At 38.5% G+C, this 72,089-nt stretch overlaps 1 protein-coding gene across 1 annotated transcript; it reads right to left on the reverse strand.

Annotated features, from left to right (window-relative positions):
* Positions 1–18,581: 18,581 nt before the first annotated feature.
* Positions 18,582–52,312, reverse strand: LOC147911668 (gamma-taxilin-like). The gene is given in 9 exon segments (XM_087427919.1): positions 18,582–18,647; positions 18,649–18,915; positions 19,905–20,000; positions 22,113–22,205; positions 24,218–24,292; positions 25,846–25,965; positions 28,575–28,769; positions 30,815–30,985; positions 52,241–52,312. Coding segments are annotated over 9 exon segments (1,155 nt in total).
* Between the last annotated feature and the right edge of the window lie 19,777 nt (positions 52,313–72,089).

The raw sequence follows: 72,089 nt of genomic DNA on the forward strand, positions 1-72,089 counted from the left end.
TGGCACAAACAGTTAAGTGCGCACGTTCCACTGCGGATCCCGGGTGCGCACCAACACACTGCTTGGCAAAGCCATGCTGTGGCGGCATCCCATATAAAGTAGAGGAAGATGGGCACAGATGTTATCCCAGGGCCAGTCTTCCTCAGCAAAAAGAGGAGGATTGGCAGATGTTACCTCAGGGCTGATCTTCCTCAGACACATACAAAAAAAGACTATAAATATTACAAAAAAGAATTTTTAAAAAGTCATTAAGCTAACAAACAATATAACAACCAAGCACAACTAGCAAGAACAAACTCTGGGGTGACAGAAGAATTTGATTTTCAGATTTGCCACATTATTAAAAATGTCCAGGTTTCAATAACAATTAGGAAGCATGCATATAAACAAGTAATTATGGTCCACTCACAGAAAACAAATTAATATAAACTGTGTCAAAGGAAGCAAAGTCATGGACTTTCTCATAAAGAATTTAAATCAACAGTTACATATGGTCAAAGAGGTAATGAAAATAAAATGAAATAAGGAAATAAATTACAGGAAATCAGAAGAACAATGTGTCAAGAAACAGTATCAATAAAGATATGGAAATTACATAAACAAATCAATATAAATTCTGAAGCTGAAAAGAATAATAAGGTGAACAATGCGTTAGAGGTGTTAACTAGATTTGAGCAGGCAGGGAAAGAATGAGTGACGTTTAAGATAGGTCAATTGATATTATCCAGTCTGAAAACCAACAGAAAAAAAATGAAGGTGAATGAACAGAGCTAAGAGACCTGTGGGATGCCAACAAACATAACCAACATAAGCACACTGGGAATACAATAGAGAAAGAGATGTAAAAAGGTAGAAATAATATTTGAGGAAATAATGGTTTAAAACTTTCTAATTCACACAAAAGATATAAAATTGCAGATGCATATCTGCCAGAATGATAAACTCAGATCCACACTGAGACAAACTATGATGAAATCAATGAGAGACAAAGACAAAAGTAATATCTTCAAAGCAGGAAAAGAGAGGAGACTTCTCACGTACAAAGGAGCCTCAAAAAGACCAATAGCAATTCTTCATCAGAAACCACGGAAGGCAGAAGACAGTGAGATGACATATTTAAAGTGATGAAAACGAGAAAAAAAGCTATCAACCAAGAATTTTACATCAGGCAAGACTATACTTCAAAGAACTAAAACATTCTCAGACAAACACAGGATAAGACAGTTTACTGCTACTAGACTTTCCCTACAAGAAATGATACAAAGTCCTTCAGGCTGAAATGAATGAACATTAGACAGTAAACCAAAGATATATGAAGAAATTTTAAAAAATGGTAAAGATAGACAAAGCCAATATTTTTGCATTTTTTGTTTGTAACATCTTTTTTTTTCAATATGATTTAAAACACACATGCATATTTTACCACAACGAAAAGACAAATGCTTAAAAGAATAATTGTAAATATATGTTAATGGGCAAATTATATTAAGATATAATTTGTGATAATAGTAACATAAAGGGACAAAATTGTACAGAATTTTATACACTAATAAACTAATTTCTTTCTATTTCATCTAGATTGTTATAAGTTTAGGATGTTAGTTATAGACATTAGTAAGATGGCAAAATATGAGGGCCACAGTCCTCGTTGCCCCACAGAGACTGATTTGACAACTATCCATGGATGAAAATGCCTTCATGAGAAGTCCAGAATCCAAGGGGGAGATTACAGCACACAGTATAGCACAAGAAAATGAGAAAAGCCACATTGAAGAGAATAAGAAGAAGAGTTGAACAATGCCTACATCATGTCTCCCCCAAGCCAACATGCCACAGCACCAAGAGAGATCCTTTTGACACGTGATTTCTCTAGTGGTATAAGTGGAGAGTAAGATGAATCTCCAGCACTTCAAAGCACTACCCAAGAGGCTCACATCTGTCTCACGCCATCAAGAGCACTGGGGCCATTGGCACAGCTGCGTCATCTGAGGGCAGGTAGGAAAAAAAGAAAAAGTATGAGGGCTCTCAGTAAACAGCAGAAAGACTTCAGCAACAGGCCTTGCCCACCTGCAGATCTCAGCAGAAGGTGCCCCCCACCCATGGAGCCAACTAGCCAACCTTCCCAGAATCTCTCATAGAGCTGACTGGTGAAGATCTTAACCCACAAAAGCCAGTGTGTAAAGACTGAAAAAAGCAACTGCATCTTCCAAAACACCAACACCAATGCAAATTTCAAGAATCAGGGAAATATGACACCACAAAAGGAACCTAACAATGTTAGAGTAACCAACTCTAAAGAACGGGAGATCTACAAACTGCCTGACAAAGAATGCAAAAATAATTGCCTTAAAGAAGCTCACTGAACAAGAAGAGAAGACAAATAAGCAACTAAAAAAATAGGAAAACAATACAGTAACAAAAAAGAAAAGTTAGTTTGGGGCCGGCCCTGTGGCGCAAGCGGTAAGGTGTGCGCGCTCTGCTCCGGCGGCCCAGGGTTCACCAGTTGGGATCCCAGATGCGCACTGACGCACTGCTTGTTAAGCCATGCTGTGGCCGCGTCCCATATAAAGTGCAGGATGATGGGCACTGATGTTAGCCCAGGGCCAGTCCTCCTCAGCAAAAGAAAAAAGAGGAGGATTGGTAGATATTAGCGCAGGGCTGGTCTCCTCACAAAAAAAAAAAAAAAAAAGTTAGGCAAGGAAATAGAAACCATGAAAACACACACACACACACACACACACACAGAGCAATCCTGGGGCTGAATAATACAATGAATTAACTGATAAAAAAGTCCAACGCAGATGTTCAATAACAGACTTGATCAAGCAAAAGAATCAGTGAACTCAAAGACAGGTCATTTGCAATTAGCCAGAGGAAGAAAAAAGAAAGAATGAAAAAGATGGAAGAAAGCGTAAAGGATTTATACGATATCAAGTAAAGCAATATATGCATTATGGAAGTTCCAGAAGAAGAGAAAGAAAGGAGCAGAAAAGATTGTTTAAAGAAATAATGTCTGAAATCTTCCTGATTCTGAGACCAGAAATAGCAACCCAGATTCATAAATCTCCAAAGTCCCCAAATACATTGAGCCCAGAGGTCTATACCAAGACATGTTATGATTAATATGTCAAAAGTTAAAGTGAAAGAGAGAATTTTGAAAGCAGAAAGATAACAATAACTCATCACATATGAGAAAACCCTCATGAGGCTATCAGATGATTTCTCAATAGAAACATTGCAGGCCAGGAGAGAATGCAATGATATCCGTAAAAGTAGTGAAACAAAGAAAGATGCCAACCAGAAATACTGTACTCAGTAAAACTGTCTGTTTAAATATGAAAGAGAGATAAAGACCCCCCACAAAAAAACAAAACACTGAGGGAGTTCATCACCACAAGCCCTGCCTTACAAGAAGTGCTACTCAAAGTTCTACAAGTTGAAATAAAAAGATGCTAAGTAGCTACATGAAAGCATAGGAAAGTATAAATCTTACTGGAAAAGGTAAATACATAGACAAAAAAACAGAATACTGTAATTTGGTAATGGTGGTGCATAAGTCATTTTAAACCCTAATGTAAAATCTAAAAGACAAAAGTATTAAGAAAAACCATAACCACAAAAACTTGTTAGTGTATATATAACAAAAAAAGTAAAATCAGATATCAATAGCATAAAGTGAGGATGAGACTGTATAGTATGTATGTGATTAAAGTTAAGTTATAAGCTTAAAGTAGACAATTATACCTACAAGAGTTCAATGCAAGCCTCATGGTAACCACAAAGTAAAAAATTTATACAAGATACAGAAAAGATGAGAATAAAAAAAATCAAAGCATACTACCACAAAAAACAAAACAATCAGTGAACCACAAAGAAAGACAAGCAAGAGAGAACAACAGAACTACAAAAGAGCCAGAAAACAATTAACAAAAAGGCAATGCTAAGTCCGTACCTATAAATAATTACTGTAAACGTAAATAAACTAAACGTCTCATCAAAATATTTGAGTGCGTAAATGAATTTATTAAAAAAAAAAGAAGAACCAACTACATGGTCTCTAAAACAGACTCACCTTAGAATTAAGGACACGCAGGCTAAAAGTGTGTGCTCCTAAAGTAAAGTAATAACTTTACTTCTTCCTTTCCAATTTGCATGCCATTTACTTCTTTTTCTCACCTAATTGCACTGGCTAGAACTTCTAGGACTATGTTGAACAGAAGTGAAAGTGGACATCTTTGCCTTGTTTTCTAGTCTTAAAAGAAAGACTTTCAGTCTTTCACCATTGAGTATGATGTTCACAGTGTTTTTCACATTTAGCTTTTCTGATGTTGAAGTAATTTCCTTCTATTCCTAATTTTTAGAGTATTTTTTTATTATGAAAGTGTCTGAATTTTTTCCACTGCTTTTCCTGCAACAATTAAGATGATCATGTGATTTTTCTCTTTCATTCTGTTAATGGGATGCAGTACATTGGTCAATTTTTGTGTTAAACCCTCCTTGTCTCCTTAAATAAATCCCATTTGGTCATGGTGTATAGTCCTTTAAATATGCTGCTTAAGTTTGGTTGACAGTATTCTATTGAGGATTTTTGCATCAACGTTCAGAAGGGATATAGGCCTGTAGTTTTCTTGTAACATTTGTCTGGTTTGGGATCCAGAGTAATCCTGGCCTCACAGAATGAGTTAGCAAGTACTCCCTCCTCTCTATTTTTCAGAAAACTTGGAGAAATATTGTTAGTACTTCTTTACATGTTTATAAAATGCACCAAGGAAGGCCTCAGGGTCCAGGGCTTTGTTATGTCAGGAGATTTTCAATTAATGATTCAATCTCCTTACAAGTTATAAGTCTATTCAAATTTACTAATTTATGTATTTTGTGGTAGGTTTTATGTTTCTAGGCATTTGTCTATTTCATCTAGGCTATTGAGTCTGTGGTGTGCGATTGCTCATAGTACTCTGAAGTCCTTCTTATTTCTGTAGAATCAGTAGCAATGTCCCCACATTCACTTCTGATTTTGTTGCAACTAGAAATCAAAACCAGAAAGGAAACTAAAAACTAGAAGTCAAAAACAGAGGAAAAAAGTAAAATTAAGAAAATTAAAGATACTTCTGAACAACCAATAAATCAAAGAAGAAATCACAGGAAAATTAGAAGATACTTAGAAGTATTTCCCTTTTTTTCTTAGCCCATCTAGCTGAAGGTGTATCAGTTTTTTTGTTTATCTTGGCTACAATCTTTATTACTACCTTATTTCTGCTTGCTTTGGGTTCAGTTTGGTACTCATTTTTTAGTTCCTTAAATTGTAATGTAAGCTTCCTGATCTTACATCTTTCTTGTTTACTATAAATTTGTTTACTACAGCTCTAAATTTCTCGCATGGCACTGCTTTCACTGTGTCCCATAAGTTTTGGTAGATTTTGTGTTTCTTTTCACTCATCTCTAACTATATGCTAATTTCCCTTTGATTTTTTTCTTTGACTCAGTGGTTACTTAGAAGATGTTTAATTTCTACAACTTGTGAATTTTTCTGTTTTATCCTGACTTTAACTTCTAGTTTCTAGTTTTCTTTCTGCTTTTGACTTGTATTTGCACAACATTATGAAAGTACTTAATACTTCTGAACTGTATATTTAAAAATGGTTAAAATGGTAAATATTATGTTATGTGAATTTCACCACAATAAAAGAATGGGAAAAAATCAGTTGCATTTTATACACTAGCAACAAGCCATCGGAAAAGTGTATTAAGAAAATAATCCCATTTACAAAAGCATCAAAAAGAATAAAATACTTAGGAATAGATTTAACCACAGGGGTAAAAGACTTGTATATCGAAAATTATAATATATTGATGGAGGAAGTTAAAGAAGGCACAAATAGGGTCCGGCCTAGTGGTGTAGTGGTTAGTTTCGCACTCCACTTTGGTGGCCTAGGGTTCACAGGTTTGAATCTTGGTTGCGGGCTGATGTACCACTCATCACGCCATGCTGTGGCGGCATCCCACAAGCAAAATAGAGGAAAATAGCTAACAGAGATGTTAGCTCAGGGCTAATCTTCCTCAGCAAAAAGAGAAAGATTGGCAACAGATGTTAGCTCAGGTCCAAGCTTCCTGACCGAAAAAAAAAAAAAAAACGAAAGACACAAATAAATGAAAAGACATCCTGTGGTCATGGGTTGGAATAATTAATATTGTTAAAATGTCCTTGCTACCCAAAGTAACCTACAGATTCACTGCAATCCTTATCAAAATCCCACTGGCATTTTTTTATGGAAATAGAAAAAACAATCCTAAAATTTATATGGAACCACAAAAGACTCTCATTAGCCAAACCAATTTTGAGACATAAGAACAAATCTGGAGGTATCACATTCCACGATTTAAAAATATATTACAAGCTACAGTAATCAAAACAGTAGGGTCCTGGGGCCAGCCCTGTGGCATAGTGGTTAAGTGCGTGCGCTTGGCTGCTCGTGGCCCGGGTTCAGATCCTGGGCGCACACCGAGGCACCGCTTGTCAAGCCATGCTGTGGCGGCGTCCCATGTAAAGTGGAGGAAGATGGGCACAGATGTTAGCCCAGGGCCAGTCTTCCTCAGCAAAAAGAGGAGGATTGGCATGGGCGTTAGTTCAGGGCTGATCTTCCTCACAAAAAAAAAATCCAGTATGGTCCTGGCATAAAAACAGACACACAGAACAATGGAATAGAATAGAGAGCCAGAAATAAACTCACATTTTAGTTAAATTTTGACAAAGGTATCAAGAATATACAATGGGGAAAAGACAGTCTCTTCCATAAAGAGTGTTGAGAAAACTAGATATCCATGCAAAAGTGTTAAATTGGACCCTTATCTTACATCATACATATAGATAAATTCAAAATGGATTTAAGACTTAAGACCTGAAACCATAAAACTCCTTACAGAAAACATAGAGAAAAACTTTGTCCTGGGATTTGGAAATGATTTCTTGATATAACACCAAAAGCACAGGTAACAAAAGCAAAAATAGACAAGTGGGGATTACTTCAAACTGAAAACCTCCAGCACAGCAAAAGAACAATCAAAACGAAAAGGCAACCTACAGAATGAGAGGAAATATTTGCAAACCATACATCTGATACAAGGTTAATATCCAAAATATTTAAGGGGCTCAAACAACTTAATAGCAAAAAAATATAATAATAAACTTAATTTTAAACCATCAGAAGACCTGAACAAACATTTCTCTGATGAAGACATACAAATGGCCAACAGGCATATGAAAAGTGGCCCAACACTGCTAATCATCAGGCAAAAGTAAATCAAAACCATGATGAGGTACAGGTTTCCCCACTATCTGAAAGTGTATTTTATGCCACTCTGCTTTTATAGAAGACCTACAATAGTACCTGATTTCGCTAACTGAAATAAATTCAAAGAGAATTTCTGCTTTTTATGAAAAAAGACGAAAAGTGAATATAGCATTCAGCGTTTGTTTTACAGTGAGCCATTATAGAGGCTGAGCAGTCAAGTATACTGCTGTATTTCAAGCCTTCCACACTAGCCACGAAAGACGATGGACCTCAACCTTCGACACTGAGGAAGGCAGAAATAGAAACGTGTAGACATCTGTCACCTGCCTGCCCTGATGGATTTGGATGACAATGAGATGTTAATGGATGACTCTCTTCTCTCTCTTACACCACAGCCCCCTGTACCTCCCACCATGCCAATCTCTGACCACTCAGCCTGGCATACCGTCATCACCCCCACCACCTCTCACCCTTCCAATGTGCTTGCTGACTTCCTGATTTTGGTAAGTGAAACTACACTCTACATACATTATTTCTATTTTTTATAGGCTGTGTATTTATTATATCAAATCAATAAATGATTTATCATTATCATTCTTGCTTTTATGTTAGTGTTATTTTGTGTTTTATGTGTTATTTGGTATGACTTAGTAGGTTATATTTGGGGTCTGGAAATGCTCAAAAATTTTTCCCACATAAATTAATAGTAATTGCTTCTTCACTTTACATCATTATGGCATATGAAAGGTTTCCCAGGAACATTCTACTTTCAGATAGCAGTGGAAACCTGAATCACCTCACATTTGTTAGGATGGCTATTACATTATTAAAATCAAAAGATAACAAACATTGATGAGGATGTGGAGACACTGGAACCCTTGTACACTATTAGCAGGAATGTAAATTGGCACTGCCATTGTGGTAAACAATACAATGTAAACAATACAGAGATTCCTCAAAAATTAAAAATAAAACTACCACATGATCCAGCAATTCCACACCTGAGTATATACCCAAAGGACTTGAAATCAGGATGTCAAAGCGATTTCTTCACTCCTGTGTTCATTACATCATTATCCTCAATAGCCCACACATGGAAACAACCTAAGTGTCCATCGATGGATAAATGGATAAAGAAATGTGGTGTATCCATACAAAGGAACATTGCTCAGCCTTAAAAAAAAAAAAATAGAAGGAAATCCTGTCATTTCTGACAACACTGATGGACCTGGGGGAAAATATGCTAAGTGAAATAAGCCAGGCACAGAGGACAAATACTGCATGTTTCCACTTCTATGAGGAATTCAAAATAGTCAAACTCATAGAAGCAGAGTAGACTGGTGATTACCAGAGGCTGGGGGAAGGGGAAAATTAGGAGATGATGGGCAAAGTTTGCAAAGCTTTACTGCAAGATGATTAAATTATGGAGATTTACAGTACAACCTAGTGCCTATAATTAACAATATTGTATTATATACTAAAAATTTGCTAAGAAGGTTGATCTTATGTTACATTCCCTTATCACACACACACACAATAAAGTAGGTCAGGGGAAACTTTCAGAGGTGATAGACATGTTTATGGCCTTGATTGTGGTGAGGGTTTCATGGGTGCATGTGTATTTCCAAATTTATTAAGTTTTTTACATTTATTATGTACAGATTATTTACGTCAATCATAGTTCAATGTGTGAGGATTTTTTCTTAAAATAAAAAGAACAAAAATAAAGCTTTCACTGTAATCCCCAGGTTAACCACTAAGGAAATAACTAAAAATAATAACAGAAAAGAAAACAAAAGAGAGAAACAATAAAACCAAAACTTTGTTCTCTGAAAATGTCAAACTTTGGAAAGATTTAGCCAGACCTAAAAACATAAAAACAAAGATGATTCAAATTACTGAAAAATAAAAGCAGGACATTATTTCAGACTTCATAGAAACGTAACAGATTATAAGACTCTGTACCAACAAATAGGACAACTTTGATGAAATGGGCAAATTCCTAGAAATACATAAACCATCAACACTGACTCAGGAAGTAATGGAAAATGTGAACAGCCTTATGTAAAGAGATCATAACAAAGGAAATCCCAGGATCAGATGACTTCACTGTGAATTACACACACATACACACACATACAAACACACACATCAAACTCTTCTTCTCAAACTCTTCCAAAAAATGGAACAGGAAGAAACATTTCTTAACCCTTTCTATGTGGCCAGTTTTACCTCGATATCTAGGCCAGATAAATACTTCTCAAGTAAAGAAAACTACAGGCCAAAATCCTTAAAAAGTACTAGCAAACTGAGTCTAGTAGCACATTAAGAGATTTATACACCTTTATCAATGGGTTTATACAGTTGCAAGAGTGGTTCTACCCATGATCAATCAATTTATTCTACCACAATAACATATATATATAAATGGCTAGAAAAATACGACCATCTCAATTGAGGCAGAAAAAGCATTTGACAAAATACAACACATTTAGTGATAAAATGCACACAATATGCTAGGAAATAAGTGAACTTCCACAAGATAAAGAGCATTTATGAAAAACTCAGTGCTAACATTATATTCAACGTTCAGGTGAAAGACTGAAATCTTTTCTTGTAATATCAAGAACAAGACTAGGATGTCCACCTTTCTCATTTTTATTTAACACTGTACTGGAAATTTTAGCTAGAGAAATTAGGCAGGAAAAAGAAATAAAGGCACGTAATTTGGAAAGAAAAAAGTAAAATAATTTTTTGCAGATGCCCTGATGTTATACACAGAAAATAATTCACAAACTATTAAGAGCTAATAAATAAATTGAGCAAAGTTGGAAAAATTACTTGTTTTTCTATACACTAAAATGAAAAACCCCAAAATTCCAACTACAAGAGTATAAAAATATAGGAATAAATTTAACCAAGGAAGTGCAAGACTGACTTACACACTGAAGACTAAAAAATATTGCTGGGGGCTGGCCCCATGGCGTAGCAGTTAAGTGCGCGCTCTGCTGCTGGCGGCCCAGGTTCAGATCCCTGCTGCGCACAGATACATCGCTTGTCAGGCCATGCTGTGGCACCATCCCATATAAAGTGGAGGAAGATAGGCAGAGATGTTAGCTCAGGGCCAGTCTTCCTCAGCAAAAAGAGGAGGATTGGTGTGGATGTTAGCTCACAGCTGATCTTCCTAAACAGGAGGAAACACCTCCAGTGTTTATGGAATAGAAGACTTTACATTATAAAAATGGCAATATTTCCCAAATTGATCTTCAGATTCAATGCTATCCCTATCACACCCCAATGGACACAAACAGTGAACCCTAATGTAAACTGTGGACTTTGGGTCATAACGACGTGTCAACATGAGTTCATCAGTTATAACAAATATACCATTCTGGTGGGGGCATGATAACGGTAGGGTAGGTTGTGCGTGTATAGGGGAAGTGGGGGTAAGGGAACCATCTGTACCTCCTTCTCACTTTTGCTGTGAACCTAAAACTGCTCTAAAAAATAAAGTCTGTATTTTTAAAATTCCAATGGACATTTTTTTGCAGAATTGGAAAAGCTCATCCTAAAATTTATATAGAATGTAATAAACGCCAACTAGCCAAAGCAATCCTGAGAAAGAACAAGATGGAGAACTCATACCTCCTGAGATCAAAATTTATGACACAGTTACAATAATGAACACAATGTGGCACTGACATAAAGATAGACATATGACCAATGAAAGAGAACTGAGTCTAAAAACAAACCCACGTATTTATATGCAATTGATTTTCAACAAGAGTGCCAAGATCATTCAATTGGAAAAGGATAGTCTCTTTAACAGTGTTAGAAAACTGAATTTGCATATACAAAAAGAAAAAAACAAGTGAGACCCCTTCCTCCTATCATATGCAAAAAATTAACTCAAAATGGATCAAAAACATATACGCAAGCACTGTAACTATAAAACACTAAAAGAAAATGTAGTGGTAAGTCTTCTCGTTCATTTGGCAATGAATTCTTAGATACAACACCAATGATACAAGCAACAAAAGGACAAGTAGATATATTGGACGTCATCAAAACAAAAAACTTACCCATCAGACAACACTATCATGAAAGTGAAATGATAATGTACAGAATGGGATGAAATATTTGCAAATCATATATCAAGTAAGTCTAATATCTAGATTACAGAAAGAATACCTAAGCATCGATGATAGATAAAACCCATCCAAAACTGGCAAACACTTTCAGTCATTTCTCCAAAGATAAACAAATGGCTAACAAGAATATGAAAAGAAGCTCAACGTCCTCAATCATCAGGACTATGCAGACCAAAAGTACAACGCAATACCCCTTCACTCCACCAGGATGGCAATTTTAAAAACCCAGAAAATAAAAAGTGGTTGATGAGGATTTAGAGAATGTGGAATGCTTTTACACTGCAGTGGTAATGTACAATGGTGCATCCCTTGCAGAAAACAGCTCAGTAAGTTAAACCTATAATTAGCATATGACCCAGCCATTTTACTCCTACGTATATACCCAAAAGAACTGAAAACAGATACTCAAATAAAACCTTGCTGTGAGTGTTCACAGCAGCACTATGACATGTTTATTACGTTAAACGTTGGCACCTAATAGTTGTTTTAAATTTGAAGAGCTGCTTTGACATCTTTGAACCTCTCAGGCGCCCAAAGCCTAGCACGGGTTTCCCTGTTCTTGCCAGATAGGACTCCCACCCAGCATGCAAGGCTCCCCACCTGGGTATGAGCCAGGGTATCCCTTATCAGCCAGACTAGCTTCATCCTCAAATTTGCTCAGCGTAACAGATGTCATCTCATTGCCAGCCTGTGAAATTATTCAAACCAGCAAATCACATCCTGCTCGAGGAATTAAGCATCATTTGATGCTACAGAACCTGCATCCAAACCCATGCTGGTTCGGTCTGTTCCAGAGTGCAAAACCCATGTGGCTGTGTGTGATGTGTGGTGTCCTCCTCATCTGGCTGTTGACTAAGTGCAGCAGATTGCATGTGTCAGTGTCATGCATCATGTGTTTGGCCATCTGGCATATTTAGGGAGTACTGTTTCACCAGTGGGGCGAATACGAAGTGATCAGAATGACAGTATATTAATGATACTTAACGTTAATTGTATTAGGTGTAAAAATGGCCTTGTAGTTATGTGGGAGAACATCCTTATCCTTCGGAGATTTAGGCCCAAGTACTTAAGAGTTAAGTATCATATTTGCAACTTTCCAAAGGTTCAGCAACCTTGTGTGTGTGTTTATAGACATGCAAATTAGAGAAAGATATGTAGCAAAATATTAACATTTAGAGAACACAGGGGAAGGGTATATACGTGTTCACTTATGGTATTATCCCCCATCCTGAAATATGGAAATTTTGCAAATAAAAAGTGGTGTGGGATAAATGAGTCTGCACCTCTCTCTGTCCAAACTGTGAGATAGCACCGACCCTCACAAAGATGGATCCTCAAATCTAACTTCCAAAATCTTTAATAAATGTCAGGATTAACATGCCAAGATATGAAGCGAGTTACCTTTCTTTGTTGTTTTATTAGCAGTTTATTCATGGAGAATGCAATACCAAGATATCAGATTTTAATTGCAGCCCCAGAGACCCCTGAGTTATTTGCTCAGTGTTTGAGGATAACATCATGCACATATGGCAAATGGTGAGCTACAGATTTATTTTCCTGAATGATGGATGATGTTGAAAGGGAAAAATTTACTACTGTATATATGACATAGTAAAAAATATTTAGATGCAATTCGTACCAAATATTTATAGAAAGTTTAAAATAAAATATTTCATTTTAATACAATCTTTAGTTCAATATTATATTTTTATTCATTATTTTTATCACATCAGGTGGTGAGAAATCTCCAGACACATCTATGTAAAAACGCAAATGTAGATGTAGCTTCTGCTCCTATTTTCAATATTGTTACGGTGTTTTTCAACTAATGTCTATGCTGTGTCACAGGCATGAAGGATACTAGAGGGCAGGACATTCAAATGATGCTGAATTCTCTAATCAAGAGCACTAAGTACTTGACATTTCTAAGGGGTTTAGCTGATAACCACCCTCTCAGGGCTACAACTGCCTCTAACTGATGCTTGAAAATGCTTTGGGAAAACTTTTTATGAATAATGGAAAGAAAAGCAGTGCATATGTGACTGGGTGTATATATACATATATGGAAGTACACTTGCAAATAAATTTAGAAAATATTGGCCTGCCTTTCGCATTGAAATGTTAAAGTTTTGGGAGGAAAAACACAAAAATGACACTAGTGAATAAATTCCCCCTCAAAACCTTACAAGTCCACATTTATTTGCCAATGTTGAAACACATTAGTCAATGAATCAAAAAATCTCGTCATATATAATTAAGTGCTTTATTTGGTCTGGAAAAAACACTCTAGTGAAAATCTGAAGGAATGTCCCTCATGAATTATCTCTAGGCTAAAAATATATACAATAATGAAGACCTACACATCAGAGCATTGGAACAGGGAGTGGAGAATCTTAAACCCAAAGTACAAGAGCCAGTTTCTGTTTGGAATTGGTTTGTTCATTTAAATTTTCATTGGAGATTTGGGGACTATTTTTATACCTTCAAAATACCTTCCACTGAATGTAACATTACATGAAAGCTTCATTGATGACGTGCCAAAAAGCAAATAGGAAATACTATAGCAGGATACGTATCCTAATTTTAGCACTTTCAAATGAGCTATAGCATTTTAGCTATTAAGGAAGAAATTTCTTCAGAAAAACCATCATGTCTGTTGTAAAATTTAAGTAGCAGGGTACTGCCTATGAGTCAACTATTTCAAGTCCACATTTTCTTAAACTTCTTTCTCTCAGATATGCAAGAGTGACTTTTACACTTCTTTATTTTTGTGTGTCCCAAAACTTGAGCCAAAATTAGTACATTTTTACCATTTTGTTTCCAAATCCTAACTGCCTCATTTTACCAGTAAGGAAAAGGTATACAAGGGAGTATGCATTTTACAACAGACTAGACGTGTTGCTAGACATGTAAACTTACAATTGCTTCAAATTACATTTTGATCTCTATTTTTCTTTTTTGAGGTGAAATACATATAACACAAAATTAACATTTTAAAGTACACAACTCTGTGGGATTTAATACATTCACAATGCTGTACAAACACCAACTATATCTAGTTCCAAAACATTATCACCACCACAAAAGTAAAGCCTGTGCCTACAAAGCAGTCTCTCCCCATTCCGTCTCCTCACAGCCCCCGTCAAACAGCAGTCTGCTTTATGTCACTATGGATATATTTATTCTGGATATTTGTGTTTTAAAATGTAGGTTTTAATATTATTTAGGTATGGTGAGGCCAACAGGTTACAAAACAACTGCCATTGAAAAGGTGGTTTGTTATACTCACAGATCCCCAAAAAGGGCAAACCATGGGGGAAGCCACATGGTGAAGCACAAGGATCAGTCAGAAGGCAGGAGTCGAAAATGTAGGCAGGAGCACTTGTGTTTCTAGGTAAAGGTGCAGGTCAGAGTGTAAACAGATTGAAGTTTGCCTAATTTGAATAACTTCAGTGGGCTCTGGGTCGCAGGGATTGCTGCTAGTTCCCTCCCGTGTCAACAACCTCAGAAGTCAAAGCATCAACACCACAAAAATAAAGACACAATGATATATAAATGGAATCATAATCTTTTGCATCCAGCTTCTTTGACTTAGTGTAACCTTTTTAAGCTTCATCTATGTTATAGCAGGTATCAGTACTTTATTCTTCTCATGGCTGAATAATATAACATTGTATGAGTGTATCAGAATTTGCTTGTCCATTTATCCACCGAAATTAGAGTTGTTTCCTTTTGGCTATTGTGAATAGTGCTATGAACACGTGTGTGCATATGTCTGTACCTTTCTCAATGCTCTTGAGTACACAGTTGAATTGCTCTATCCTATAATTGTTTAACTTTTTGGTGAACAGCTAAACTCTTTTCCACAGCAGCTGCACCATTTTACATTCCGCTAAGCAAATTACAGGAGTTCCAATTTCTCTGCATCCTCGCCTTTTTATTTTGTCTAGTGTTTTTCAGTGTTATTTATTATGGCCAAGTGGGTATAAAGTGGTAGCTAATGATTTTGATTTGCATTTTCCTATTGGTTACTAACTTTGAGCTTCATTTCAAGTACTGTTACCTATCTTCTTTGGATAAATGTCTGTTGAAGTCCTTCTCCAAATTTTTAATTGTTGTCTTTTTCTTGCTGAGTTTTAAGAGTTCTTGGTATATTCACATAGTATATCCTTATTAGATATATCATTTAGACATATTTTCTTCCATTTTATAGACTACCTTCTCACTTTTCAGGTAACGTTCTTTGATTGAAACAGTTTTTAATTTTGGTTGTTTCAGTAGAGAGACTGATACTTGGTGTTTTCCAATTGCCATTTTCCATCATGTTTCTCTTCGCCTCTATCTTTTAATCTGTGCTGTAACTGGGCACTCAAGCAAATACTTTCTTCCTGTTATTCAACTAGAAAACAGAAACTTGCCTAGTTGTGTATATAGGATCAGATGAACTTAACTTTTGCTTATCAACAACTAATTCAATACAAATGAGACACTGAGATTCTATATACTACGCAAGCATCCCTTGCAAAGGTCACCTAGGACTAGAGAAATTCATCGTCCTTGCAGTTTTCCAAAGCCTTACCAGAAGTTTCACCACAGAAATCTTCTAGAATCAGGAAAAAAAGCACTAACAGGGGTTGGCCCAGTGGTGCAAGTGGTTAAGTGCGCACACTCTGTTGCAGCAGTCCAGGGTTCACTGGTTTGGATCCCAGGAGCATCGTGCCCCGCTTGGCAAGCCATGCTGTGGCAGCGTCCCATATACAGTGAAGGAAGATGGGCACGGATGTTAGCCCAGAGCCAGGCTTCCTCAGCAAAAAAACAAAAACAAAAAAAAAAAAACAAACAGGAGGATTGGCCGATGTTAGCTCAGGGCTGATCTTCCTCACAAAAAAAAAGCACTAACAGAGCTCTGGCTGAATAAAACGACTTAACCAATCAGAGGGTGGTCTCCCCCACTCCCTGATTAGGAAATACAATAACCAGGTGTTTTAAGACCTGAGAGATCATCTACTTACAATTATCTTTGAAGTTGATTGTTATCATAGAATTAAAATCACATAAGTATAAAGAATAATCAGAGACTGTTAAATTGATCATTATGTATTTACTCAACCTTAACAGAGCAGACAAAATAAGATTCACATTAGTGAAAAACCCCTATAAAATGCCTTTGGAAAGCAAAATAAGACTGCCTCATCAATTTTGTGTCTTCATGAAAGATATAAGCTGTAAAAATAAAGTAGCATAATTAGCACTGCATCCTTTTTTCAGCTGTTTTCATTTACAGTTTGAAAGAGGTAGATATCTGTGCAACACCTGAAAAATGAACCATGATAATCAGGTGTAACAAGGCAGTTTTTTGTGTAACTTAAGAAAATATTGCTCTCATAACCACAAAATGTGCTTCTACACATCTGAAGATGAAATGGTCTGTTACTCTAGAGCCATGTTTTTTCTGTGCCTTAGAATCCATTACCACTGTAGCTTTTACAACTACAAAGCTTCCACAAAGTGGTGCAACAAACACAATTTAACTGATCGCAACTTTGTTTTCCTGGGACAGACACGGTGTTTTCAAACAAGGGTTGACAAACAAAGGGTCAGATAGTAAATATTTAAGACTTGCTTAACTCAATAGTTGTAGTATGAAAGTAGCCCTAGCCAAGACAGAGATGGTTTGCCAGCTCCTGTTCTAGAATATAGTAGATATCGCACATGCTACAGAGCCATTTAGAAGGGAACCCTTCTCACAGGGTCCTTTTTATCCCATTTGGTAACAAGAGGAAAAATTCTGAAAGTAAACTAAATGCTTCCCAAACAGAATCCAAATCCTTTTAATATCTTATATTACTTCACAGAATGACATCTAATACACCTAGTACACCCAAAAAAATGCTATCAGCCACATTTCTTTGAGCCCAAGATTTACCTTCCACACAAAACAACTGCCACAGAGAAGTATGGTTGGCTAACTACCTGTAAAAAATGTTAAGAGCAGGGTTCTGGTGAAATCTGATCATTAGTATAGACTTTACAGTAAATTATATTTGTGACATATATCTTCATTTCCCCTCAATGACATGGGTCCAATATTTCACTTAGTAGCTCAAGAAGATTCTTACAAAAAGCTGCTGGAGGGGTTGGTTTTGTTTTGCCAGTTACCGCAGAGTAATTAAATTTTCAAATTTCATGTAGATTTCTTTTCCTTCACTGTGTGGCCCCTTGATTAGCATAGTCAGTGGTGGGAACTATCGCACACTGCGTGCATTTTTTCCTATTAGATAATTTTCCATTTTCAACCTGTTTTAGATCATACATGTGAAACATAAATAAAACTGTTTAGCTTTAGACATTAAAATAACAAAAGAAATACGGAACAACAAAGTTCAGAAATTTCTCCATTCTAAATGCAGAGATCTAGATATTGACTTTTTCTTTAAACATGTGTTCTAACCTGAAACTAAAGCAGTACAACTATGTTTAGTCACATAAGCAAGCAATGAAGGCTGCTTGTTCAATGACTTGCCTGCATATTCTACTTTCTTTACAAACGACATCTTCATATACATAGTTGGCCATGACTTTAAGACTTACAGTCATCTCAATTTGACATGTGATAAAAATATTATCAAAGAGCTAATCTGAATCATATATGCTGTGCTTGCTTCTTGTCCCACACTCAAGATTTATCTTCACTTGGCAATTAAATGAGCTACTAGATAAAGCTATTCATCTTTATATTTTCTCCTTTTTATATTCATGGACTAGAGTGTTTAAATTAGTACTAGTTTTGAATAGGGGAACCATGATCAGAACAAGTCTCAATTAAATTATGATTAATTATATGCAAGGGGCAGGGATAAGGCAATGAACACACAGATACATTGAAGGGACAAGGCAAGGAACACATGCAGTCCAATGAACAGGAAAATAAGGCAGATGTTCAATAGAGTTGTGGGAAATGTATACATTAAAACAAAGCAAAACTGCTAAGCAGACTCCTCTACCACACAGTCCAATAGTTCTAAGAAAATACAGATGTAGTAAAAAAAGGTAAGAAAATTTTCATCACAAAACCAGCAGTAACTACTACAGAAAAGTTATACACAAAATATCTCTCTAGATACAGTGCTCACACTTCAGGTTAGTCAACTGAATCAAAGCCCGGAAGAGATCATGTGGAAAGACTCCTTTGAGCTGAGGTTCGTTTCACTTGTTGCTTTGCGCTCAGCCTCCAGATAGCCTCCTGGAGCTCTTTTAGAGGAAGTGTTCAACACTTTCTGAGAATCAAAAGCAGTGCAGGGCTGTATCTCAGGTGTTGCTAAATATATTCCTGCTGCTTTTACAGAGACCTGCTCTTTCAGGACTTCAGCCTTCTCATTGAGCTCATTTCTTTCCATTTGAAGAGCTCTACACAGCTTCTCTAACCGTTCCAGTTTTATTTGAAAGGTCTTGTACTCTGTATCACGAACAGTTTTCTAAAAGAAAAAAAAAGACCACCACCACAGAATTTAACCTTTGTATGTAAATGTAAAAATGTAAACACAAATTAGCTCACTGTATATAAAATTAAGCAATTTGAGCCATATTGGAAACTACTTTTTATCATCTCTTGAACCTCACTATAAACCGATATTTAAAATATTTACAATTATTCTGGAGCAATGCAAAAAATTACATTCTCTTTGTCATATTTCTCTGTGTAACCAAAATCCACTTCTTGACTTGAAGTATTGACTTAATGAAGTTTTAAGGAAACTGAGGATCTTAATTTAAAATGTTCAAAATACGAATATATTAAAAGTTCTTATGTCTACCTCATTTTTTGTTCCCTTCCACCATTTTTGAGCCATAATATTCTCCCTTCTGAACAGTTATAAACTAGTCCTATCGAGTTTATGAAAGGTAGAAGTTTAGAATTGCAAATGGAATACATTTCAGCTTTATTTATAGCAAACCAGACAAAAATTGCTTTGTTGCCTTTTGGAAAAGAGTAAGTCGAAGTAGAAAAGCCATGGCAAGTTTGTGCTCTCTCCACAGGAAATCTGAATAAAGTCTTTTCTGAAGAGCAGGGACTCTTCAAGTTGTGGCCTTTCAACCAGCAACTTCTATATTATCTGAATACTTGTTAGAAATGCAAATTCTTGGCCACACTCCAGATCTAATGAATCAAAAACTATGGGGGGAGTAGCATATCGGTTTAACAAGCCTTAGTCTGCATAAACTGCAGTTTGCTACAGAAGCAAGCAAAACATAGTTAACTTTATAGCTGTCTACAACACAAACCTGGGCTAATTTAATTAGTTGGGGAAAGAAGATTAAATACCTCACTCAAGACAATCTAACCCACTGCAGCAAAGAGACCATACTCAAAACTGCAGTTACTTAGCAATCTCCAGAAGTTCTACTTTGCCTTAACACTGAAAGACATGAACATTCACTATTCGGCCATGTAAAACCTGCTCACCTCTTCAGCCATTTGCAGAAGTACTTTATTATTATTTTCCCATTTGGTACGCCATATTAGCATCTCTTTTTCCAGTTTTTTAATTTTCTTTGTCATCTGTGGATCAACACAATTGCAAATTTAAATTCTAAGTTGCATTCCCTGACCACCACAAAAACATTTTATAACATTCTTCTTCTCCCTCCTCACTGCACTTGCGTCAACCAGCGATGCCTGTCTTTATAAAAGTAGCTGCGCCTGTCTGTTCTTGGTAGAACTAACAGATGCCCTACGGTGGCAGCAGCAGGAACCAAAGCAAGGAGTTTCCTATTATGAGAAAAACAAATTTGATCTCCTCAATTTTAGGGGAAGCAGTGCATGGCAACTTTAGACACCACAACCTGAACTCTCTCAGTTAAGGCTGGAGTACAATTTATTCCAGCTGGAGGTGGCAAGAGATGATTTCCTACAACTCCTTCTCCAGTTGTATGGAAAAACGTCCACGTTCTTGAGTTTTCTGTAAAGACAGTACATTAAACTAATTCACCAGATTCCTGGAAAGACAGAGATTCTCAGCCCACAAAGAGATTAAGAATCTAAAACCACATTAGTATTAGAACTAGTGGCAGGATAATTTAGGTAAGTGACTAGGAAAACGATATTAGAATTATTAAATCCTTAGCATTAGTCATCCTCACAACTCACAATACTATTTTATTTCAGATTTTGTTGAAGATAAAATGGGTCCAAACATAAGGGGCACATTCTTAAACCAATGCTACAAGATTCCAATTTTCAGAAATTCAGGATGAGCTTCAGCTATGCCCGTCAATCACCCACAATTCCAACATTCCTTTATTGTTGGTCTGCACATCAGCTTTGTTTCAGGTAGAGATACTAAGCCTGGCACTGTTAAAGGAAACAAGGATAAGATAGAGCCAATGCCCCATGCCATGGGTAATTACCCTCAGAAGTACCACAAGGCAGAGTGTGACAAAGTCCATGGGGACAGGTCATAGAAGATCAGGGTTGAGTGCTGACCTACAGTGATCTCTACAACCACTAGCAGAGCAGAAGGTATTCTAGTCCAGAGGATTCTCCAGAAAGACAGCAAACTTTTCGGGTCCCTGTCTTAAACTGTTCCATGTCAAGAGCACCCACATGCTACAGCGCAGCTAACATTTTCACTGTGCATAACAGTCCCCCTCAAATGGAGACTCAGCTGAGAGGACTGGGAGGCAGAATTAATCTGTTGCTCACTGAATTCTCCACACTACTAGGTCTAAAAGCACCTGAAGGCAGTAACAGGAGCACTTAACATGGCCAAGCATTGTTTGAAATATAGCAGATACTTTTGTTAATCTCCGTTTTAATCATGAAGGCACAGAAAGGTTAAACAACTTGTCCATGGTCTACAATCCATCATGCAAGAGTTATTAATCCAAGAAATTTGACTCACGAGCATATCCTCTTAACCACCACATAAGATCTAATCATAATCATGACTAATATCTATTAAATGCTTACAAAATGCCAGGCCCTACTGTTACTTCCACTCTGTTGACCACCCCTAAGTCCCAATTTTAAAGGGAAAATGCTAAGCTAAATAGGTTGCCCCAAAGAACTCACACAATGCAAACAACAGATCTCAGTTCCAGAGTCCGTGCTCCCAACAAAGGTGCCCCCTGTTCATTTTGGGAAAGAGGCAGATAACTGTACTCTTTAAAACTGCCCATTAGCCCATATTCTGAACTGGAATGACCCAAAACATTTTCTACACGGAACTGTGACAACTAGTTAAATTTTATATGGATGCCCCTCTATACTGTATCAATAAAGATCAAATTTAAAAGAGTAAAAACATTTTAGGCATTAGCTAAATCCCCAGAAATAATCTATTCCAACCAAAATACATTGTTACTTTCCTTGGCCTAGATTTTTAAAAACCAATTTACCCAATGCTTTGAGGAAAAACTGGTGAGTGACCATCTAGCAACAGATTGTCTTTAATAGGAGAATCCTCTTTAATAATGACAGAATTTTGAGAGTATCAAGATCATTAGCAGCTTGGGGTAATTTCAGGGCAAAATGCCTGAATAAGCCAGTGGAGGATCAGGAAAACTAAGGTTAAGCTTGTACCAGAAATGTCAACTCATCCAAATACTAATTACACTTAACATAACTGCATATAAATTTAGTAGTAATATTCTATTAAACAAATGACAATACCTTTTCCATTTCCTGCCTGAAGGTTGTAAAGAGATCATTGCTTTTTGCCATGGTAGTCTGGAATTCTTCAAACTTATCCATATAAACAGAAAGCTATAAAACAAAATTATCAAATATTCTGAGTTCCAGATAAGTGATTTAAAATCCCAAAGACTTTCAAAAGAACACAGTATGGCTAAATATTAGTTATTTGTTATTAGTTATTTGTTATAAGTAATAAAAATGAGAACAAATCAATCTTTGAACAGAGATGGCTGAAATTCTTATAACCTACTGAAATGCACTGAAATTTAGCAAATTTTGTTGGTTTAGTTTCAGTGTAAATACTTAAAATGTAGAAACATTTACTAGCTCCATTCCATCAATTACATTAAAAACTAAAGCACAGTGGTATAGCTATAAATTTCATATAACCATAATGCTTTATGCACCACCCCCTCTCCTTACATTTAAAAAACTATTCTTGGAAAAAGATCATTCTTTTAGAGTACTACCTGCATAGTTCTTAACTTGACATCAAGGCTACCTCTTTCTTTAACATACGCAGGAAAATGAAAGAGAAGCCAAAGAAAGGTTTGGTTGGAGGAGAAAGAATTTACTGCGAGTACAGTTGAGGGGGAAAAAAAGCTAAAAGAGGTAGAAGCACCAAGTTTTCTTTTAACCACCCCTCCCCCAAGGACTTTTTATTCTAGCTGAGAAAATAATGCTGACTGAGAAGCCCAAATACTGGCCTACACTGCGTAGCTCATAAGTGGCAACCACCCTCACACCAGACTACAAAACTTAGGTCAAGACACACCAACAGACTATGAGATCATCAACAAATGCTGGAAACTATGTGGTAAAGGCACAGAATGAGACTGATTCTTAGGAAACACAGCCCCATTTAGGGAGCAGGAAAAGGAAGAGGTGACAGCAAAGGAAACTAATGATCAGACAAGAAAACTCAGAGCGACAAAGATCACAGACAACAGAAGTTGCACTGATAACAACAGTACAACAGAATCAGAGCTGGCCTGTGAACTTGGTAAAAAGACCCTCTGGTGACTTATACTGGAGAAATTGTCAATGACTCCCACCTTAAAGAACATCTTTCAAAGCCATATATGGACTTTCTATTCCTTCTCCACTTTGATTCTCTTCTCCATTTATATGGACAACAGAGTGTACACGGCCAATAAGGGGTTTAAGTTTTCCAGAAGATTGCTAGTGGGATCATAACTTATGGTGGAAAGTTCAAAAGACTTCTGGTATTTGACTCCTCTTCAATTTTCACTGTAAGTTAGGGCAGCTTAATGTAATATCACATTATAAAATGTTTCCAAAGATAAACGCCACTCAAAAGGGCTGCTCATGAAGAAGGATGCCAGTCTCAATGTGTTAGCGTATTTTAAGAAGAGAGTCCTCACCTTACACATTATATAATAAAGTTTTAAAGTAAGTACTACTTTTTTCAACAGAATGCAATCTAGGCTAACTAAAAGAGAATAAATTATACACATAAATACCTAATTGCTCCCATCTGTAGAAACTAGGTAGGTATTAGTAAACTTTCAGAGATGGGGAGAACAATCTTTCCTGTATTTTTTCTGTAAGTGAGGATGCAGCTTCTGCTTCCTTTATTCCACACAAAGAAAGCAAATAAGAGACTGCAATAGGACATGAAAGGACTGAACTCAAAAAATAGGGAAAACCCCAATTTTTTCAAAAAAAAATACACACAGACACACCTGGAAGTGGACCTGTGTGTGCCTATGCAATTTTTTAAACAACACATAGAACAAAATATGTATTTTCTGCCTGTTTTATTTTCCTCACAGAACAAAATTCATGAGACACTGGAGAAAATATCTAGGATAGTATAGAGGGGACACTGAAGATAGGCTGACCAGCCATCCTGATTCGCCTGAGACTGAGGGGTTTCTCAGGACACAGGACTCACAGTGCTAAAACAAAGAAAAGTCCTAGTTAAGTTCTGATTAGCTGGTCACCCTAAATAAAGAGGAAAATTCCAAGAGGACAAGAGATCTATTCTTTGGTTTTAACTGGCTCTTGCTGGGAACAAGGAGACTCACAAATTCTACTATCTTCTGTTGCCAAGTTACCTGCTGTTTTAATTCTACTTCTTGCTGTTTCATTTCTTCATATTTGTGTCTTGATTCTGTTGCTTCTTCTAATAACTAGAAAACAGAAACATTCTGGCAAAATACTAATAGTAATTACACGAGTGGCAAAAATGTCAAATGACCAGATACTCAGGCTTAGCCTTTCCTTTTCATTATTTTAGGAAGAATCACACATCAATGGGTGAAACATCCTATTATATCAATTACCAATTACATCTATCTTTGCAAAGTGTACCACCTGTCAACATTTAGGGAGAATCTTTCAACTGCTTAAGGAGAAAAAGTACCCTACAGGCACAACAAGGTTTATAAAACTCAAGGATAAATGGTTGTGTTTTAGGTGAAAATACTTAGATGTCTATACTCAGAAGCAGAAAACATGGCTAGGAATCTTGACATTACCTGGCTGGTTTAGAAAGACCCTCTACTCCATGAGAGGCAAGATGAAGCAGCTGGAAAGGGTATGCAGCAAAGCAATGAAAACAGAGATCAGGGTTCTGATTGCCTTTCAAAAAGTTGAGGAGAGGAGGGTCTAGTTAATATACCTGGGTTTTTAAGAAAATTGTACAAGTAAAGTTGCATAGCAGGCAGTTGTGAAATTCAGTCCTTGATTTTCTGAAGTAAAATGTCAGACATAGCCCAAACAAGCCTTAAAAGGTCATTAAATCAATAAGATAGTATACACACGTAATATGTGTGGGGTGTGGGTGCGTGTGTGTGTGTGTGTGTGTAGACTATGTACGTTTACACACACATACAAACTATCCTCCAAGTTGGAACTACCACCCGTTTCTTCAGTTGTGCATCAGGTATCATTGCTGTCTTACACTGAAGGCCCACGCTGTAAAAAATGCATCTCTCTAAAGGCTAGACTCCCACTTGGTATAAGTTGTTCACATCATGAGGAACACTGAGGAGTATTCCATACCATGCTTACCTCAGGGCATAGGCTACTTGAACAAAATGCTGGATGGAACAGTCCACCATTACTATAATCATTTCTCACTTTACAGATTTTTTTTTTATATTTAAGTATATATAGTTTAATCTGCATGTGTTCCATATGAGATTTCACTATTTTCACAGTTACCAAGACACAAATCATCTGAGCACATATGCAGGCAAGAATGCTGCATGATTAGGAAATAGAGAATTCTGTTAAAATTTATGAAAAATTACACCAGAGTAGTTTCAACACTTTCTCTATTTTCAAGTTAATTACTTAGAAAAAATGTAACAAAATGTAGGAGATCCATGTTTGGGAAACTTGGTGTGAAGTTTAATTGATCCTAGCTCTCGAAGCCTAACCTGCCAAACAAGTGACAATTCTTGAATCTGGTGACCATTACTTAAACATCAAGATAATATTCTAGATATGGAAAAATCAAATGTGTTCAGGTCTTTCCACTAATTTTTTTTCCAGTATATTTTTATATGAAAATTTCATCAGAAATAAAAATCTGACTATATTCCAATATTTCTCAATCTAGAGAGTGAAAAACCAAATTGCATGCCCCAGGTCTATGTAATTGATGAATGAGTTTAAATGTTTTAAATAGCTTTGATCACAATTTTGGCAGTAAGATTTTTGAAGAAATACAACTTACAAATTCTCTTTCTCTTTGATGTTTTTCATCAGCTTCCTTTATGAGCTGTGCTGTTTGCTGAAGCTTGGCATCCACAAGCTGCTGTTGCAGTTCCTTATGTTTGAACACTTTATCAATATGCTACAGGAAAAATAAGAATTCTTCCATCACTTACTGGAAAACGGTACACGACGGTAAGGAGAAATAATACAAGTTATAGCAACTTGCTTCCCTGTTTTTCCTAGCTAATAACACTGGGTCTTTCTGTCCATATCTTTGCAGAAGCATCTATTTACATGACCTTGCAAATCATCCTGCACCTGCAAGAATGATTCCCTCTGAGTGCTACCCCATGCCTGCCATTTTGGAGGTGGGCTATTCCTGTCAAATTTCCTGTTTCCGCTCTACATTGAAAATTAGGCTCCAACAATCAAGAACAAAATGGGCAAGGAGAGCAAACTACTAAACTCATTCACCATACACATAATTCCTGGACATTTTTCTCCTCACTAAATTACCCAAATTTCTTAGTGTAGATAGTAGTGTGATATAATGGTAGGAATCCTGGCTCAGTGGATGGCCTTGGACAAATTCTGTCCCTTCATGAATCTCAGTTCCCTTCTCTATAAAGATCTACCTTGCAGAGTTAAACTATTTAAGGTGCTTGGTGCCTGGCACGTATGAGACACTTGGTAAGAGAAGAGGTCGGTAATATTCCCAAACTAAATTGCTGAGTGGTGTTTATGTACAACAAAGTCATCAGAACATCCTTCTTAGAAGGAGAATAGTAGCTCTTTTAGTTATGCTATCCCATGTGACAGGAAGAAATGCTTCTTGATAATCAGTAACCTAATGAAGTTTTGAGAAGGGCACAGGTCTGTCCTCGATGGTGAATAGTTTGATTAGGTTACTGAATTAATTTATGACAAAAAAAGAGAGAAAATTCTATAATATGTAAAATAAACAAGACTTACAAGTAATATGACTTGAACATATACCTTCCAAATTTGCCACATTAATAGCAACATAGACTTTCTTTTTTTTTTTTTTTGTGAGGAGATCAGCCCTGTGTTAACATCTGCCAATCTTGCTCTTTTTTTGCTGAGGAAGACGGCCCTGGGCTAACATCTGTGCCCATCTTCCTCCACTTTATATGGGACGCCGCCACAGCATGGCTTGCCAAGCAGTGCGTCGGTGCACACCCGGGATCTGAACTGGCGAACCCCCAACCACGGCAGCGAAGCACACGCACTTAACCACTTGCGCTACCGGGCCAGCTCCTAGGCTTTCTTAAAAAACAACAAAAGTTAAAGACTCCTTTTAAGAAAATGAATACTTGATAAACTAAGTCTAATAAAAATAAAATTAACTCTGTAGGTCCAAAAAGAGTTTTTTCAGTAAAAACACTGCAAGGAGAAAAACGAGAGGGAAATCTATACAATAAAAAAGACTTGAGACATAACAACCAATGAAATGTATAAGCCTTGTTTGGCTCTGATTCAAACAATCTTAAAAAGGGGGACAGAGAAATGAGAATGACAGGGTGTTTGAGTAAGCTGTTACTGTTGCATTTCTAGGTTTGAAAACAGTATTGTGGTTCTGCTTCAGAAAGAATATTGTCATTTCAAGATACACATTCAAACTGTACTGAGTGAAACAACGTAACATCTTAGATTTGCTTAAAAACAGATACAACAAGGGTTGTTGGTCACACAAGAGGATAACCGCTAAGCTGAGTGATGTATTCTACTTTTAAGTTTGACACTTTCCATAATAAGAAGTCAGAACACTGTTAAAAGATGGAAGGGAACGGTAAAGAAAAATACTCAGAATCTTAAAAATGGTTTCAAAGGCTGTATGTAAAACTACAAATTAAAACAATCTAAAATATGAATTGAAAACTGGATAAATGCCAGAACCATTTTTTTGGTAGTAAAACACATATAAAATTTACCATTTTAACCAATTTCAACTGGACACGATCTATTTTAACTAGCAACTTTAATCTGTTTATGTAAGGGGTACCACACACATAAAAGAACAACACTTGACTAGCATGAAACATAATGAAGGCAGGGGATGCACCCTGTGGAAAACCCAAAACCTCTTACCCTGCACATTTGACCTCTGAAAGTAAGGAAACTTAAATGAGCAGGTTGTCACCAATTTGCTTTAATCTAGACATCACATAACTTCCATGCTAGCTTGTAAAATAATTGCAATGACCGGGTTCTGCAGCCATAGGTCATTCCTGTAAACTTTTTACTTCATTTGGAGTGTGGCCTCCACGAAGACTGGGCGATGGGTCAGAAAAAGGCTCTTCTTCCTCCCAAACAGTATAGGAGGTAGAATGCAAGGGCAGTATACTTCTTATCATAGAAGTCTGAGGCATTAGGTATTTTGGGGCCAATATTTATTTATTGTTAGGCTGGAGATGGGAAAAACGATCTGTATGCTAAAATCACAATCTTCCAGTATCACATGGAAAATGAGTAGTACTTAACGTGTCTCCTAGAAATTACCTCACATATCCAAATCTATTGACTCCTGGGCCATCAAGTGATGATCCCAGTTAGTCCTTCATGTCACGTGGTGCCTAATCTTCTCCTAATAAATGCCTGACTTCTACTACGCGTATATGAAAGTTCTGAAACATTGTTCCAACAGTTTGAAATCAGTAATGAATAGTGAAACGGCAATAGTAACACAGTAATAGTCAAATGCTCTCTACATAAACCAAATGTTTTTACCTCCTCCCTCAGTGCATATTGCTCAATGAGCTTCTTCAGCTTCTCTCCCAGTTCGATGTTTTCCTGGCGGAGTTTGGCATTGTGTAAGTCATGTTGTTCCAGCTGTGCCTGGATTTCATTTAAAGTAATTTGGAAATGTGCAGTTGCTTCTTTACGTCTTTCTTCCTCCTCTCGTGCCTGCTGTATATTTTCTTCCTTATTATCCAAAACAATTTCTGTTAATAGTATAAACCTATAGATAAAATGCTCAAAAGATTATGCTGTTGCGATGTGGGTTCATTTAATGCTACCCAAAGTGTTGCTCCTGAACTGCAATTTCTTCTCCTTATCTATGACTAGAAAGCTCTCGTTTAAGAGCAAGGAGGTTTTCCTAAGTAGAGAGAGATGCGAAGTCCCTGCTAGAAAATGTGTTGCTTGATCATCTAGATATTCACTACACTATAGTACAAGCAGGGAATTTCTCCACACAGCCATGTTCTTCCACATTATTTTCCCAACCATCCTCCTCACTAGTTAGGCACGGCACCATCCTAGACGAGCCTGAAGATATATGTCCCATCTAGCAGCTCACTTTCTGAGTCACACTTCCCATTCCCTAGAGGGCAAAGGACAAATGGAATCTATTTTATAAAGCTTACTTTCAGGTCTTCCTAGGATACAAGCCTCACAATACCTTTACCTAAACAATTATCAGTCCAGTCCAAATGCTGACTTGTTATGGAGGTGTTGGGGAAGAGGGAGAATCCCCCATGGCCCTTCCCTTAAGGTTCTTACGGCTGGCCAAATAATTAAAAAGACAGGTTAGCAGGAGAAAACAATACCAAGTTTAATAACCTGTATACATGGGAGAAACCAGGGTAACTGACTTTCTCAACAAAATGGCAGAGATTCTCATTTTAGATACTATCTTCAGCTAAAGACAAAGGAGGACGTTGGGGGTGGGAGGTTTGGGATTTCAGAGGGGAAGAAGAAAATTCACATGAAGAGAGAAATGTAAATGTTTGTCAGACAATTCTGTGCAGGGCCACCTATAGAGAATGTGGCCGGAGAGACAGAAATCAAAGTAATCAACAGTATGTAGATTTAAGGCCTCTCCTTGCATAATGATAAGAGTTTCTACAAGTAAAGCCATCCCCCCCTCTTCCCAGCACACAGAGAGAGATACCTTTACAAATGTAAATACTTGGTAAACAGAACTTTTAAAAGAACGGGCTTAGCAAGGACCTTGCCAGTCTGTCACTTTTAGGGGTAAGTTTGGGGGAAGGTTCAATTTCCTTTCAGAGAAAATAATCAAGGTAAAGAGACATATTTCAGGGTGGCCAACTTTTGATCTCCCACAGAGGAAAAAAATCTACTTTTATTACATCTAAATCCAAGGTTTCAAAGCAAAGAACAAATATCCTCACACCAGATGAGGATTCATTCCATGAGTTGTCCTATATTCTAGGTCCTTGGGAGTCTGCTGTCATAGGGGTAATTGGACATCTTGCTAAATCTAAATCATACTCAAACTGTACCTGCTTAGCTACTGGTAAAGGCAGACGTGTTCGCATTATAGGAGGCAGATGCTTTCTAGAAGTTTCTAGTAAAATACATGTAAAATTTGTATTTTCCTTCTTCCCCTGTTATACAAACTTTGATACCTGCTCCCTCTTCCTTTATAATTAGCCTAGGTATAAGGACTATTCTAAAATATTTAGCAACTGAATAGCTGAAGAAGGGCAAAGAGTAGTTATTTGAACTCATCAATTAGCAACCAGAGTAAAGGTCTGCTACCTACTTTTCCTTCTCAAATCCATTCTGATTCAAGTTTGTTGCTACCAGTTTCTTCATTTCAGCTAAGCATTTCATTCCTTATCCAGGGGACACGGTAATCAACTACACATTGTTGGTCAGCAGAATATTGCGCAGTCTTGAGCTTTCGAAGCAGGAGGGCTATGGATATAAACATCAACAGGATCTAGATTTCCTGTGATCAACTATGAGGCATATTAGGAGCTCTTCCTTGAATCCAAAACCAGAAGTTGAATAGAGTGAGTCTTAGACGAACAATCACCTCACACTCAGCATTAGCCCAAGCAAAACAAAAGCAACGTAGTACCTCTTTGAGGACCTCACAAAGTCCTCTGCTCAGGAACCTAATCTACCAGAGCAAGTGTACCTAGAAGTTATCAACCAGCTGCCATTATTACAACTAAGCCTAAGTATTTCCTGCAAAACAGCAAAGTGAACCAACTAACCTTTAATGTCTTGTTGTGACGCTGAAGTTCTCTGCAAAGAGACTCTAGTTTGCTTCTTGCCAAGATAGCCTTGCTGTGTTCACTCTGCAAGTGAACTTTTTCTTTCACAGTGTGAGCTTGCTTCCTCTGCAGAATCTTCATTTGTTTCTGAACATTCCTGCTCTCCTCCAGCTAAAATTAACAAGCACTTTATATTTAGGAAGTACAGTAAGAACCTTTGAGTTATAGCAGGAAAAATCATGCAACATTTTCTATTACTCTCTTCTTCAGTTGTGATAGGAAACTAAGCAAAGTTAGTGTAGGAAGAAAACCAATCTCAATGTCTTTTTTAAAATTAAAAACAAAAATGGAGCTCTTAGAAAAAGTTCCTATGAATCAACATCATCTAGTTTTACTTTTCTACAAGAACATACAAAGCCTACTTTCTTGAAACAAATAAGCAGCACTCAGGAGTCTGTGAACGAGAGACGCAATTTTAGAGTTAGATCAAATTATTCTATTCTATGCCAACAGATAAAATGGCAGTGTCACTGACACTTCAATAAAGCTTTCATGAAGAATAAATGTTGACAAGGCAAACATTTCAAGAACAAGAGTGACATATCCAAGAAACCTATCAACAATCGTTACAGGCAACTTACGTACAGCTACTAAAAATACGTTCATTGAAACACCTGCAGGAACAAAAGAGTTTTGCTTTTCTTAACTTGCAATGAGCTATAAACACAGCACATTTAAATTGGCTCTGGGTTCCGCACACGTCATCTATAACTCTCTCTCTTTCCCACTCCAAAGGTTCCGATATACCAGAATGAGTATACATACTATCACGTCTATTTTAATTGTATTCTTTAATGGTAAAAGCAACAACAAATTGCCAGTGTTGGCAGTTCAGAAGTGACTGCCCTACTGCACTAATGGTGACACATTACACTGAGCTATAAACGTACTAGACACTGAGCTAGACACTAGCCACTAACGATAAAAAAGTGAACAAAAGAGTCCCAGACGATGGGCAGAGGTGCAATTAATTTATAGATTTGATGTGGAGACACTGACAATCTGATGGCTTATCTTTCTCTAAGACATAAAAGCATCTGCTGAGAAGAGAGGTAGAGAGAAGTTGAGGGTTTATAGTAGCTAAAAAGATATGTATCTTGGATATTTTATAATAGTGTAGTGCCTGTGGAGAAAGGTTTTAAAACGACCACACCACAATGAAGAGTAGTTGCATTTTAATCTGCCTGGTTGTATTTTTGACTACCCATAGTGGGGATTCTCCAGCTAGGTGGAATGGATGAACAAGGGTAAAAGGAGCATTTCCAAAGAGAGTGATTATTATTACGTATAAAATCTAAAGGAAAAACAAACAAACAAACAGAGAAGGTGTATGGGCAAGGAGAAAATAGAGGGTCAACGTATTGTTGGCTGCAATGGTTACAAAGAACAAATCCAAGTATGATGGACCAATGGTGGTTATGATAGTATGAATGGGATATCTGTACCTGTGTCTTTAGAGGTCCTATGACACATGAAGTGATCAGAGCAGAGGGCAGCCAGGGATGTACAGCAATGACACAGTCAAGGAATAAGACCTGAAGTGATGTCAGGGAAGATGGTATGATAGAGAGAGCCAGGAATATGTCTCCACATCTAGACAACAACTGCACCATCAGAAACTGTCTGACATAATTAATCTGGAACTCGCAAGTCTATTCCAAGTCTTGCACCTTCCAGGCAATACTTGGCCAGTAAATTGTGGTTAATTCTGCTTCATTTAGGACAATAGCATGGTTATGCCTACTCATTCTTCCATTCCAGCGCCCAGTGGCAGGCAGCTGGCGTGGCTTACAAGAGCCAGAGTAGGCAATAAAGGCTCAGTTCTCCAAACATCAGGGATCTGTGTTCTGACTACTGGTTAATACATCTGATCATGCAGGTGCAGACACAGAGTTGGGTCACCATTGTTGCAACTGCCTCCATAGGAAGAAGCATGCCAGAAATTTAAGGAATCAGAGCCAATTTTATTATTAGTTTTTCACTTTCATTTATCACTGCTTCTCCTTTGGAGAGCCAGGAATTTAAGCACTACTATACTCAAAAGCAACCACATTATCTGGGAAATTTAGAAATTCCCCATGCAAGCCCAGGATCAAAGACGTCCTGAGAAGACCTTAAGTTTGCATCTCAGGTTGATCTCCAAGAAAGAGACAATGTACAGCAATAACAAAACAAAACAAACAAAAAACACCAACAAATCTTGGTAAAGAAAGAGAATCTAATCTAATTCTTGGGTTCAAATGTCCAGTTTTCAACAACAACCAAAATCATAAGGCATGCAAAGAAATAGGAAAGTATGGTCCATTCAAAGCAAAAAGATAAATCAACAGAAACTGTCCCGGAGGAAGACTAGATGGTAGAATTACCAAAGTCTTTAAAATAACTGTATTTAAAATGTCTAAAGCACTAAAAGACGACATGGACAAAATCAGCAAAACAATGTATGGATAAAATGGAAAAATCAGTAAAGATATAAAATATATAAAGATATAAAACATAAAGATATAAAAAAAGAGGCCCCAAAAAATCTGGAGTTGAAAGTACAATAACTGAAAAGAGAAATTCATGAGAGGGATTCAAAATCAGATTTGAGCAGGCAGAAGAAAGAATGAACGAACTTGGAGACAGTATGATGGAGATTATGAACTCTGAGGAACATAAAAAAAAAAGACTGAGGAATAATCTAAGAGCCTAAGGGAGCTGTGGGACACCATCAACTGGACCAATACATGCCTTGTGGGAGTCCAAGAAGAGAAGAAAGAGAAAAAGAGGCAGGGAGATTAAGTGAAGAAATAACGGCCAAAAATTTCCCAAATTTGATGTGCTATATGAATCCAGAAATCCCAGAAGCCCAGTGAATTCCAAGGAGGAAAGCTCAGATACCCACACTGAGACATGTTATAATAAAAATGTCAAATGCCGAAGTCAAAGAGAAGATCTTGAAAGCAGCATGAGGGAAAGCAACTCTTCACATACTATGGATCCTCAATAAGATTGTCAGTTAATTTCTCAGCAGAAATCTCAGAGGACAGAAGTCAGTGGCCTTCAAACTGCTGGAGGGAGAAAACAAAATTCTCAGTGGAGGATCCCATATCTGGCAAACTGTCCTTCAAATATGAGGGAGAAATCAAGACATTTCTGGATAAACAAAAGCTGAGGGAGTTTGTGACCACTAGACCTGCCCTGCACGAAATGCTCAAGGGAGACCTGCAGGTTGAACTGAACGGACACTAGACAGAACTCAAAGCAGTATGAAGAAATAAACATCTCCAGTAAAGGTAAATACATGGGCAATTACAAAGCTAGTTATTATTGTAATGGTGATGTGTACTCCATTTCTGTTTTCACATGAAGTAAGAGAGGATACCTGTTTTAAAAAAAAAAAAAAAGTAAGTCTATTTGGATGCACAATGCATAAATATGTAATTTTATGACCTTAATAACTGAAAATGGGTGGTGATAGAGCTGTAGAGAAGCTGAGTTTTTGATGCTTTTGCAGTTAAGCTGGTATAAATGCTAAATGTGTTAATTTCAGAATGCTAAGTGCAATTTCTGTAATAATCACAAAAAAATGGTTTTAGAATATACAAAAAAGGAAATAGAATTGAAATGTTTTATTACAAAAAAATTAAGTAAACACAAAATAGAGAGCAATGCAGAACACGAAGAGTAAAATGGTAAAAATCAGGCCTTCCTTATCAATAGTAACTTTAAATGGAAATGGATTCAACTCTCCAGTCAAAAGCAGAGACTGGCAGAATGGGTTGAAAACATGACTGAGGTGCATTCAAAGTGGAGAAGAGCTGGTGGAAAGCCCTCATCAGATTGCAGGCCTGTGGCTGGTGCCAGTGCCTTTTACTCTCAGTGTCAGGGTTCTAGCTCAAGACGGAAATGGACGAGGATCCTAAATTTTCCTGCTCCTATGGACATACCAAATCTACAACTATATATGGAACCCATATTGAGCACCCCAACTTTTAAGACATGAGATGTGAGAGATGGAGTCGCCAAAACATCTAGATTTGACAGCCAACAGGGCTTGCATCCGAGAGACCCACAAGGCTACATGGATCTGAGAAATGGTTTTTAAAGAACCCATGCATGTGGTCTAACTGATCCCTGGGCCCAACACAGAGGCAGCTGACTGAAACAGCCAGTCTCTCTGTGAAAGAGGCTATTAGCTGTGGCCTGAGCAGCAAGCTTCTAATTAAACATATATCTTAAGAGCCATTGTAATCCTCTCCAGAGACCTCAGAGGGTGGGTACTATCTTCATGCTCTTCCTCTGCTGTGCTCCAGAGGGCTGGTATCTCCCAGCAGGGAGCGTGTACATGCGTGTAGTGCCACAGGTTTACTTGGGTGTGCTAGGTTTTATGACTGTTGCCCAGGAGACACTCCATGACTACCTGGCTCTCACACACCCCAGTCTTTCTGTGAAAGAGGCCTATTTGCTTGGTTTGGAGCCTGAGGGGCAGGCTTCTGGTTTGACACACATCTAGAGCCTACTGAGGTGCCCTCCAGGGACAGAGGCTGGGGGTGCCATCATTGCACTCTCCCTCTGCCTCACACCTGATCACCAGTATCTTCCAGCAAAGAGCTTGTGCACTCATATGACACCCTGATTTTTCTGGCTGCTGCCCAGGAGATGCCCCGATTGCCTGGTTCTGGGGGACCAAAGCTGGAAGCTGAGGTTGCAGGTCCTGCAGGACTATTACAAATGGAGAAACAATTCCTGCTGGCTTTATTTTATTTATGAAAAAAATTTTAAAGTGTGTATAGAGGGACCGTACCTCATCATAATAAAGGCCATGTATAACAAGCCCACAGCTAACATCATACTCAACAGTAAAAAGCTGAAAGTTATTCCCTAAGATCAGGAATAAAACAAGATGCCCACTCTAGCCACTTTAACAACACAGTACAGGAAATGCTGGCCAGAGCAATTAAGCAAGAAAAAGAAATAAAAGGCATTCAAATTGGGAAAGAAGAACTGAAACTGTCTCTATTTGCAGATGACATGATATTATACATAGAACACCCTAAAAGTCTCCACAATAAACTGGTAGAACTAGTAAACAAATTTTATAAAATTGTAGAATACAAAATAAATATACAAAAATCAGCTATATTTCTATACACTAATAACAAACGATCAGAAAGATAGTTTAAAAAGAAATTTAAAAAGCAATCCCATTTAAACTTGCATCAAAAAGAATAAAATACCTAGAAAAAAAAATTTAACCAAGAAAGTGAAAGACCACCACTGAAAACTATAAGACACTGAAGAAAGAATTTTAATAAAACACAAATAAATGTTAAGATATCTGAGCTCATGGATTGGAAGAATTAATATTTTTAAAATGTCCATACTACCCAAAAGAATCTACACATTCAATGAAATTCTTATCAAAATTCCCATGGCATTTTTTACAGAAACAGAACAAAAAATCAAAACAGAAACACAGATCAGTGGAACAGAATAGAGTGCCCAGAAATAAACTCACACATACATGGTCACTTAATTTATGACAAAAGTGTCAAGAATACACAATGAGGAAAAGACAACAAATGGTTTTGGGAAAACTCAACAGCCACATGCAAAAGAAGGAAACTAGACTACTCTCTTACACCATATATATTAATCAACTCAAAATGGATTAAATACTTGAATGTCAGACCTGAAACCATAAAACTCCTAAAAGATAACACAGGTGGTAAGCTCCTTGAATTTGGTCTTGATAATGATTTTTTGGATCTGACTCCAAAAGCAAAGGCAACTAAACCAGAAATAAACAAGTGGGACTACATCAAACTGAAAAGGTTCTGCAGAGCAAAGAAAACCATCATTAGAACGAGAAGGCAACCTATGGAATGAGATGATTTATTTGCAAATCATATATCTGATCAGGCATTAATATCCAAAATATAAAAAGAACTCATATAACTCAATAGCAAATAACCAAGCAATCCAATTTAAAAAAATGTAGAGATCTGATAGACTTTTTCCAAAGAAGACACACAGATGGCCCACAGGTACATGAAAAGGTGCTCAAAGTCTCTAGTCATCAGGAAAACGCAAACCAAAATCACAACCATTATAAGACACCATTTCACTCCAATTATGACGGCTATTATCAAAAAGACAAAAAATTGCAAATTGGCAAGGATGTGGATAAATGAGAACCCTGGTGCACTGTTCCTGGGAATGTAAATTGGTCCACCCACTATGGAGAACAGAATCAATGTTCCTCAATTAATTAAAAATAAAACTACCATATGATCAAGCAATTCGACTCATATTTTTCTGGAGGAAACTAAGAGACAAACTTGAAAAGATACCTGCATTGCAGATTATTCACAATATCCAAGACATAGAAACAACCTAAGTGTCCAATGATGAATGAATGAATTAAAAAAGGGTCATATACATACAGACACACACACACAGTGGAATATTACTGACCTATAAAAACGGAAGAGAATGCTGTCATTTGCAACAACATAGATGAAACTTTAGGGCATTACGATAAGTAAAGGGAGTCAGACCGAGAAAGAAAATTCCATGTGATCTAACTTATATGCAGATCTAAAAAGAAAATAAACTCACAGAGGGAACAGATTGGTGGTTGCCAGAGTCTAGGGGCAGGGGAACAAAATGGGTGAAGGCAATCGAAAGATACAAACTTCCAGTTCTAAGTCCTGGGGATGTAACACACAGCATGGTGACTATAGTTAATAATGCTGTATTGTATATTAGACAGTTGCTAAGATAGTATTTCTTAAAAATTCTTATCACAAGAAAAAAATTTTAACTATGTGCATTGATGGATGTTACTGGACTTATTACGGTGATCACTTTGCATTATATACATACATCTAATCATGTTGTACACCTGAACTAATATAGTACGTCAATTATATCACAATAAGCGTAAATAAATGAATGAAAATATGATCTAACTCCATACTGTCTACAAGACATGCACTTTAAATCCAAAACAAATAGGCTAAGTAAACGGAGAGAAAAAGATATTCCACACAGAGTCAAAGATAGGTGGGGGTAGCTATACTAATATCAGAATATTGTGAAGATGGAAATACTACCAAAAGACAGTTACAAATTCAATGCAATCCCTATCAAAATATCAAGGACGTTTTTGCGAGGAGAAAAATCTATCCTAAAATCACACACACGTAATCTCAAGGGATCCAGAACAGTCAAATAACATTGAAAAAGAACAATACTGATATGGCAAGTAAAAGGACTGTATCCTTCTTTTTCCTATTTTGGAGGAGAGTAGGTGAAAAGGATGGAGATTTTGAAACATGGCTTTTGAATAAAAAAAATAAAACAACGTTTGCTTTGCTATACTAAAAACTGTGCAGCAACACCCCAAAGCAAAAAGGGTAAAAGAAAGTTAAGACAATCAACAGATACAGAAACACAACTAATGAATACAAGAGAAAACATTAAAGTCAAACAAGTGCAAGCAATGAGAAGATATTTTCCATTTAATAACTATTATTTACTGAGCATTTACTTTATGCTATCCATGCTTCCTCTGTTAAGTACTGTTTCCCCCATTTAAAAAATGTACAAACTGAGACTTAAGAGAAGTTACTTGTCGAAGGTCACGTAGGTATCCAGTGGCAATGCCAAGACTCAAACCAAAAGCGTTTGCCCTTTAAGGCGTGCTGGCTCTATTGCCTACGTGTCTTTAAAGTTCACAACAGCAAGGATGCTGTAAGTCGTCCACTCACATATATACCCACAGCCTTTACAAAGTTTCTCTCTTCTGCTTAGTAATTCAATGCTTATATTTATTAGAAATGGACTTGGGAGAATTACAAAGATGTAAGGAAAATACAAAATAACTTTAAGTGGAAATGTACTAAATTACATACAAAACATGTCCAATTTGTATAAAATACACATACCTAAGTAGTTATCTACAAACACAAAGACGAAAGAATTTTACAAACACTTTAAGAACAGTTAACCTCCAGACGATGGGTATATAGGTATTTTTTCTTTATATTTTGGACTTCAGGTACACAGAGTTGGATTAACCACAATTCTTGATTCATGACTCACTCATTGATGTATGCAAGGCCTTACTGACTGACTTAGCCCCCAGCACAAAAACTAATCGTTAAGACTTATTCACCTCTACTTGTTATGCCCCTGCAGTCCCAGATTCAAGATAATTACAACCCCCAATCCTGTTCATCCTTCCTTTGCTTTCCTTTTTATATTACTTAATTTCTTTGTTGCCATTTTATTTTGTTTTCATTTGCTTTGGTTTTATTTGCTTTTGACTTTATAAAAAGGGCATCAATGTAGTAGATTATCTTTTGGGAATTTTTAGTCACTCTAGATTATATTGCTAGCTAAGAGGCATCCAACCGTTGCACTTGCTACCTACACCATCTTAATCCCTGTGTAATATTCCACTTTCAAAAATGACTACCCTATCCATTCTCCTGTTATGTGTATTTCTGTTGTTCCTGGATTTCTTCATTATCCAAGGATATTAATCTTCTCGTATGTCTCCTGGGATAAACATACAAGAATTTTTCTAGGGTGTAAGCCTCGTGTCATTGCTGTAATATCTAAATGTTCAATTTTACACAATAATGTCAAGCTGTTCTCCAAAGGGCCTGACAGATTTACATCCCCAAGAACAATTTACAGACCCACTCTATCTTCAACACTTCTTATCATCAGAAGTCTTAACTTACACAATTAGAACAGCATAGAATGACATCTCTTTGTGATCTTGATTTGGATTCCTTGATCACTAACAGGGTCGAACATCTCTTTGTATGTTTTTCCTTCTCAAAAAAATGTCTCTTGTCCTTCTTCCATTGGGTTATTTGTCCTTTTCTGATTGATCATTAGATGTTATCATATATTCTTGATGCTAATCCTTGGTTGCTTATGTGTTGTAAATATGTCCTGCCTGGTTTATAACCTATGACTTCACTTCCTTTGAGCTGTCTTTGATGAGTAGGGATTCATTTGAATAAAGTCAAATTTTGCAAGTTTTTTCCTTCTAAGAGCTTTTGGTGTTTTAAAGAACTTTGATATCATAAAGAATTCTTTGGTTCAAAGTGGAAAAGTACTCATCTATATTATAATACCAAAACATTTTAAAGCGTAACTGAATTAATTATTTTTTTATTTTTATTAAGGTACAACTGACATTACATTATCTTTGTGTCAAGTGTACAACATGATTTGATAGTTGTATATATTGTGAAACGTTAACACATCTCACCACACATAGTTACAAAAGATTTTTTTGCTTTTGATGAGGACTTGTAAGACCTACACTTAGCAACTTTTTTTTTTTTTAATTTTTTGTTTATTGCAGTAACATTGGTTTATAACATTGTAAAAATTTCAGGTGTACATCACTGTACTTCTATTTCTGCATAGATTACATCATGTTCACCACCAAAATACTAATTACAACCCATCACCACACACATGTACCGAATTATCCCTTTCACCCTCCACCCTCCCCCCTTCCCCTCTGGTAACCACCAATCCAATCTCTGTCCCTATGTGTTTGTTTATTGTTGTTATTATCTACTACTTAATGAAGGAAATCATGCGGTATTTGACCTTCTCCCTCTGACTTATTTCACTTTGCATTATACCCTCAATTTAACTTTTTTTTTTCCTCAGTGTTTTAGTAGTCCTTCTCTGTTCCTTTCTTCTTCTATACAGAATTGATGGTCACTTTAGTTTGACCTCTGTCTGAAAGCTGTACTCTTTTAATTCCCCTCCTCCCTCATGTTTTTGATATCATATCTAACCTCTTTGTTGTGCATTTGTATCCATGACGTTCTAATCATGGAAATAGATAATTTTTCCTATTTGTGGTCTTTTCTTTTCCCCTTAAATCAGTCCCTTTAACATTTCTTGTAGCACTGGTTTCTTGGTGACAAACTCCTTTAATTTTTGCTTATCTGGGAAAATTTTGATCTCTCCTTCCATTTTGAATGATAACCTTCCTGGGTAGAGTATTCTTGGCTGTAAGTTTTTTCCTTTTAGCACTTTAAATATATCGTGCCATTCTCTTCTAGCCTGTAAGGTTTCTGCAGAGAAGTCAGCTGATAGCCTTATGGGATTTCCTTTGTACGTAACTTGACATTCTCTTGCGGCTTTTAGGATTCTCTCTTTATCTTTAATTCTGGACATTTTGATTATGATGTGTCTTGGTGTGGGCCTCTTTGGGTTTATCTTGTTTGGGGCTCTCTGTGCTTCCTGTACCTGGATGTCTGTTTCCTTCCTTAGGTTAGGGAAGTTTTCATCTATTATTTCTTGAAATAGCTTCTCTGACCCCTTGTCTCGCTCTTCTCCTTCCGGGAAACCTATAACACGGACGTTAGTGCGCTTGATGTTGTCCCAGAGGTCCCTTAGACTGTCCTCAGTCTTTTTAATTCTTTTCTCTTTTACCTGTTCACCTCGGGTAATTTCTTCTAGTCTTTCGTCCAGCTCACAGATCCGTTCTTCTGTATCCTCTACTCTGCTTTTGAGTCCCTCTAATGAATTTTTCATTTCCAGTATTGTATTCTTCATTTCTGATTGGTTCTTTTTTATATCTTCCATTTCTTTGTTGACATTCTCACTGAGTTCATCTATTCTTCTCCCCAGATCAGTGAGCATCCTTAACACTCTTAGTTTGAACTCTCTGTCGGGTAGGTTGCTCATTTCTGTTTCACTTAGTTCCTTTTCTGGGGTTTTTTCCAGTTCCCTTACTTGGAATGTATTCTTTTGCCTCTTCATTTTGCCTCTTTCCCTGTGCTTGTGTCTACGTATTAGGTAGGTCAGCTACGTCTCCTGCTCTTGGATAGGTGACCTTATGTAAGTGATGGCTTAGGAGGCTTCCAGTGTGCTTCCCTCAGTTCTCAATGTTCCAGGGGTGACCCCTATGTGGGCTATGTGTGTTCTTCTGTTGTGGCCTGTTTGCTCTCCCTGTAGGCACCCAGGGAGGCCGAGTTATGCTCCTGGCCAGCTGTTGTAATGCTCAGCTGCTTGTAGTTGTTGTGGGCCCTTCAGTCTCTTTATCAGGTGTGGGGAGCCCCTGCACAGTTGGCTGCAAGTTCTAATACCACATTTGTGTTTCAGTATTTCTTTTAAGTGAGTAGGCCCCCAGCGTGGCAGGTTGTTAGGCTCAGGGCCTTACAATTGCTGTAAGCCTCTAGCCTATTAGGTGTCTTGTCAGCTCTCTGAGGATTGCAGCTGGGTGGGGCTGGCCTCAGGCAGAGGAGCACCCAATTGTTTCAGGTTTTGGAAGGTGGAGCAAACCTTCTATGTGGGTCTTTGAGAAGTACAAGTCTTCTGCGGCTGAGAAGCCCTGCCGGCCACAGGTCCACACACACAGTCAACACAGTCCTGCCCCGTGTGAGTTCCCCGACCTCCCCAAGCGGACCCAGACTCTCCACAGCAGGAGCCCCACACACTCTGCCACTGCCGCACACTCTCCACCCACCCCTTGTGCACACCCTGCCCCGCTCAAGTAGGCTCAGTTGCCAGGCTGCAGAGAATCCAGTCACCAATCTATGCAGGCCCACAAGTTGCCTGAGGGCTTGTTGTTGGGTGGGGCCAGTCTGTAGGGTGGGCTGCCTGCCCTGGTTGAGCTGGATTAAATCGGTGATCCAGCGGGTGGGGCAGACCCTGGGCTAGCAGCCCTCAGGGAGAACTCGAATGGCGTCTGTGTCAGCACGCCCACACCAGGCCACAACAATGGCCGCCGCCAATGTCCCAGTCCCTGGAGAGGTCTCACCCCTCACCGAGATGCACTCACGGCCTATTAGGTGAGTCTCTTGTCACCAAAGCACTGTACACCTTTCTTTCTGGTGATTTTAGGGTGCTTCCTGAAACGGGTGAGTTTGCGTGCGGGCCCTTTAAGAGCCAGTTTTAGTTTCTTTGTGAACCGGGTTTTCTGGGGGTGCTCCCCAGTGTTTTAGTAGCAGGCACAGTCAGATATTATGCCGCTGGTCTCGATTGTGCTGGGTCCACAATATGCCCGCTGCGGGGGCGCTCCCCGGCTCAGGGCCCCGCGCCTCCAGGGAGGCTGCGTACCTGTGAGCTGCTCCCGGCGGCCGTGAAGCTGGCGGGTTATGAAGGCGGCGCTTTTCCTCTCCAGAAGGGAGTCTCTGCCTCTTCCACCTCAGTTAGGATTGTCCGTTGTTGCAGGAGTTCCTCTTATCCAGTTTTCAGTTCTGTCTCAGGGGTAATTTTTCCACAAGTAGTTGTAAATTGGCTGTGTCCACGGGAGGAGGTGAGTTCCGAGTCTGCTTACGCCGCCATCTTGCAATACATATCTCTCTTAGCAACTTTCTAATGTGCACTACAGTATTATTAACTACATTCACCATGCTGTACATTACATCCTCATGACTTTTTTTATAACTGGAAGTTTGCGCCTTTTGGACTCCTTTACTCATTTTGCCCCCCTCTGACTCTCCAATTCTGGCAACCACCAATCTGTTCTCGTATCTGAGAGCTTGATTTTTTGTTTTAGTCTTTGTTTTAATTCCACATGTAAATGAGATCATATGGTATTTGTCTTTCTCTGTCTGACTTATTTCACACAGCATAAATCAATGGCAAGATTTGATTTTGTTATGGCTGAATAGTATACTCCATTGTATATACTATCTACTTCATCCATTCATCCACTGATGGACATTTAGGCTGTCCCACATCTCAGCTACTGTTAAGTAATGCTGCAATGAACATGAGAGAGCCTTTAGGTTTTTTAATTAGTGTATTTGTTTCCTTCAGATAAATACCCACAGGTGGAATGCTGGAGCATATGGTAGTTCTATTTTTAATTTTTTGAGGGACCTCCTCACTGTTCTCCATAGTGGCCACACAATTAACATTCCCACTAACAGGTGGGACAGGTTATACTGTTACAGATGTGAGGTTACACATCTCACTGTGGTTTTGGTTTGCATTTCCCTTATGACTAATGATGTTCAGCATCTTTTCACGTACCTGTTGACCATCTATATATCTTTAGTAAAAAAAAAAAACAAGAATCAAAAATCTCTAGTCAGATCCTCAGCCCATTTATTAATCAGATTGTTTTTTTGCTATAAAGTTGTATGAGTTCTTTACATATTTTGGATATTAACCCCTTATCGGACATAGGATTTGTAAATATTTTCTCCCATCCAGTAGGCTGCTTTTTCATCTTCTTGATGATTTCCTTTGCTGTACAGAAGCTTTTTATTTGACACAGCCCTACTTATAATTTTTGCTTTTGTTGACTTTGCTTTTGGTGTCAATGCCCAAAATTCAGGCCCAAGACTGATGTCAATGAGCTTACTGCCTATGTTTTCTTGTGTAAGTTTTATGGTTTCAGATCTTGCATTCAAGTCATTAATCTATTTTGAGTTAATTTTTGTGTGCATTGTAAGATGGTACTCTATTTCATCGTTTTGCTTGTGGCTGTCCTGTTTTCCCAACACCACTTACTGAAGAAACTATTCTTTCCCCATTGTACATTCCTGGCTCCTTTGTCATAAATTAATTGACCATGTATGTGTGGGTTTATTTCTAGGCTCTCTACTCTGTTCCATTGTTTTATATTTCTGTATTTATGCCAATACCATAGTGTTTTGATTACTCTAGATTTGCAATATACTCTGAAAACAGGAAGTGTCATACCTCAAGTTTTGTCCTGCTTTCTCAGGATTGCTTTGTCTATTCTGGGACTTCTGTGGTTCTATACATATTTTAGGATTGTCTGTTCTATTTATATGAAAAACCATTGGTATTTTGATAGGGCTTTCATTGAACCTGCAGATTGCATTAAAAGTATGAACATTTTAACAATATTAATCCTTTTCACCCATGGGCACAGAACTTCTTTCCATTTATTTCTGTCTTCTACAATTTCTTTCATCAATGTCTTACAGTTTTCAGTGTACACATTTTTCACATCCTTGATTAAACTTATTCCTAGGTCTTTTATTCTTTTTGATGCAATTTCAAATAGGAAAGTTTTCTTACTATGTCTTTCTACTAGTTTGTTTTTAGTCTATAGAAACACAGCTGATTTTTGTATATTGATTTTGTCTCCAGCAAATTAACTGGATTTGTTAGTTCTACCAGTTTTTTGGTGGAGTCTTTAGAATTTTCTATATATAATACCAGGTCACATCACATGCAAATAATGACATTTTACTTCTCCTTTTCCAACTTGAATGCCTTTTATTTCTTTTGCTTGCCTAACGGCTCTGGCTAGGACTTCTAATACTCTTTTGAATAAAAGTGGTAATGAGGGCATCCTTGTCTTGATTCCGATCTAAGAAGAAAAGGTTTCAGCTTTCCACCAATGAGTATGATGTCAGCTGTGGGTTTATCATATATGGCCTTTATCATGTTGAGGTACATTCCCTCTATACCCACTTTGCTGAGTTTTTATTATAAACATACATTGAATTTTGTTAAATGCTTTTTCTGCATCTATTGAGATCACCCTATGATTTTCATCCTCCATTTTGTTAATGTGGTATATCACACAGATTGATATACAGATTTTGACCATCCTTGCTTCCCTGGAATAAATCCCACTTGATCATGGTGTATGATCCTTTTAATGTGTTGTTAGATTCAACTTGCTAATATATTCTTGAGGATTTTTGCTTCTATGTTCACCAGGGATATTGGCCTGTAATTTTCTTGTGGTGTCCTTCTCTGGTATTGGTATTAGGGTAATGCTGGCTTTGTAAAATAAATTTAGATATGTTCCCTACTTTTCTATTTTTTGGAAAGGTTTGAAAAGGTTTGGTATTAACTCTTCTTTGAATAACTCACAGTGAAGCCATCTGGTTCTGGACTTTCATTTCTTGGAATGTTTTTGGTGACTGACTCAATCCTATTAATAATAATTGGTCTATTCACATTTTCTCTCTCTTCAAGATTCAGTATTGGAAGCCTGCATGCTTCTGGAATTTGTCCATTTTTTCTAGGTTGTCCAGTTTGTTGGTGTATAACTGTTCACAGTCGTCTCTTTTCATCCTTTGTATTTTTGTGTTATCAGTTCTAATATTTCCACTTCCATTTATTTGAGCCCTCTTCGTGAGTCTAACTAAAGCTTTACCAATTTTGGTTTGTTTGGTTTCTTTTCTGAAGAAACAGCTCTTAGTTTCATTAACCTTTTGTATTGTTTTCATAGTCTCTATTTCTTTTATGTCCACTCTGGTCTCTGCTATTTCCTTCTTTCTAATAACATAGAGCTTTGTTTATTCTTTTACTAGTTCCTTGATGGGCAAATAGAGGTCGTTTCGGATTTTTCTTGTTTTTTGTTATGAACATCCCTCTTGAAACTCTTCTTGCTGAGTGCCATGAATCTCGTATGTTCTATTTCCATTTTCCTTTCTCTCAAGGCATTTTTTGATTTCTCTTTTAGTTTCTTCATTCATCCGCCCATTGTTCAGTACATCTTGTTTAATCTCCAGATTTGTGAATTTTCCAGTTTTGTTCTTGTATTTGATTTCTAGTTTCATACCACTGTGGTCAGCAAGGATGCTTCATATGATTTTAATCTTGTACAATTTATTAAGACTTGTCTGGTGGCCTAAGATATGATCTATCCTCCATACCGTTCCATGCGCATGTGAGAAGAATGTGTGATTTTGCTGCTTTTCAATGGAATGTTGTATACATATCGGGTAAGTCTCGTTTGTCTAACATGTTGTTTATGACTGATCTTTCCTTATTTTCTGTCTAGATGACCTCTCCAATTGATGTCAGTGGAGTATTAGACTCCCCTATTATTGGTGTATTGCCGTCTATTTCTCCAACTAGTACTGTTAATATTTACATTTAGGTCCTCTTTGGCTGCAGACATAAATATTTACAAGTGTATTCTTTTGTTGCGTTGATTTCTTTAACATTATGTAACGTCCTTTTGGTCTCCTCTTACAGTGTTTTAAAGTCCACTTCCTCTAATATAAGTATAATTACCTCAGCTTTCTTTTGGTTTCCATTTCCATGAAATATCTTTTTCTATCCCTTCACTTTCAGTCTGTATGTGTACCTACATCTGAAGTGAATCTCTTGTAGGTGGGGTATAGATGGGTCTGTTTTAAAATCCATTCAGCTGCTCTACAACTCTTGAATGGAGAATATAGCCATTTACATTTAAAGCAATTCTTGATACACATTTAATTACTGACATTTTGTTAATTGTTTTCCGGCTCTCTTGTAGTAGTTTCTCTGTTCCTTTCTTCTTCTCTTGCTCTCTTCATTTGTGATTTCATGACTTTCTCAAGTGGTATGCTTAGATTTCTTTCTCACTATTTTTTGTATATCTTCTATAGACTTTTGCTTATTGGATACCATGAGGCATACCTATGACATATAGTCTATTTTAAGTTGATAACTTAAGTTTGCATGCATTCTAAAGCTCTACCCTTTTATACTTCCCATGTTTTATGTTTCTAATGTCACATTTTACGTCTTTTATCTTTTGTAGCCCTTAGCTAATTATTGCACTTACAGTTATTTTTATTACTTTTGTCTTGTAACCTTCATACTAGTTTTATAAATGATTAATCTACTACCTTTCCTATATATTTATGTTTACTGAGATTTTTACTTTAACATTTCTTGTAAGGCCCGGTTAGTGGCAATGAACTCTTCTGGGTTTTGCTTGTATGGAAAACTCTTTATCTCTCCTTCAATTCTGAATGACAACTTTGCCAGGCAGACTATCCTTGGGTATAAGTTTTGTGGGTTTTTTTTTCAGCAATTTGATTATATTGTACCACTCCCTTCTACCTGCAAAGTTTCCGCTGAAAAACCTGCTGACAGTCTAACACGGTTCTCTTGTACGAAACAAGTTGTTTTTCTCTTGCTGCTTTTAAGATTGGCTCCTTGTCTTTCATTTTCAACACATTAATTATAATCTGTCTTGCTTTGAGTTCATCGTATGTGGAGCTCCCTTGGCTTCCTGATTCTGGATGTCTGTCTCTTTCCCCAGATTAGGATAATTTTCAATGTTTTTCTTTCAAATAAGTTTTCTGCCCCCTCTCTCTGCTTCTTCTGAGTCCCCTGTAATGCAAGTGTTAGTCCACTTGATGTTGTCCCTTAAGCTATCTCCACTTCTTAAAATTCTTTTCTCGTTTTGTTGCTCTGATTCTGTGAGTTCCATTGCACTTGCTTCAAGGTAGCTGATCCCTTTTTATGCTTTATCTCTTCTGCTGGTGAGCCCCTCTACTGTATTTTTCAGGGCAATCATTGTATTCTTCAGCTCTGTGACTTTAATTTGGTAATTTCATATATTTTCTTTCTCTTTGTTGAAGTTCTCACTATGTTCAATCATTGTACTCCCAAGTTCGGTAAGTATCTTTATGACGACTACTTTGAAAACTTTATCAGGTAAACTACTTATCTGCATTTCGTTAAGTTTCCATGGGAGATTTTATCTTGTTCTTTCACTTGGATCACATACTTTTGTTTCCTCATTTTTCTTGACTCTATTTGGTTCTATATATTGGATGAAACTGTCCCCTCTCCCAGTATTAATAGAGTGGCCTCATGTAGGAGATGAACTTTATCATTCAACATGTACTGGCTTGTGGCTGTCCCTCAAACCTTTATGATTGTCCAAGCAGCCTATTTTATTCTTAATAGCTCTCAGTTGCTGTGGGAGTGCCAAGACCTGTCAGTGTCCCAAAGGGGGGGGACCTCAGTCAGCACCTACATTCAGGCTGATTAGAAGCCAGACCCTCAGGCAACCCCTTTTAAAGTACGCAAATATATACAGTCCTGTGGGACTGCATGGATAACCCCTTCTGGCCACCTGACCAGGTGATCTGGAGGTGTCCTCTGGGTGGTAATTACAAAAACAGGGACTCAAGACAAGTGTATAAGCTTCTTCTGGAAGATACTGGCAAGCTGTAGAAAAACCAAGGAGCACAAAGATGGTACCCTCTGGCCTGTGTTTTCAGAGAGTAACTCTGTAGGCCTTTAGATGTGTGCCCAGATGGAAGCCTGCTCTCAGGCTGTAGTTCCAGGACAAGCAAAGAGGGAGTGTGTTTCAGTTGGCTGTCTGTGCAGTGACATGGGTGTGGTAGCCAGTCAAGAACTATCTTTCTGATTGTTACAGCCCAAGAGACCCAGGAAGACAAGCCACTCTGGCCTCTAGACCAGGCATTCAAGGGGTGTCCTCTGGGAGGCATCCACAAAAGCAGGGCACCAGATACATGTAAGAGATCCCCTCTGAGAGATTCTGGCCATCTGGAGGGGCACAGGGAGAGCACAGTGATAGCTCCCACCCTCCGAGGTGTCAGGAAAGGATTACAGTCAGCCCTTAGATGCATGTTTAATTAGAAGCCTGCCCCTTAGGCTGCAGCTATGATAAGCTAATAGGCCTCTTTCACAGAAAGACTAGCTCCTGGCTCTGTTGACTCTTGCTGTGCCCTAAGGGTGGTAGGTGTTTGAGAACTCTTTCTCCATTGGTTACAGTCCTGTGGGACCTGTGTGCTTAAGCCTCCTTGACACCAGAGCCAGGAGATGTAGAATTAGAAGCATCCCCTGGTAGCAGCCACAAAAATCAGGGACCAGACAAGGATGCAGAACATTTGTGCAAGAAACCAGTGAGCCGGAGTAAGGCAGAGGGAGAGTGTAAATGTTGTGTCCACCAGCCTCTGTTCCCTGAGCACCTCCATAGGCTTCTATCAGTGTGCCAACCAGAAGCCTGCCTGTCAGGCAAAGCTCCTGGACAAGCTAATAGGCCTCTTTCTCAGAAAGACTGGGGTGTGTTTCAGTAGGCTGTCTGTGCAGTGCCCGGGGGGTGCTAGTCTGACAAGAATTGAATCTTCATTTGTCATAGTCCTAGGAGACCCAGGAATGCAAGCCTCCCTGACCCCCAGATCAGGTGATCAGTGGGCATCCCCTGGGCAGCAGCTGCAAATATTGGGTCAGCAGACATGTGTAAAAGCTCCCCTCTGGGAGATACTGGTGCTGTGGTGCATGGCAGAGGGAGGGTGTGAAGATGCCACCTGCTGAGAGAAAGGAAGACGGCTCCTGTTGGCTTTAGCAAAACTTAGGGAGTGCACAAAGATGGCTCCCATCAAAGCAAAAAAAGGGTTTAGAGAAAAAAAGTCTAGAGTTAAAAAAAAAAGGTGTCTTCTGGCTTTAGCAAGGTAGAGGGAGAGTGTGAAAATGGCAGCTGCCAGCGCCTCATCCCTGGGGAGTGTCCCAACATGCCCCTGATCCTCAGGCCCACACTCTAAGATTAGCAAATGTATCTTTCACATAAAGTCTGGATGCTTTTCCAACAGCTGCTTCTGTGCTGGGCCCCGGAGCAAGTGAGTCTGCAAACCAGCTCTTTAAGAGGTGTTTCCCAGTTCACTACAGCCCTCTGGGTCTCACAGACGTGAGCCCCACTGGCGTTCAAAGCCAGATGTTTCGTGAGCTCGTCTCTCAGGTGCACATGTTAAAAGCTGGTGTGCCTGATGTGGAGTATAAACCCTTTGTTCCTCAGGGAGAAGGTCCGGGTTTGTCAGTTCCCTCCTGATTGTGTGTCATGATGCTGGAGGTGGGGTCCACATCTCAGCCTCCACTATTCACCTCCACATGGTGAATGGCCATTTTCTTGTTTCTTTGATAGTGAAGTTATATTCCCAAAGTGGTCTCACTGTTACACATCCTAACTCTGCTTTTTAGGAAATGAGTTTTCCAAGAAATAAAGTTTTAGAATATTCTTTAAAAACCAAAATACGTCTACTTTTTATTATTCACTAGAACTACTGAGCTCCATAAGGATAAAACTGAATCAAAGAGAGGCTACTCATTACACAGGCCTCTAATGTGCCACTTCCTAAAACAAAGGCAGTAATTCTTACCATATCCTCCTCCAAAAAAAAAAATTCATAGTAAATAAATTCAATACCACTTATTTCCTCTTTCTCAAAGTGTAGTCCCTGGCCAACATCTTTGGCCATCACCTGGGATCTTGTTAGAATTCACTATCTTAGCCATCTCCCCACTCCCACCTCAGATCTGCTTTAAAGTGTCTTTCCATCTTGTGAATCAAAATCTGCAGTTTGACAAGGTCTCCAGGTGATCTGAATGGGTTTGGGAAGGACTGCACCAGAACACTGTGCTAGCCATGTTGTTCTTTGTTCCCTAATCCTTTCATGCGGCTGCTGCCACCACATCACCAGGACAACCTTCCATTCTGCTGCTTTTTCTACCTGAATTCCACTCCTTTCTCCACCTTTCTTTTTCTTTTTTCTTTGTTGTTTCTGTCGTCTTTTCCTACTACTTCTCATTTGATTTTCCTCGTGCGGCAATACCATGAGAGACTGGCTTCCATATCCAATGGAAGTGTTCCCTTCCTCAGGCCAGCAATCCTACAGCAATTACCGCCATCTCTGCAACTGGACAATTCTAGGCCATTTTTATTGATGCTCAGGGTTCCTGCTTCTCACAATATCACAAGAGGCCAGGCTGCTAAGTGGGGTATACAGGCACCACTTGAAAGAATAGTAACTATAATTGTTCCAGCTCTACTCTTAAATCCAGTTACTGACAAAACTTAGTAATGTTTATGATACAAAATAACAGATTTAATAACAGATGAAAATGCACATAATTTCTCAGTGAAAATTCACAGAAATAGTTCAAAAGAAGCAAGAATTTTAGCATTTACATTAGAACCAACTCTTCTAAAAATTTCCCAGAACTACTCATCAAAAGTTTCTATGACTTTCCCATTCTTTGCTTTTCAAAGGATGGCAGCGTTTCCATGTTGAGCATGCCTCCATATCTCCAGGGAAAGAACTAATGCTACTTGAAATAAGATAGGCCAGAACAAACTCTTCAATAAGTCAATGTCTTTGGAAGGTGTAAAAAGTTAACAATGTCTGGAACATAGTAGATGCTAAGTAAATATTTCCTGAGAAACAATACTGTTTTACTACACTATTTCATGTAACTCACAATTTCAATCAAAATGGTTACAGCTTTGATCTCTAATATCCCTTTCATGTCTAGAATTCCTGAGTTAAAATATAGAAATCACATCCTCTCAGCTGTTAGGCATCTGAACATACAAATAGCAATGCTGACCTGGAAATGTAAGACTGACTGAGTTTCAGGAAATCTATTCCACATCCCAGAAAGCAACATAGCGTTGTACGTATCATATCAAAAAATGAGGCAATACAATCAAACTAGGTCTCAAGAAGTTAGAGCCTTCTCTTCAATTTTGTGATAAAAAATAATTTTACATTTGAAACTATATCAAAATTATATTTTACAAGTTAATCAAGCACATACACATTTTGCTATATTTTATGAGAGACGTGCTCCCTTAATACTCACGAGATCCGCATATTTCTTACAGAGAGCTGCCAGCTTCTCCTCTGGAGTTGAAAGAGCATTTAAGGCTTGCATCAGTAATAATACTTCTCTTCCTGATGATTAATAAGATAAAAGGAAAAAAAATTATTGGAAATGTGAAATTAATCCAATCTGTAAATTCTGGATAAAACTTATCTTCAGACACCCAGAGTATTATTTAACTCTCTAACTAGATATAGAGATTTACCTGCTATATAAGAGAAACTATTTTCAAATTCTGCTTTACTAGGGCCCTGCTCCCCAAATTTCTTCACTTACCAACCAACACTGCTAGCCGTTAGCTGTTTGGCACTTAAACAGTAAGAAGAACACCTACTGAAAGTTTCAATGCTCTTGCCTAACCGCTGATCCCTAATTAAGACATTTTACAAGGGCAGGAATGTTTTTAAAAGCTACCCCCTAGCCAAGGACAAATATACAAGGAAGTTAAGAAGGCTGTTCAGCTAGTACGCTCTGCCTATCTAAGAGGCACATAAGCCCCTGTGACACACAACTTTTCCTATGACCAATCTGATTCATGATTGTTTACTCATGATTAACTAAGCATATTCCGGGTGTTAACCAAGTTTCGGGCCAAGAATAGGAAGTCAAATTGGCTCTTCCCTTGGGGAAAACAGTTTTGAAAGAATACTTAATAATTCTGGCAGGAAGAAGCAGGTGAGATAGGTGGGGGCAAACAGTGCTTCAAAGTAAGCGACAATGTTCTGTCTCTTACGCTGGGAGTAGGCACTTTTTATTTTCTAAAATGTGCACTCTTGTATGCAGGCTATTTTCACTGAAAGAAATCCAAGGAAAACACTGATGTTTGGTATACTGTATAGACTGCTGTGGGGAGAGGGAGCAGAGACAGGCTGACTTCAAAAAGAATACTTTCCTATGCACACAAAATTTCAGTACTGAAACCTTTTCTCATTCAGATGAAGGCCAAATAAGATAATTACTGAATGTGTAAGAAATAACAATAAAGTAAACTGCAAATTTATGAAGATTTTAAACTCCAACTATTTTCAACTACTGAAACAATTTTCATCTGACCATATCTCACCCACATTGTTGAGGCTACTGATTCTGAACATATGTGTCTTGTCTGCAGAAAATTATAAAGACTTTTCGTATTCCTATAAATTTTAAAGTCTTAAAGGGTAGCAGAAAATGGATTAAGAAAGAAAATTCCAAGTTATAAGTGTGATAACTTCAGATATATAACAACTTCTGATAACTTCAGATATCACTGAAATCAAACAAGGTAAATGTTAGGGACAACAGGAACAAAAAGCTGAGGGGCAACCAGTGAGGCAAAACAGGATTTCAGATTTCATTTGTTATTTTAACTCATCACCTTCTCAATCCTAACTGCCAAAATAACATGGCAGAAGGGAGAAAACAAACCCTGAAAACCAGTCGTATTAGCCCACTTTCTAAACTATAGACAACATATATTATTTCCAAATTTTAGTGAGTGTTCTTCAAGGAAACTGAGCAAATATACAGGTTTCGCAGGAATTATTGGTCAGACTACTTTAAAAGATCAAACAACAAGGCAAATCAAATACTTCGTCTGCCAAACTGGCCACAGATTTTTTTCAGGAAAAACACTCCTTGATTCTTCAGGGAGAAATAACTAAGGCTCCTAAAATTGAGTTTCCTACTCTGCTGTTTTTGACTCCTACATATAATTGATCAGGCAGCCCTGACCAAAGAAAATAGGTGTATTAGCTAAACAGTATCTACCTCAAAACTGGCCAATTTCTGTAGTTACCTTGCGCTACAGAAAATGTAATTTAAATGAGCAGCGTGTGAAAATGACCAACCACACAGTAGAGATGATTACCTGAGGTTTTTCCTTTGTTCCTGTTGCAGTCTGAATCTTGTGGACCATCAGAGGGATCTGATCCAGCTTCTGGCCCAGGAGGTTCCTCTCCTGGCTCCCATATGCAGTACTCTGGGCTCAGCAAATTCCTGTTCTTTGTTATAAAGTTACTGCTCTCATCCTCATCCAATGAATGCTTGTTACTTGTGCCACCACAATCTGAGTCTCGATGTTGAAGAATATCATCTGACTGAGGGTTATGCAGCATATCTGCTTTTACTTGTAGCCTGCAAACTCTAGATTCTTCCACTGTGGCAATCACAAGCTAGAGGGACTGAGGAGAAAAATAGGAACAAAGGGGTTAAATCAAATGCAACCAAGGGAGGAAAAGTATGCAGTACAGAAAAATACAGTTTCCCATCCCACTTTGCTCATGTTTAAAGTACTCTTTACTTATTGCACTTGGTACAAGCAATAGGCATCTCATCGTGCTTTTTTTTATGTTTCATAGTAGATTATCAGACAATGATGCTTCTTAGAAGCAAAGGAGGGAAAAGGAGGGGAGGGACCACCATAATTTTGGGACAGGAAACTCCAAGGCTTTGTCCCTCTGACAACTAATGTGCCGGCAGATCTATCAGAATCACCTTCTGCAGAACTCTGGAATCTTCTAAATACTAACAACACAAAATGAAAACTTACAGCCCAAATGGAAGGCTTAGTGAATAAAAAGCAGCTGCTGTGTGGTAGGAAAGCAGTGTGGGATTTTAACCTTCCAACCTACCACTCCCTAAACCCTCGGTCAACAGCAGCTGTAAGGACAGCAGCCCACACTTCTACTGCAAGCCTACTAGTGCCAGAGGGAATAATACGGACATTATTTTGCAAGGACTGTGGTCCAGTTCAACCTTCCTGGCAGCTCCATGAGAAACCTGCACACGAGTCTGCCCCTGTTTTGCCCTTAGGAGAGCTGTCTCAGGGCTGAGGCAGCTTGCTGGGAAGCTTCCAATAAAAGCATTAAACGCACAAGTATTGACTACACTTGCCTGGGGTGAGGGGCAAAAATCAAGAAAAAGCAACAGACAGAGAGAAAAACCTGAGAAGAGAGAGACTGGGAAGGGAGACGACAGAGACTCTTAAAAGCTCCCACGTAAGACTAATCTTTTGTCTCTGCCTGGCCTTCAGAATGGCCTTCAGCAGAAATGAAGGCTAAGGCAAAGTTGTAAACACCCTGGCTAAGCATTCTAAGCTGCTAAAAAGCAAAAGAGGAAACATGTCTTGCTTACTGATATGGACCTAGTCTCTCTCTCTCTTCATGCCCACTGATTTCTTCCTGTGTGGCCTGGGTGTACTCTGATTTTAGCCACCTTCAGGAGAAAGATGGCTAGTGTTGAGGCCAAGGTCTCCCCATCCCCAAATGGAACCAAAGGCCATACACACCTATCCTTGTAAGCTGGGTCACTGTAGAGAACAGAGGGACTCAAACCTTCACGGCTCTGTTAGAAATAGGTACCCAAGTCACCGTCTCTTCTGGTTCCTTGGGGATAAGAGGTTTCTGAATTCAACTCTAGGGGTTTTGGGCAGGCTTCACAGTAGACCAATGAAGCTAGATCAATCAGCTTTGGGCTGATTCAATGTACTATTATTGTTGCTTCTTTATGTGCATGTATCGTGGAAGTTGTTATACGCATTCATGAACACATTACAGAAGAAGTGTAATATGGTTTTACTTAATCATTCCATAGGTGCCAGTGGGGATCCTCCCATTTGGAAAAGCCATAAATAGACTCTATCTTTGGGACCCATAAACCATAGCGACTCCTGTGTGTTTCAAGTCTCTGTGATACAGGCAAGCAAGGAAGCAACCTCCCTGACATACTGGATATATCCCTTTCGAAAAGCAGCAATTAGCTTGTCTCTGGGCTCCTGCAAACACTGAACACCTAATCCACAGAGCCCTCCTGAGTCTCTGGCCTGATATTTACCTTTTGGATGGGTCAACTCAGTCTGTAAGACTAATCATGTAGGAAAGGCCCAGGGAGCTTCATTCATCAAATCGAAATGGTTTGGTCAGGAATTTAGCCAGCCACACCCCAACAGCATAGCCACTTGACAAAAAATTGTCAGTTGCCATTTGGGATATCATTGCCTATGGCAGCCACTGGCCCAGTGGGATTCACAGAGGCTCTCCAAATGCCTCAGTCTGGTTTCCTGATTGTTCAGTTAAGCCGACACCCAATGGTGTCCAGTGGGCTGCTGTGGCTGCTTTGACTCAGCACGTTATGAAGAAACAAGAATAGACATGGTTACTCTGTTGGGTGGGCAGAACTCAAGTTAATTCTTGCTCTGGCCTATACCTCCCTGACACAACGCTTTACAGCCTACCTGTTTGGTCTATAGCTTAGAAAACCATACAGACCGGCAGATGACAGACCTTGCTCTTTAACACCCCAAACTGAGGAAATAAATCACAGCTACTAAACAAATCATGTGTTGTTCACATAGATGCCCACAGTGAGTAAAATCAAGCTACCAGTCAAGACTGCACCACCCAGACTGGCCACGGTTGCTAAGTGGATTGCAGTCATTGCACTAGTCACGGCTACATGTCCATTATCATAGAAAGGGCCTTTACAGAGTAAAGGATTCTTCATTTTTGATGCAGAGGCTACCACTCTACGCTAGACTTATACTAGAGGGAGGGACATCACTGAAACTACTGAGGTGGGCATTTCCAAAAGCTCATTTCTACACGAAGCAATGATTAAGCTGGCAAAAACTGTCCAAATCAACTCTTTTAAAACTCTGGAATCTAATCAAAATTTAAAACAACCAGAGGAGTGATTACTGAAAAAAGAAGCTCCTACATTTTAGTAATGGAACACTGTGGCTTTTTAACTTACCTGCCTACCATCCCCTAACCCCCAGCTTGGAGGCAGCTAGCATTTCTGGTGTAGCTTGCTGCTGCCAGAGCAGGTAACAGAGACCTTGGTCTTAAGAGCTCCGAAAATGGGTATCTTGGATCTATATGGCAGCTCCTTGAGGAGCAGCTCAGGCATAAGCCTTTGGTTTGCCAGCTTCACATTTTCTCAGGGCTGATGCAGTCTCCTGGTGTCAAATGCTAAAATAAAAGCCACAGCTGCCAGGGCTAAGGAATAACATACAGGGCAAGCAGCTGACAGACAGAAAAGTCTGGAAAGGATGAGGATGGAAAAGAACAGATGTGGAAGGATAAAAGCCCCAGGCAACCAAGAAATCTAGAAGAACACAGGCACATCCAGGGCAGGATGCATGCTCACGAAAGACATCAGAAGACCCTAAGCTTTTATATCTGGCTGTACACAGGACGAAGTACATGCTATGGCAAGTTTTATATGGCCCAGCTAAGTGTTAAAGCTAACAAACAATTGGCAAAGACCTGTAGAGTTTGTTTTTTCGTTGGTTGTTGCTCCAGGCTTCAAAGGAACTTCTTTCAAATCACTAACTGATCTCTAAGCTAATAGAAGAGACTTCAGAGACTACAGGACAAAGAATACAGTCTTTACAAAACAGCTCACTATACAAATCAGAAAAAGTCACTAAACAAATGACTACAACACATAACAAGCAGCAACAACAAACCCCAGGGTTGGGGGAGAACCCCATTTCCAGAGCTCAGTGGTAACCGCCCATTTCTTACTCACTGCCGTCTTGACCAAACTTTAGTCAACCTTCTTCTCTCCTTCCCACAGACCCCCGAATTCTGGCTTACCCATGATCAAGCACTACACTGCAAAATATACTCCCTATTAACAACTCATCCCAAGATTTGGGTGAGACACGTATCTTGTCACCTGCACCAAATCACCCTGTCTGATCATTCACTCTCCTTTACTTGCTTAATTTTCCCTCAAAGAGTTTTTACTATCTTGCTTACCCCTCCCAATAAAAATCATTCTCTGCTTTTGAGACACTTCTGGACTTCTGAAATTAGTGTTCTGTTGCAGTAGTCTCTTCCAATAAGGTCTCTTATCTAAATCAAGACTTGTTTTTGTTTGACAGTCACATTATAATATTCAAAACATTCAGTTGCCAACAAAAAAATTACAAGTCATTTAAAGAAACATGGAAGTATAGGCAATTCACAGGAATATAAGAAATAAAGACAAAACGACCTTGAGGAAGCCCTGGTACTGGACTTACTAAATATAGATTTTAAACCAACCATTGTAAATATGCTCAAAGAACTAGAGAAAACCACAGACAAAATGCTAAAGGAAATCAGAAAAACAATGTATGAACAAAATAACAGCATCAATGAAAAGATAAACATTTATTAAAAAAGAAACCAAATAGAAATCTCAGAGTTGAAAAGTACAATAACTGAAATAAAAAATTCACTAGAGAGGTTCAACGGCAGATTTTAGCAGGCAGAAGAATCAGCGAACTAGAAGCTAGGTCAAGTGAAATTATACACTCTGATAAAACGGAAAGAAAAATGAATGAAGAAAAATTAACAGAGCTTAGGAGCCTTGTGGGACACCATCAAGTATACCAGCATACAAATAATGAGAGTTACAGAGGAAGGGGAGAGACAGCGGCAGAAAGAATATCTGAAGAAATGATAGCCAAAACACTTCTCACATTTCATGAAAACCATTAATCTACAAATCCAAAGAGCTCAACGAACTCTAAGTATAATAAATCAAAGCCTATCCTTCAAAATGAAGGACAGACGTTAAAATATTCCCAAATACATAAAAGCTGAGGAAATACTTTACTAGTAGACCTGCCGTACAAAAACCACAAATGGAGTCCTTCAGACAGAAATGAAAGGACATTCCACCTTAACTCAAAGCCATACAAAAAAATAAAGAATAGTAAAGGTAACTAAACAGATACATATAAAAGCCAGAATTATTGTATTTTTGGTTTGTTAACTCCTTTATTCCCCACGCAACTTAAAGATATATTTACAAAATAATAATTATAAATCAATGTTATTAGCACAGGCTGTATAAAGATGTAATCTATGACAATAACAAGGAAGAGAACAGAAGTGTATAGAAGCAGATTTTCTGTATACTATTGAAGCTAAGTTATTAATTCAAACCAGTTTCTTATAAATTTAAGATGTCAATTGTAATCCCCAGGGAACCACTAAAGAAGTAACTAAACAATATACAAAACAGGAAAGGAGAAGAGAATTAAAATGCTACACTACCAAAAACTCAAACACAAAAGAAGGCAATAAAGAAGAAAGTGAGGAAAAAATAGAAAACAGAGTAAAACGGCAGGAGTAAATCCTTCCTTATCAGTAATTAAGTGTAAATGGAGTCAACTTTCCAATCAAAAGGCAAAGAATGACAAACGGATTTTGAAAAACCATAATCGAACTATAAGCTCTCTACAAGAGACTCACTTCAGATATAAGTACACAAATGGATTTAGAGTGAAACAACAGAAAAGGGTATTACAAAAATAAAAATAGTAAGCAAAAGAGAGGTAGGGTGGCAATCCTAAAATTAGGCAAAATAGACAAGGTAAAAATTGTTACGAGACAAAGGTATTGTATATTGATAAAAGGTTCAATCCATGAAAAATAGATAATTATAAATTTATATGCACCTACCAACAAAACCCCAAAATATAAGTAAAAATGAACATAAGAGCAGGGAAAAAAGAGCAGTTCTAAAATAATGGAACCCAATAAAACCCATCTCCTTGATTAAAAAGGGTGACAACAGAGTCACTTTTAATTTCCTCATTTTTAAAAAAATAACACAATTATACATTACCTCTGCTTCCTGAAAAAGAGGAGCAGGCATTAAATTAGAATTAAGGAATAGTTTTTCAAGTCAGTGACGCAAAGGAAATAAAAAAAATTTAGGGTCATAAAGAACTTACCTAAAAGTGATTTTTACAGATACATGACATTCACCCAACTTTTTTAAATGAAAATTCAAAAAGTAATAATTAAGCATTTCAATTCCACATCATAGTAAAACAAGGAACGAAGAAATCAAAACTAGAAACATGTCAGAAAAGCATGAGCAAAGAAAATAATGTAAAGTGAATATACAAAACTGAGACAGTAGAGATACGAGTCTGACTATTCATACCTGGATAACCAAAACACGTTGCTCATTAAAGGGTCATTACCTTAAACATTTAACTTGGTCATTTCAAAAGCTAACTGATTCAACTTTTTTTCCTAATGCAACAAAATTCAACTTCTATCCTCACCCCAAGTGGTATAAACAGGAACTTACGTCTTAAATTGCATAGGTGTTTTTTTATTTTGTTTTTTTTAATCAGAGTTGTCTCTGGGAGAAAAACCTAGGAAATCTCTGTCACCCAAAACGACAATTTTGAATCTCTAGAGTTTATTCGATCCACAGCTTCTTTTCCAATGCTGCAAGTACTGGATCTTTCAGAATATCAAGAAAGAGATGGGGAAAAAAAGATAACAGAAGTAGTAACACTTTCGTACAGAAAATACATGAAAATAACTGACCTTAGAAACAGGTCCCAAAAAGCTAATTTTTGACAATGTGCTCAAATGGGATCTTCTGAAGTTCACTGAACATGTTACAAAAATATTATTTCGTAATTTCATACAGGAGTAAATGTTTCAATATGTTCAAGAAAAAGAAAAAGTTTCCACCTTCCAGGCCCTTTCCCTGCAGTTTTCCACTCGAGAGCTCCAAAAAACGATATATCGTTGGCCCATTCACCGCGTGAACTTGTTCGAATTCCAGGCACTGACCCCACAAGTGGATTCCCATTCTGAAGGAGATCTCGATTTCCCTCGATTTTTATGCAGAGAGACCAAAAAAAAAAAAAAAAAAACTCCTTGATGTAGGTAAAGTAAGACAAGGGGGATGTTCCAGCATCTCTCAGACCTAGACCAAAGGCCGGGTAAGGGTGGCGCTCCAGCACACAGCAAACGAAAGAGAGACAAAATGGAAATAAAGAAAGGTAATTAGAAAGACAAGTTATTACGCGACGATGCTCTTCAACTCTCCTGGACCGAGGTCCTCCGACATCAGCTCTGCGTCTCCGGCCCTGAACGTTGACCTGTCGCTGACGCCAAGAGCTAACGTCTCGGGAACCAAGAGGCCCTAGCAGCACAGCCGCGACCGCTGACCTGTCTGCGCGGTGGCAGGGAGCAAAGCAAGACCCGGAAATGGGGGCGAAACGCAGCTCTGCTCGCGCGCCATTATCTAACTAGGAAACAAGCTCGCCTGCGCTGCCCGGACGCACGCCGCAGAGCGCCCCGGGCACTAGCCGAAACCCCCAGGACGGCGAACTCTTGACCCCAGGTAGTGTGCCGGCGCCCAGCACCGAGAGTACAGGAACCGCGGGGTCTGGGAGAGAGCACACTAGGCTCCTGGGACCCTGCGGCGGCGGCAGCACATGGCCATCACACCTGGCGCGCCGCCTCCTTGCACCTCTTCCTTCCCAAAGAAGACTGCGTTCCCTGCCCTCCCCCTTTCCCACCCGCACGCCTCGAAAGCCCAGCCGTATCCTCCATCCCATTTATTCCCACCTCACGGCGCCCGCGTGCACACACACACACACACAAAACACTCACCTGCTCCCACTGTCGTCACCCCAAGAGAAAAGAAAGTCGAATATTAGTCCCGGCTAAGATAACCCAAGAGAGTGAACAAGTGATCCCGTAAAAGGTAGTACTCTCCTCCGCCCTCCTCCCTCACCGCCAAGCGACAACCCGAGCATCTCCGGGACTGACCTGATTCCGGCTCTGTAGCCGTACGCCACGTCCGGCCTCAATCGTCTCCTCCGCTTGACTACCTCTTTTACGTACGTCGCCAAGAAGTGACGAACGCCGCCAAACCCGCAGTGTGTGCCGGCGCTCTGACGGTCTCAAGGCCTCGGTCGCAGTTTATGAACCCCGGCGGCCAATCCCTGCACGCGAGATTCTTCACGTGACCGGAGGAGGTTGGCCCCGGAGGGGATGGAGTCGGGTGGGTGTCGGCCCCATTGAAGACTGCGCTGGGTTTCAGGGCCGCAAGGCAGACACACGCCGCCGCAGTCTGCGCAGACCCAGATAAACAATGTGGCACGAATTGCCACTCTCAGCGAGCGGCGCAGCCATCGTTCGCCGGCCGGGATGCAGACTAGAGCGTAATTTGCTGTTGTGAGACGAGGACACAGTCCACTGCGCTGCGAGTGCAGCCTACTGGAACTTGTAGTTTTCTGGGGGAGATGTCCCGCTGGTGGAAGATAGTCGAAAAACTTTAGAGGTACTCCAGTGTTCAGAAGGGCAGGAGATCAGGGTCAGTTGAGAACAGTCATACTGTTGTGGTTTTGTTCTTGTTGGGTTATCTTATGGAGGCCTCCCAAATCATTCCCTAAATGATTTGGGAATAAGAGGACGAACTTCACAAAAAGCAGAGGATTATTTAAAGGTCTAATTTACAATTAGACCTTTCAGACTCTTGACACTTGCCAAAGCCCTACCCCTCCACCAGAACCTTGATCATAGGTTACCTGCCCCAAGTTACTGTGCAATGGACCCCATGTTCCATTGGCTTTGGCGGACCCGCCACGGCTTGAAGACAGTGCTCCGCAATTAGTTGGCGCTTAGTACTTGTTGAATGGATCCTACTGTCTCCACTATCTGTTTAATCACTTGGATTTGTAACAAGTTTGCTTTGCTGAGTCAATTTTTTGTTGTTCTGGGTATGAAAGGTTGTTAAGAAGGTTCCTGAAGAATGTTCCCTATTTCTATTTGATGGCATCAGACCTACAAAAATCAAGACTTTGTTTTGTTTTGTTTTTGGCTATAATTCACTCCATAAAATTTGCCAGGTTAAAGTGAACAATTCCGTAATTTTTACTATATTCATAAGGTTGAGCAACCATCATTACTGTTTAATTCCAGAACATTTTCATCATCGTCCCAGAAAAAAACATACTCTTTAACAACCCCACATTCTCCCTTCACTCCAGCTATTGGCAATTACAAATCTACTTTCTAACTCTATGTTTGCCTATTTTTTACATTTCACATGAATGAATCGTAACATATGTGGGCTTTTGTGTGTGGTTTCTCTCACTTACCATGAAGGTTTCAAGATTGTAACATCTATCAGTTCTTCATTCCTTCTTAGGGCTCCATAATGTTCCATTGGTTGGACCCACAACATTTTCTTTATCCATTCATCTGTCAATGGACATTTAGATTGTTGCCACTGTTTGGCTATAGGGAATAGTGCTACCATGAACATTTATGTAAAAATATTTGTTTGTTTTTAATTCTTTGGGGTATATACCTAAGAATCAAGTTGCTGGATCATATGGTAATTCTAAACTTAACTTATTGAGGAACTGACAAAAATGTTTTCCACAGCAGCTGCACAATTTTATCTTCCCACTAGCAACATATGAGAATTCTAACTTCTTCATGTACTCACAAACACTTACTATCCGTTCTTTTGATTACAACCCTCCATAGGGTATGAAGTGGTATCTTCTCATAGTTTTGATTTGTATTTCCATGACAGTTAATGATATTGAGCATCTTTTTGTGTGCTTCTTGGCCATTTATATCTTTTTTGGGGGCCTATTCAAATCTTTTGCCCTTTTAAAATTTGGGTTGTCATTTATTATTGAGATGTAAGAGTTCTTTATTCATTCTGAATACAAGGTGTATGTTTGATATAGTTTGCAAATACTTTCCCCAATCTGTCAGTGACCTTTTCAATTTCTTCATGGTTTCTTTTGCCCCATAAAAGTTTTTAATATTGATGAAATCCAGTTTATTTATTTGCACATATACTTTTGACGTTCTATCTTAGAAACCATTGCCTATTCCTAGGACATGATGACTTATGGCTATGTTTTCTCCTAAAAGTTTTTATAGTTTTAGTCCTTACATTTATAACCTTCAACCATTTTGAATTAGTTTTTGTATATGGTGTATGGTACAGTCCAACCAGAGAGTTCTTTTACTTTATAACCAGTTATCCCAGTGCCATTTGTATAAGAGACTGTTTTTACCCCATTGAATGGTTTTGGCACCCTTGTTGAAAATCGGTGACCGTACATGTGATTCTTTATTTCTGAACTCTAAATTTTATCTCATTTGATGTACATGTTTATTGTGAAAGTTAATAAAGGAAACCTCAACTAAAATTGGGGTTGGGAAAGCCTTTAGAGGGAGCTCTCATACCCAACAACTCTTTGCCAATTACCCCAAACAGGAAGAGAGAGTACCTGGCATCTCCAACAGGAAGGTGTCTACTTTACTACTGTGGCAAGAGGAAGATTTTCTTCATGCCCAGCAACAACCCCTGCCAATGGAAAATGCTCCAGCTCAGCCAGTGAGAAGCCGTCATCACCCTGAACTCTTACTAGCCTTCAACGAAATTTTTCACTTTTTCTTTGCTAATGACTTCCTCACCCCACCTCCTACCTAAAAAAGCCTTCCATTTTGTGTAATTCCTTGAGTATCTCTCTTCTTCCTGAGAGGCTGCACAGTTTGTGAATCATTTGGTAAAGCCAAGTGGTTTTTCAAACTTACTCAGATTTAGTTTAGTTTAGTTACTTTTTCAGGAAGATTAGCCTGAGCTAACATCCTGTGCCAATTCTCCTCTTTGTGCTGAGAAAGATTGGCCCTGTGCTAACATCTGTGCCCATCTTCCTCTATTTTATATGGGACACCGCCACAGCATGGCTTGACAAGTGGTGCATCCATGCGCACCCAGGATCCAAACCTGCAAACCCTGGCAGCCAGAGCAGATTGCGCACACTTAACACTACACATCAGGCTGGCCCCACAATTTAGTTTTTAACACTATCATTAGGCTATTACTGCGCTGTATTTGCTTTGTGGTAAATTTTGAAATTCTGACATGGAAGTCTTCCAACTTTGTTTTCAAGGTTGACTTGGTTTTCCAGGCCCATTGTAATTCCATATGAATTTTAGGATCAGCTTGTGCATTTCTGTAGAAACAAAACAAACACATGTAGAGAAAAGACAAGTGTGATTTTGACAGGGAATGCTTTGAAGCTGTAGATCAATTTGGGATCAGCTGTAGATCAGCTTTTGATCAGTATTGCCATCCTAACAGTATTTACTCTTCCAATACATGAACACAGGTGTCATTCTTTTTATTTTTTTTAAGGTCTTTCTAAATTTCTTTCATCAGTATTTTGTAGTTTTCATGTACAAGGCTTGCACTTCTTTGGTTAAATTTATTCATATGTATTTTATGTTTTTTCGATGCTATTATAAAAGAAATTTTTTTAAAATTTTTTGTTTATTGCAGTAACAATAGTTTATAACATTGTATAAATTTCAGGTGTACATCGTTATACTTCTATTTATGCATAGATTACATCATGTTCACCACCCAAATACTAATTACAACCCATCACCACACACATGTGCCGAATTATCCCTTTCACCCTCCTACCTCTCCCCTTCCCCTCTGGTAACCACCAATCCAATCACTGTCTCTATGTGTTTGTTTATTGTTGTTATTATCTACTACTTAATGAAGGAAATCATACGGTATTTGATCTTCTCCCTCTGACTTATTTCACTTTGCATAATACCCTCAATGTCCAACCATGTTGTCATAAATGGCTGGATTTCATTGTTTCTTATGGCTGAGTAGTATTCCATTGTGTATATATACCACAGCTTCTTTATCTGTTCGTCCCTTGATGGGCACTTAGGTTGCTTCCAAGTCTTGGCTGTTGTGAATAACGCTGCAATGAACACAGGAGTGCATGTATCTTTACGCACTGGTGTTTTCAAGTTCTTTGGATAAATACCCAGCAGTGGAATAGCTGGATCATATGGTAGTTCTAGCCTTGATTTTTTGAGGAATCTCCATACTGTTTTGCATAGTGGCTGCACCAGTTTGCACTCCCACCAGCAGTGTATGAGAGTTCCCTTCTCTCCACAGCCTCTCCAACATATGTTGTTTCCTGTCTTGTTAACTATAGCCATTCTGAAGGGCGTGAGGTGGTATCTCATTGTAGTTTTGATTTGCATTTCCCTGATAGTTAATGATTTTGAACATCTTTTCATGTGTCTGTTGGCCATCTGTATATGTTCTTTGAGAAATGTCTGTTCAGGTCTTTTGCCCATTTTTTAATTGGGTTGTTAGTTTTTTTGCTGTTGAGATGCATGAGTTTTTTATATATTTTAGAGATTAACCACTTATCAGATGTATGGTTTGCAAATGTCTTCTCCCAATTGTTAGGTTGTCTTTTCGTTTTGTTGATGGTTTCCTTTGCTGTGCAGAAGCTTTTTAGTTTGATGTAGTCCCATTTGTTTATTTTTTCTATTGTTTCTCTTGCTCGGTCAGACATGGTGCTTAAAAATATGTTGCTAAGACTGATGTCAAAGAGTGTACTGCCAATGTTTTCTTCTAGAGGTTTCACAGTTTCAGGTCTTACATTCAAGTCTTTAATCCACTTGGAGTTAATTTTTGTGTATGGTGTAAGGTAAGGGTCTACTTTCATTTTTTTGCATATGGCTATCCAGTTTTCTCAACACCATTTGTTGAAGAGACTTTCTTTTCTCCATTGTATGTTCTTGGCTCCTTTGTCAAAGATTAGCTGTCCATAGATGTATGGGTTTATTTCTGGGCTTTCCATTCTTTTCCATTGATCTGTGTGTCTGTTTTTGTGCCAGTACCATGCTGTTTTGGTTACTATAGCTTTGTAGTATATTTTGAAATCAGGGAGTGTGATATCTCCAGCTTTGTTCTTTTTTCTCAGGATTCCTTTAGCTATTCGGGGTGCTTTGTTTTTCCATATAAATTTTAGGATTCTTTGTTCTATTTTTGTGAAAAATGTTGTTGGAACTTTGAGAGGGATTGCATTGAATCTATACATGGCTTTAGGAAGTATGGACATCTTAACTAAGTTAATTCTTCCAATCCAAGACCACAGAATATCTTTCCATTTCTTGGTGTCTTCTTCAATTTCTTTCAGCAATGTTATATAGTTTTCGGTGTACAGATCTTTCATCTCTTTGGTTAAGTTTATTCCTAGGTATTTTATCCTTTTTGTTGCAATTGTAAATGGGATTGTATTCGTAATTTCTCTTTCTGCTACTTCGTTGTTAGTGTATAGAAATGCAACTGATTTTTATATGTTGATTTTGTATCCTGCAAATTTACCATATTCGTTTATTACTTTTAAAAGTTATGTGGTGGATTCTTTAGCGTTTCCTATATATAAAATGATGTCATCTGCAAATAGTGAGAGTTTCACTTCTTCCTTTGCAATTTGGACCCCTTTTATTTCTTTCTCTTGCCTGATTGCTCTGGCTAGGACTTCCAGTACTATGTTAAATAGGAGTGGTGAGAGTGGGCATCCTTGTCTGGTTCCCATTCTTAGAGGGATAGCTTTCAGTTTATCACCATTTAGGATGATATTAGCTCTGGGTTTGTCATATATGGCCTTTATTATGTTGAGGTACTTTCCATCTATCCCCATTTTATTCAGAGTTTTTATCATAAATGGATACTGTATCTTGTCAAGTGCTTTCTCTGCATCTAATGAGATAATCGTGTGATTTTTATTCTTCATTTTATTAATGTGGTGTATTACGTTGATTGATTTGTGAATGTTGAACCATCCCTGCATACCTGGAATAAATCCCACTTGATCATGGTGTATAATTTTTTTAACGTGTTTTTGTATGCGATTTGCTAGTATTTTGTTGAGGATTTTTGCATCGATGTTCATCCGTGATATTGGCCTGTAATTTTCTTTTTTTGTGTTGTCCTTGTCTGGTTTCGGTATCAGGGTAATGTCGGCTTCACAGAATGAGTTAGGGAGCTTTCCCCCCTCCCCAATTCTTTGGAGGAGTTTGAGAAGGATAGGTATTAAGTGTTCGTTGAATGTTTGGTAGAATTCACCAGGGAAGCCGTCTGGTCCTGGACTTTTATTTTTGGGCAGGTTTTTGATTACTGTTTTGATCTCCTTACTGGTGATTGGGCTATTCAAATTCTCTACTTCTTCTTGATCCAGTTTTGGAAGGTTGTATGATTCTAAGAATTTATCGATTTCTTCCAGATTGTCAAATTGGTTGCATAGAGCTTTTCATAATATTCTCTTATAATCTTTTGTATTTCTGACGTGTCTGTTGTAATTTCTCCTCTTTCATTTCTGATTTTACTTATTTGTGCCTTCTCTCTTTTTTTCTTGGTGAGTCTAGCTAAAGGTTTGTCAATTTTGTTGATCTTTTCAAAGAACCAGCTCTTGGTTTTATTAATTTTTTCTATTGTTTTTCTGTTCTCTATTTCATTTATTTCTATTCTGATTCTGTTATTTCCCTTCTTCTACTGATTTTGGGCTTTGTTTGTTCTTCTTTTTCCAGTTCCTTTAGGTGCATTGTTAGATTGTTTATTTGAGATTTTTCTTGTTTGTTGAGATAGGCCTTTATCACTATAAACTTCCCTCTTAGAACCGCTTTTGCTGTATCCCATAAATTCTGGCATGTCGTATTTTCATTTTCATTTGTCTCCAGGTATTTTTTTATTTCTTCTTTGATTTCTTCATTGACCCAGTCATTGTTCAGTAGCATTTTGTATAATCTCCACGTATTTGTGGCTTTTCTGATTTTCTTCCTATAGTTGATTTCTAGTTTCATACTGTTGTGGTCAGAAAAGATGCTTGGTATTATTTCAATGTTCTTAAATTTATGGAGACTTGTTTTGTGGCCTAATATGTGATCAATTCTGGAGAATGTTCCATGTGCATTTGAAAAGGATGTGTATTCTTCAGTTTTTGGATGGAATGCTCTGTATATATCTACTAGGTCCATCTGTTCTAGTGTGTCATTTAAGGCCAATGATTCCTTATTGATCTTCTGTTTGGATGATCTATCCTTTGGTGTAAGTGGAGTGTTAAAGTCCCCTACTTTTATTGTGTTACTGTCTATTTCTGTGTTTATGTCTGTTAATAAATGCTTTATATATTTAGGTGCACCTACGTTGGGTGTGTAGACTTTTCAAGTGTTATATCCTCTTGATGGATTGTCCCCTTGATCATTATGTAATGCCCTTCTTTATCTCTTTTTACAGTTTTTGTTTTAAAGTCTATTTTGTCTGATATGAGTACTGCTACCCCAGCTTTCTTTTCATTGCCATTTGTGTGGAGTATCTTTTTCCATCCCTTCACTTTCAGTTTGTGAGTGCCTTTAGGTCTGAAGTGTGTCTCTTGTATGAAGCATATATATGGGTCTTGTTTTTTTATCCAATCAGCCACCCTATGCCTTTTAATTGGGTCATTTAGTCCACTGACCTTTAAAGTAGCTATTGATAAGTATGTACTTACTGCCATTTTTTAACTTTTTTCTCAGTGTTTTAGTAGTCCTTCTCTGTTCCTTTCTCGTTCTATACAGAATTGGTGGTCTCTTTAGTTTGACCTCTGTCTGAAAGCTCTACTCTTTAACTCCCCTCCTCCCTCATTTTATATTTTTGATATCATATCTAACCTCTTTTTTGTGCATTTGTATCCATTTCCCTCCTCATGGAAATAGATAATGTTTCCTATTTCTGGTCTTCTCTTTTCCCCTTAAATCAGTCCCTTTAACATTTCTTGTAGCACTTGTTCTTGGTGACAAACTCCTTTAATTTTTGCTTGTCTGGGAAATTTTTGTTCTCTCCTTCCATTTTGAATGATAATCTTGCTGGGTAGAGTATTCTTGGCTGTAAATTTTTTGCTTTTAGCACTTTAAATATATCGTGCCACTCTCTTCTAGCCTATAAGGTTTCTGCTGAGAAGTCAGCTGATAGCCTTATGGGGTTTGCTTTGTATGTAACTTGACATTCTCTTGCTGCTTTTAGCATTCTCTCTTTATTTTTAATTCTAGACATTTTGATTATGAGTGTCTTGTTGTGGGCCTCTTCGGGTTTATCTTGTTTGGGGCTCTCTGTGCTTCCTGTACCTGGATGTCTGCTTCCTTCTTTAGGTTAGGAAAGTTTTCATCTATTATTTCTTGAAATAGATTCTCTGCCTCTTTGTCTCGCTCTTCCCCTTCCGGGACACCTATAACACGCATGTTAGTGCACTGGATGTTGTCCCAGAGGTCCCTTAGACTGTCCTTACTCTTTTTAATTCTTTTCTCTTTTACCTGTTCAGCTTGGGTAATTACTTCTAGTCTTTCGTCCAGCTTGCAGATCCGTTCTTCTGTATCCTCTACTCTGCTTTTGAGTCCCTCTAGTGAATTTTTCATTTCCAGTATCGTATTCTTCATTTCTGATTGGTTCTCTTTTATATCTTGCATCTTTTTGTTGACATTCTTACTGAGTTCATCTATTCTTCTCCCCACATGAGTGAGCATCCTTAACACTCTTAGTTTGAACTCTCTGTCAGGTAGGTTGCTCATTTCTGTTTCACTTAGTTCCTTTTCTGGAGTTTTGTCCTGTTACCTTACTTGGAATGTATTCCTTTGCCTCCTCATTTTGCCTCTTTCCCTGTTCTTGTGTCTACATATTAGATAGGTCAGCTACATCTCCTGCTCTTGGATAGGTGACCTTATACAAGTGATGCCTTAGGAGTCCTGCACTGTGCTTCCCTCAGTTCTCAGTGTTCCAGGGGTGACCCCTATGTGGGCTATGTGTATCCTTCTGTTGTGGCCTGTTTGCTCTCCCTGTATGCATCCTGGTAGGCCGAGTTATGCTCCTGGTCAGCTGTTGTAATGCTCAGCTGTTTGTAGTTGTTGTTGTCCTTCAGTCTCTTTATCAGGTGTGGGGATCCCCAGCACAGTTGGCTGCAAGTTCTACTACCACATTTGTGTTGCAGTATTTCTTTTTAAGTGAGTAGGCCCCCAGCGTGGCAGGTTGTTAGGCTCAGGGGCTTACAATTGCTATAAGCCTCCAGCCTTTAGGTCTCTTGTCAGCTCTCTGAGGGTTGCAGCTGGGTGGGGCTGGCCTCAGGCACAGGAGCACCCAATTGTTTCAGACTTTGGAAGGTGGGGCAAACCCCTATGTGGGTCTTTGAGAAGCACAAGTCTTCTGCAGCTGACAAGCCCTGCCGCCCACAGGTCCACACACACAGTCAACACACTCCTGCCCTGTGTGTGTGCCCCGACCTCCCAAAGTGGACCCAGTCTCTCCACTGCGGGAGCCCCACACACTCCACCACTGCCCCACACTCTCCACCGGCTCCTTGTGCACGCCCTGCTCTGCTGAATTCGGCTCAGTACCAGGCTGCAGAGAATCCAGTCACCAATCTATGCAGGCCCACAAGTTGCCTGAGGGCTTGTTGTTGGGTGGGGCCAGTCTCTAGGATGGGCTGCCTGCCCTGGCTGAGCTGGATTAAATCAGTGCTCTAGTGTTTGGGGCTGGCCTGGGCTAGCAGGCCCCAGGGAGAACTCCAATTGCGTCTGTGTCAGCATGCCCACACCAGGCCACAACGATGGCCGTCGCCAATGTCCCAGTCCCTGGACAGGTCTCACCTCTCACTACGATGCACTCAGGGCCTATTAGGTGAGTCTCTTTTCACCGAAGCACTGTGCACCTTTCTTTCTGGTGATTTTAGGATGCTTTCTGAAATGGGTAAGTTTGCGTGCGGGCCCTTTAAGAGCCGGTTTTAATTTCTTTGTGAATCAGGTTTTCTGGGGGTACTCCCCAATGTTTTAGTAGCAGGCAAAGTCAGATATTATGCCACTGGTCTCAATTGTGCTGGGTCCACAATATGCCTACAGCGGGGGCGCTCCCTGTCTCAGGGCCCTGCACCTCCAGGGAGGATGGGTACCTTTGGGCTGCTCCTGGGCACCGTGAAGCTGGCGGCTTGTGAAGGCAGCATTTTTTCTCTCCAGAAGGGAGTTTCTGCCTCTTCCACCTCAGTTAGGATTGTCCTTTGTTGCAAGAGTTCCTCTTATCCAGTTTTCAGTTCTGTCTCAGGGGTAATTTTTCCACAAGTAGTTGTAAATTGGCTGTGTGTGCGGGAGGAGGTGAGTTCAGAGGCTGCCTTCGCCGCCATCTTGACTTCTCTCATCCAGAAATGTTTTCTTATTTT

This window comes from Ceratotherium simum, chromosome Y (genome assembly GCF_057802395.1).
Source record: "Ceratotherium simum simum isolate JZ-2026a chromosome Y, ASM5780239v1, whole genome shotgun sequence".
Classification (NCBI taxonomy): Eukaryota; Metazoa; Chordata; class Mammalia; order Perissodactyla; family Rhinocerotidae; genus Ceratotherium; species Ceratotherium simum.